At 58.7% G+C, this 68572-nt stretch overlaps 1 protein-coding gene and 1 long non-coding RNA gene across 17 annotated transcripts in view; both read left to right on the forward strand.

Annotated features, from left to right (window-relative positions):
- The first annotated feature begins 24023 nt into the window (after positions 1 to 24023).
- Positions 24024 to 52467, forward strand: PRR5 (proline rich 5). 9 transcript variants are annotated; one of them, XM_027107932.1, is made up of 9 exons: positions 24035 to 24426; positions 34218 to 34298; positions 36721 to 36769; positions 38271 to 38328; positions 43045 to 43131; positions 43546 to 43686; positions 44044 to 44183; positions 47164 to 47299; positions 51879 to 52467. In XM_027107932.1, exons 1-9 carry the CDS (start codon positions 24290 to 24292, stop codon positions 52001 to 52003), a joined length of 954 nt encoding a protein of 317 aa, XP_026963733.1. In that variant the 5' UTR covers positions 24035 to 24289; the 3' UTR covers positions 52004 to 52467. The 9 variants fall into 9 exon arrangements, with proteins under 9 accessions (XP_026963728.1, XP_026963733.1, XP_026963730.1 ...); XM_027107925.1 differs by lacking the exon at positions 51879 to 52467 and adding an exon at positions 48869 to 49483 and having other exon boundaries at positions 24042 to 24426; XM_027107927.1 differs by lacking the exons at positions 44044 to 44183; positions 51879 to 52467 and adding an exon at positions 48869 to 49831 and having other exon boundaries at positions 24024 to 24426; positions 43040 to 43131.
- A 6801-nt stretch (positions 52468 to 59268) lies between these two features.
- Positions 59269 to 68572, forward strand: part of LOC113621142 (uncharacterized) — a 19002-nt gene continuing 9698 nt past the window's right edge. For 5 of the 8 annotated variants that reach the window (XR_003433055.1, XR_003433062.1, XR_003433061.1 and 2 more), the window contains exons 1-2: positions 59430 to 62885; positions 63549 to 63684. This is a non-coding gene — a long non-coding RNA (uncharacterized LOC113621142). Of the gene's footprint in view, positions 59326 to 59429; positions 62886 to 63548; positions 63685 to 68572 lie in introns of those variants that run through there. The other 3 variants (XR_003433056.1, XR_003433058.1, XR_003433057.1) reach the window with 3 other exon arrangements.

Raw genomic sequence — 68572 nt, forward strand, 5'->3', positions numbered from 1 at the left:
CCCCCCCCCCGCTTCTGGTGCACATTCAAGCGTGAGTGCCGCTGGCTGTGGCATTGGGTGATCGGACAAGGTCATATTAGCTCCCTCTGGCTGGCAGGCAGTGGAGCGGACCCAAGAGGAGTCCATCCTGGGTGCATGGCCTTGCTGTGTCCCTGGGCAAGCCACTTCCCCTCTCTGATCCCACGTCCCCGTCAGTCAGAGGAGATTAGGGCCTCCCTAGGGTCTTTCCTGCCAAACGGTCTGGGATTCTGAGCCATTTGTTTAAATGGTGGTAAGGGGTGGGTGAGGGCTACAGAATCAAGCTGACCTGGGTTAGCACCTGGGTCAGCATCCACCACTGGCTGGCTGTGTGGCCCTGGGCAAGTCACTGCTTCTCTGGGCCTCAGTTTCCTTATCTGAAAACTGGGAACCTTAAAATTACGAACTCCCTGTGGGTCGTCAGGATCCAAAGAGGCACAACGCCCGACATATCACAAGCTCACCGCAAACTGGCGGTGGGGGTGGGTACCCGTTTTGAGAGTGGCTGGCACTCCGTGTGTCTCGACTGTTTTAACTCTGGTGATGGGGACAGTCACATGAACTTAATTTCTCATCAGCAGGGAAAGTGGTCTGTGCAGAAACATTTGGTAGCTGACGGATGTTTTGTTTCTAATGGGTGGCTTAAAAGGCCTGAGGACGGGCACGTGGAATTGCCTCGCAGCCTCAGGCGGCATTTCATGGCACCCGGCTGTGCGCCAGTGCCAGCTCTCTTGCTCAAGGCAGGCACTGGGAGACAACACCCTTGTTCCCCGGCGACTCCCGGCAGATTCTGGAGAGGCTGGGATGGGAGAAGGAGGGCGAAAGCCCCGGGCCCTCACCAGGTTCCCCAAATTGTGGACATTCATGGACATGAACAAAATCATCTTCTGGGACTTCTGTAAGGAGAGCAGAGCTCTTGTGACGCCCAGAGAGGAACGGGAAAAGTCATTCATTCATTCATTCGCTCACTCACTTGTTCCCCCAGGCCTTCTTCAGGCCTGGAGGATGGCAAGCGTCCCCAGGGAGGCAGAGGGACCCACGCAGAAAGGGGGAGGCCACAGAAGCAACCTGGATGGGGAGCTGTTGGGTCAGACGTGCTGTCAGTGGTCCTCCAGGTCAAAAGCGGAGTCAGGATGTCCTGCTGCGGGACTCACCCCATAGCCCAGGGTGGCCCTCGGGGGTACAGATGCTGAGGACAACCAGAGTTAGGGTCGGGAGGAATGAATTAGGACCGTGGGCTGTGATGAAGACATGGGAGAGTGAGACAAGGAGGTGACTTCCTGGTGACAGTATAACCTTCTTTTTTTTTCTTTTAACCACATCCCTCTTTTATGTCTCAAAATCGAACCTCAGTGGGGGAGCACCTAGAGGCACAGGGACTTTGAAACTCTGTGTGAGCAGAGTTCTAGTGACTCAGGAATCCAGATGTCTCGGGGGAGCAGCCCGGGTGCCGCTGCATAGAGGACTTGGCTCTAACCTCAGACCCTGGACTCTGGGTGGCCTGGAAGGGGAGCCAGCAGGGGCCAGGGAGGGGCCGCAAAGGCTGGAGAGCCCAGAGTCAGGTCCACCTGCTGAGCTTCAGTGCTCTCATGTGTACAGAGTGGATTGGAAAACACACTTAGGTGATTAAGACCTGGGTTCTGGAGCCAGGCTATTTGGGTTCGAATTTCAGCCCCACCTCTCCCCAGCTATGTGATGTTGGCAAGTCACCAAACGTCTGTGTGCACCTCGGTTTCTTCATCTATGACGTGGTGATTATCGTAGCACCTACCACATAGGGTGCTTGTGAGGACAACGTGGCTTCATGGGAGGTTTCCAGAAGGACGGTGCCCTGTGTTGGTGTGGTAGAGTGGTCGTGCAGTGACGTGTGGTCTTGCAGTGACAGTGGCTTGCGGTCAGGCTGACCTGGCACCGGCCCTGGAGTTCTTATCGGTATTAGCGTTAATGTTGTTGTTGGAAACTCACTTGTGGGGTCACGTGATGACTGGGTGAAGCCATGTACAGGGCCCCTCGGTGCACAAGGAAGCCCTCAGGTGATGCTGGCGCCCATCTGTACCCTCTAGGGAGGGCAGAGAGGACAGAGGTGACATTTGCTACTGCATTACCACGTACTACACCCAGGCGCAAGTGGGGAGGGGCCAGGGCCAGCTCCTTTCTGAAAAGATTTTCAGGAAAATCTATGTAGTTCATTGCAGCGGGGAGTACTACTCTCCTCGGTTCTGACTCCAAAGTCTGGATTTACCTCTGGAAGGAAGCAGGGGACAGCCATTTCCTGAGCACCTACTGTGTGCCAGGCCCTGTGTGAAGTCTTCCCCAGGCACCGTCCCACTTACTCCTCCCAGCAGCCCAGAAGGTGATCGTGGCCATGCCCAGTTAACAGATGGGCAAACTGAGGCCTGGAGAGGCCAAGGGCTGCCCAGAGACACAGGGCGGCAAGGAGCAGGGTTGGGGCTCAAACACCAGGGTCTCTGGCATGAGGTGTGCGCGCCCACTTTCCACAATGCTACATGCCTTAAGGTGAGGGAATGTCACCAAGATGCCTCACTGTCAGGAACTGCCACCGTGGGCTCCTCTGACCCCAGCAGAAGTCCTGCTCACTTTCTGGAAGGTTCTTAAGGTTTTGCTTTCTGTGCCATCAGCTGGGCTGGCTAAAGGCCTTCTTTGTGTTGCCAAAGCAGTTTCTCCAGCAAAAACAATCAGCTTGGAGTCACTTACATCCCTTTGAGTCTGAGGGGGGTGACTCTCTGTGCTTCAGTTTTCAAGTCTGTGAAATAGGAATTTTTATTTCTGTCCCACTTAGCTCCCACAAGTGGGTAGGTAAAGCTGTGAAATAATAATAGTCCTGGATAGGCACCTGGAAGGCATCTTACATATTTGCTCTCAGTTAACCCTCTGAGGCCTTATGAGGTCATTGTATGATCCCATTATACAGATGAGGAGGGCAAGGCACAGAGAGGTCAGTATCTTGTCCAGTGTCACACAGCTGGTAAGACTTTGGGTCTCATTAAGATGGACTGAAAGACAGCCATTGAGGCCACGTCTTGGTGGAGAGACATGACGCTCCTTGCTTGGTTATTCCCATGACCGGGAGCTCACTACCTCGTGAGCCCCTGTGATTGTGAGTCTAGGACTTGAGTAGGTGGTGGTGGTGGTGATCCCTGGTACAGTTGACTTAACGTGGGAGAACATCCTGAGCCTGGCTTTGGCTGTGCTGGGTTTGAGCTGCTGACAGGCCCAGTCATGGAGAGATGGGGAGGGTGGCCCCAAGTTCTTTGTTACTTACAATGGTGTCCATCTCATTCCTCCCACTGACTAGATCTGAGGCTGAGAGAGGAGAAAACTCTCAGCAAGGGAGGGCAGACACTAGGTGCTCAATAAATCCTTGTGGTGGACCAATCCTACTTCTTTTTTAAAAAAAATTATTTATTTTATTTATTTTTATTTTTGGCTGTGTTGTATCTTCCTTGCTGCACGCAGGCTTTCTCTAGTTGCAGCAAGCGGGGGCGACTCTTCGTTGCGGTGCGCGGGCTTCTCCTTGCGGTGGCTTCTCTTGTTGCGGAGCACGGGCTCTAGGTGCACAGGCTTCAGTAGTTGTGGCTCACAGGCTCTAGAGTGCACAGCAGGCTCTAGCTGGGCCGCATGGCCTTAGTTGCTCCACGGCATGTGGGATCTTCCCGGACCAGGGATCGAACTGTGTCCCCCGCGTTGGCAGGCGGATTCTTAACCACTGCACCACCAGGGAAGCCCCCCAATCCTATGTCTAAGGAAAATTTCAAATTATAAAACCAACATAGCCACGTTGTACAAAGTCTGGAAAATAGGCTCCGATTTTACCCGTAACCTCAGCCTCTGAACATTATCATCTTGTGTATCATTTCCAGTCTTTTTTGAATCAGTACATCTTGATGTAGAACTATTTTCACAGGATGTCATCACAGCACACGCAGTTCCGTATCCTCTTCCTTTCCACTTGCTGTAATACTGCTAGCATTTCCCCTGTTCCCTCAATAGTCCACTAGCTCCTAAAGAGCAGTGACGATTTTTCACTGGCTGCACCGTATCCTGTGCATCTTCATCATTTGACTTGGACCATCCCCCTCTCAGTGGAGCCCCCACGTGGACAAGGATGTGAAAAGCAGGTGTTGACCCCGAGGGCACGCCCCAGAGGTCCAGCAGGACAGCTGGTCAGCCCCCCCAAGCTGTGTGACCTCAGGCAGGGTCCTACCCCTCTCTGAGTCTCAGGTTCCTGCCGTGCTGTGAAATGAGGGTGGGAACCTCATATCACAGGGCTGCTGGGAGGAGTAGACAAGGGGATGTGATGTCAATTATCTGGCAGTAGTGGGGGCTTGAAATGTGGTAGCTGTTATTACTGTTGCTGTTATTATTATTATTACTATTATTATTATTATTTATTATTTATCTCTCCACAGTTAAATTGTGGAGCCCTGCAAGCAGGAGCCAGGCTCTATATATTCCTGTGTCCCACCCCTAGACGTGCCCTATGATATTTATTGATTTGATTCCAAATGTTCAGGTCCCTCCAAAAAGAATGAGTCCATGTGGGCAAGGAGCTGGGAGATCCTGTGTTTATACAGTCTCATCTGGTCCACCATGAGTGGGGACCACCAGCCCCATTTTAGAAACAGGCTCAGAGAGTGTGATGGGCCTGCCCAAGGTCACACAGTGGGAAGGAAAAAGCCAGGAATACTTCCTGCAGGAGGTGGCAGTGCTCTGGGCCAACAGGAAGGGGTGTCTGACCAGGCCAAGGTGCAGAGTGCTGGTGTTCTGGGGGCAGTGCAGAGGAGCCTGGGAGCTGTCCAGGGCAGAGTGGAGCCCAGCACCCGCACAGTGCAAGGCAGATTGTGGCTGAGGATCAGGGGCGTTTGCTGGGCTGAGCTGACCTGAAGTGACAGCAGGGCAGGAATGAGCTAGCTGTCTGGGCTCCTGACCCCACCGGCACCCCACCCAGCCACTTCCTTCTGTCCAGGCAGGAAGGGGTGCTCTGTGGGATCAGAGGCTGCAGGCACCTTCCTGGGGCCTGCCTGCTCTGTGAGCAGTGATAAAATATTTATCAGAGACGCCGGCAGCCGGGCTTCCCTGCACAGCGTGCAGCTGGGGGCACCTCCCACCCCAGACCTGCGGCCTTGACGAGTCTCGCTGAGTCACGCGCGAGCCCGCGCCCTCCTCAGCCCCTCTGCCCTTTGGCCACGTGGATGCCTCGTAATATGTAAGCCATTCGGCTGCACCCAGGGCCAGGACATCCAGCTTGGTCAGTGCTGAGGGCTTCAGAGCTCATTCGGCGGCCAAGGTCATAGGCAGAGGAGGCCAGAGGGACGGGATCTCCCCCGCATCCACCCCCGCGGGGTCCCAGCTCCTTAGTCCTCACTGCACCCACCCAGCAGGGTAGGTCCTCAGCACCTCCGTTTAGTGACGGAGACACCGAGGCTCAGAGCAGGGGCACGACGGGTCCAGTCTCACGCTGTTAGTGGCCGAGCGGAGATTTGGTCCTCAGCCGTCTGACCCCTCCGCCGAGGTGCTGGACTCTGTTCTAGTCCGGGGTCAGGGGCTGGGGGTCCTGCCCGCCCCGAAGCGACACAGCTGTGAATTCAGGTTTGTGCGTTTGATTTTCAGAGTGACAGCAACAACAAAACACAGTAGCAGACGGCTCCTTCCTGCTGCCGGAGGTGTGGGTGGAAGGACAGGGCTTTCGGATTCTTTCGTTCACTCATTCATAAAATACATTCTGGGTGCGCTGGCCAGGGCCAGCGTTCCAGGCCCTGGGGACCAATGGGGGACACTTAGGCCGTGGCTGGGGGCGCCCTCGGAGCCAGAGAGGGCTGGCCTCTGCGCCCGAGCCCACTTACTGCTTGCGTCCGTGCTCTGTGACCTCTGGGGGGTTGGTCTCCAGTTTGTGAATGGGGGCGTAGAATCTGCTTTCTCAAGTGAGGATCACACCTGTGTCCTTGTTCTCCGTCACATCTTCACGTTGGCCTGACGGACATCGATTGGCCTTTGGGACAGGTCTGGTTTCCAGAGAGATCCCGGCAGGCCTTGAGGTTGGCTCTCCCAGGAAATAACCCGGAACCACTGCCCCAGGAGCCTTGCAGGTCTGATGGTTGAAGGTGGAAGTTTTTGCCAAGCTTGGTTCTGAAGGGAACTGGCCTCTGGAGCCGCACTGGCTGCCCACAGCTGTGAGAGGGAGCCCTGTGGGTGGCCCGGGTCATCTCCCCGCTCACTGCCTGCAGGTCATCTCATATTCCTGCTTGCTGTCCGCCTTTCCCTCCTCTGGACCCTCCTCCTGCCATTCCTCTATCTGGAATTCTTTTCTTCCCTTCCTCACTGGGGGCTTTTGTTGGTTCTTCAAGCCCCCGCTGGAAGATACCCTCCTCTTCCAGGAAGCCCTCCTGGCTGCCCTGTGTCCCCCCCAGGCAGCGTGGGTAGGCGCCCCTCCCGTGCCCTTTACCCTGGAATCTTTGCTCATATCTTTGATCCAGCACTGGATCAGCTCCCCGGTCTCCTCCCCTCCAGCCTGGGGCTCCAAGGGCGGAATTCTGCTCTATTCATCTCTGGGTCCCAGGGCTCAGCTCGGGGATGGCACAGAGTGGAGCCCCAAGGATGTCTGAGGAACGAGAGAGAATGTCGGACATGAGGGCGGGGCTGGGGTTTTAGGAACGTGTGGTAAGGGGCAGCCGCAAACCTGTGAGGTATGCTCCACGTGTGAACTCCCTGTGTTTCTGTGAGGGACCCCTGTTTTCTTGGTCTTCACAGACGATGGACGTTCAGCTAGACAGCGGGAAATAAGGGCTTCTGGGGCTGAGACTCTTGTGGGGCAGGGGGTGCTGAGTCCTGGGGGTCGGGAGGGCTGGGCCCCTCCTCTTGGAACTGCATGACCCCAAGCGACTCAGCCCCTCTGTCAGGCCTCACTCCCATTCTGCAAACCCAGCATTTATTTGTGGAAGAGAAGCGGACAGGCGGCAGGCTTGCGTTCATGGTGCTCACGGGGATGTCCGACGAACACTCACAACCGGCACAGAAAAAAGGCTGGAGGGAAGTGCACCAAGATGGTAGCAAGAACTTTCTCTGGTGGTTTGTTTCCTCTTCCAACTTTTTTGTGTTTTTCCAATTTTCTCAAGTTCATTCAGTGACTTTGCATGGGTGTTGAGAGCCTTGCGCTGAACCCTATGAGGCAACAGAGCCCGTGCTGCTGGAACGCTCAGTCTGATAGAGAGGTAGCCCCTCTCCAACAGACTGACCCTACATGGTCTGATGGACCCATGGTGTGATGGAGCTGTCCTGGTGGGAAGCCCGGAGGAGGCCCCTGGCCCAGCCTGCAGGCTTGTGAAGTTGGGACCTTGCTGGGGAGTGGGGGAGGGCGGGGGGTGTGCAGGGGGTGGGTTGCTAGGGAGGCCGGTGTGCTGGGACTGGGGAGTGGTCTTTGGCTGGAGACCTGGATGACGGTGAGGTGAGGATGGTGAGAGACCCTGCAAGGAGAGGGTCTGGACCAGATCCTGAGGGATGGGGGGAGGGGGTGCTTCTGTTAGAATCACAATGGCTGCATCCCCTGAGGGTCCACCCACCAGCCTTTGGGGGGTGGGGGGAGGCACTGTGCACTAAGGAGCCCAGGCAACCCTTACCCCTATAGGGACCCTATGGGACTGGCACTGCTGTATCCCCACTTTACAGAATGGGGAAACTGAGGCCAAGTACAGTGAGTGACCAGGCTGCACTTCAGATCCAGGTGTGTTTGTCCCCAGAGCCCAACCGGGACCATCTGGCCTCTCCTGCAGCCCTTGCTTGTCGCTGAGCCTTGGGGCCTCTGTTTTGTCATCCGTAGAGTGGGGATTAGAACCTGACATCTTAGACCAAATGAGCACCCTTCCTATAACTGTCGGGTCCACCCCTTGAATATTTGCTGAGTTCATGATTTCTGTCATCTATGGTTAGAGCATCGCCCAGGGTGGCAGGTTAGGGGGACGAGACACAAGCGCAGGAGGCGCCTTGGGGACAGGGCTCTGAGGAGAACCCACAGAAATGGGAAATGAGTTTGATTTCACAAGACCAACCGGAAGGAACTTCAAGCAGCCAAAAGGAGGTCAACGTGGACAGTCCCAGGACCGGCCCCGGGGGAGTGTGGGCCGCGGGCCCCGGGGGTGGCAGAAACAAAGCAGGCCGGTGGCGAGGGAGCCGGTTCAGAATGCCCTGGGCCGGGCCAGCTGAGGACTCAGAGGCAGGTGGGGAGCACAGCTGCCCACAGAGGGGGCAGCCCCCGTGCAGGTAAGGTGTCCTTTGCTTTACCTGAAGCTGCAGAGAAGAACCAGCCAGCGAAGGGAAAAGGCCTCCGTGCTGATGGTCAAGGTCACCGGCCATCACCTTGGTCTGTGGGCTGCCGGCCTTGGTGCTGGGCGAGGTGTAGGGGGGATGTCGCGAGCTCAGATGGGTTTCCTCCCTGCATGTATGCTAATACAGCGGGCTCTGACGGGTGCTGTAGGCAGTAGGTGGGTGAGAGGGGAGGAGGGGGGAGGGAGAAGCCCGCCCAGGCCCCAGCCAGGGCCCACCATTCTCTTCCCTTTGCTTCACCAGCAGAGGGTGAGGGGCCCCTGCTCTCTGTGGCTTTCAGCTGGGTGGGCAAGGTGGGCAGAGAAGGCAGTGTGCGGTGGCCCCCCAGGGGCCTGGACGTGTGCCCAGTGTGGGCCTCTGTCCCCCACTGGAAAAATGAGGACAGCCCCCTCCCTCCCCCACATTCTGGCTTGCTTCCAGAGCAGTTATGAGGCCAGACAGACACTGAGGCTGCCATAGGGTAGAAGATTTGGCCAAGGTCAGGTTCAAATCCAGCGCTTAGTTCAGGGCCTGGTACATATTAGATTCGCATGAAATACTTCCTGGAGAGAAAGTGCACATGGCCTTTGGCAAATTGTGTGGCCCTCTGAGTCCCTGTGTCCTCAGGGAAGGGGGCTGCCGAGGCCCACGCCACCCAGGAATGTTGTGCAGACAGGCCTGGTGCGGAGGGGAGTACTAAGCTGCTAGCCAGGTTAGGACCACAGGAGCCAGCTAAGGAAAGAGACAGGAGCATGTCCTTAATAGTGAGGGATCTCACTCTCTGAGCTTCCTGGGGGAAAGTGCCACTGCAGCAGGTGGCCTGGGCAGTACTGTCCTCCAAATGCACGGGTATGTGTGGTCGGGTGGGGCTTATGGAGAAGGCTTAGGTGGGTGACGTCACCCTGAGCAGGGTTTTGCAGGATGAATAGGAGTTGGCCAAGCAGCCCAGGCTTAGGGAAAGGTTATCCCAGACGGTGGGACAAGGGCAAGCATGTGGACGTGAACTGGGCCTGGCCTCCAAGGACTGCACCTTCCACCAAGAAGCTGACTTCTGCTTTCATTTGTTTGGGAGGCTTCAGGAAGGCTATTGGCTCCCTTTCGTCTCCCTTCAGACAACCCATGAGCTGACGGCCTCCCTGTAAGGGGCTGGGAGCTTGTGACTGACTGCTTACCCTCTGTCTCATCCCTGCGGCAAAGCCCAGGAGACCCCGCTCCTGTCACCTGCCCCCGAGTCTGGGGAAGTCCCGTGGGCCCGACCAGTGCAGGAGGTACCATGCAGCTTTACAGTGGAGCTGGTGGCCTCAGCTCCCAGGCAGACTTCTCACCTCGGTCCCCCCCCCCGCATCTGCCACCCACACCAGCAACCACAGAGAAAGAGCCCAGGCCTCCATGACTCAAAAACAGAAACTGCTGAGACCTGAGCCGCTTGGGGTCAGGCCGGGGGCTGGGCAGGGCCGCCCTCCCACGCCCAGCACCCCAGAGGGGGGCTCCAGGGAGAACAGGTGCCAGGACGCTGTGTCCCCGTGCCAGCTCCTGGCCCTGGCCCTGTCAGGCCATTGATCTGCCCAGGCTCTGTCACTTGGGTGACTTATGGGCCCGCGGGGAGTCCCTTCCCTGAGCCCATCCAGCTGCGCCCCAGGACCCCTGAAGGCACAGTTTCGATACACTCACACAAAGAAAGCAAAGTCACAAGAGTCACTACTTACATATCCCAGAAATGGGGCTGGGGGAGCATAATGAGGGGGAGAAGGGGGAAGGGCAGCCCATCCCAGGTCACCAGCAAGAAGGACACGTGGAGAGCAGGGCGGCAGCCTCCGTGACTTAGAAGGCGTCCGGGGCGGAGGCCACTGGCTTTTCTCGGCCTCAACTCTAAGCGCCCCGGGGAAAGCAGAGCCCCTGGAAAAGCAAAGCGGGAACCCGGGGCGGAATCCTAAGCTCAGGCCCTTCCTTATCTAACTGTCCGATCTCTGGGCGTGAACCGGGTGGTCACACTCTAAAATCCCTGGGCGGCAACTCGGACTCATCACGGGGTCTTCCTGAAACCTTTCCCCCCAAACCCCCTCATGCACCCCGAGGCGGCATCGTGGCACCCACTGTCCTCCCAGCCTTTGGGGCCCCTGCCTGGTGGCCTCACACCCTTCACAGCCCCTGGAGCTCTGGCTCCCGCCTCCCCGGGTTGCATCTTCTGCCTCTGCTCTGTGTGTGCTCTGCCCTCCCTCTGTGATGCCCTCCCCTTCGGCCTGGAGAGAGACCTGGCCCATCTGAGCACCAGCCATGGCCCATCCCCAGACGCCCCCCACCCAGATGCCCCGGGCAGGTCTGGGGCCTGAAGCTGCAGGGGGCTGAGGAGTGCTGAGGATAGAAGGGGAGGCCAGAGGGCCACCTCCTGCCTTTGCCCTGACCGTCCCCTCCAGAGCCCAGAGTCTCTCCCGGGGACCGCTGAGTGCAGGGCCTGTCCTCTATTGATGGCTCAGCCCGTGTCCTCATCGATGCCGCGGTCCGTCCAATTCCTGCCACCAGGTCTGCAGCCCACCCCGGCCCTGCTGGGCGAGGCCATCCTTCCAGGCTCGTTTGAAATGTCACTGCCTCTGGAAGCACTTCGGAGCTCCCCAGGGCAGTTGGTGTCCTCGGGGTTCCCATAACCCTCCACCCATCGCCTCCTCTGTTCCTGGCCTCCTGCGACTCCAGGGAAGGGGAAACGTGGCCTCCCCTGGGGACAGGTTCCGGCCTGCAGCAGGTGCTCACAATCACTAATGACTTGATGGGGGCAGAGCGGGTCCCCCGGAGTGACAACGTGTAGTGCGGGCCCTCCAGGTCGGAGCTGGGCTCGATCTCAGCACTGCCGTGCAACAGGGTAGGTCAGTTCCCTCAGAACCTCAGTTTCCTCCTGAGAAGAATGTGGGTGGAAATTCTGACCTGGCTGCCCCAGGAGGGAGGGAGTGGGGGGGTCCCAGCACCCAGTAGGACCTCAGTATTTGCTCTTTTCGCCACACATTAGGACAGTCCTGCTCTGTGTGTGACCCTGAATGTCCCACCCCTGCTCCCGGCCTCCGTCTTTCTGTCTGTAAAATGGACAGCTGAGCTACATGAACTCCGGGGGCCTTTGGACCTGGCCTCCTGTGGGAGAGAGTGGGGTGCAGAGGGCCTGGGAAGCAGTGTCAGAGACAGGTCATCCCCTTCTCTTACTTCCCCCTGCGTTTATTGTATTGTCCCACCTTTCCTGTAGGAAAGGAGGGCCAGGTGGGTTTTGTTAAATGCTCTTTCTTAGCTGCTTGTGTCAGTTACCAAACTTAAACCACATTCACAGCCAAGAAAGTGTAGGAACTGCAGACTCAGGTGTGTGAGGAGGGGACAGTAACGGAGGGCTGGAGGGTCCTGGACTCCAGGGTCCTGGGTCCCTTCCCTCCAGACACCTCTAGGAGTGGAATCCTCCCAGTCTCTTACTCCCCTCACCCCCAGTCCACCCCTGCCCCCAGCCCCTCCCGAGACAGCGGAGCCTGATTGCTGCTGCTACCCTGCTATGCAGGCTGCCAGGGGAAATGCCCTGTCTGAGGCTCCACTGCTCTGATCTCACCCTCCAGGTGCCGCGGGAACATCACCGCCCCTCCTGCAGCTTCATTAGCCCTGTCTGCAGAAGCGGGAATGGCGATACCCGTGTGAGAGGGTATTGGGACTGTATGATTGTATGGTATACCCTTCAGGCCTGTGCTTGGCTATTAGAAAATGCTTATAATGTAATAACTATGGTTGTGTTATTGCTATAATCATTATCAAGATGTTCCTGGATTTTAAAAAACAAAAACAAAACATGCTAGGAGATCTAGTACATGTGTGAGATATGGACTGATTTTTTTTTACTCTGAGCTTCCTGGCAACAAAAGCAAAGAGGGAAAGTGGATCACTCACTAGATTCATAATGCCCTTAAGATGAAAACACAGCCTTTCCTGGGAATGAAATCCAAGGGATGATCCTCCTAGGTGCCCTCCTAAATGGCTCCCTGTGTGATGTGGTGAACAACACCCTGGCTTGATCCAAGGACCTAGTATCTGGAGCAGGACCCTCAGGCTTTCCTAACTGCAGGGAAGATGGAGAGGGGCATCCTCAGGTGGTCTGCAAGGGGGACCCAGTGAGGCCCATAACCTTGAGATGACTGAAGCTTCATGTGTTATCTTCAAAATCCGTGAGGATTTCACCTCAGTCTATAATTAAGGCATCTGTATTAACTCTAAAAATAATGTTTTCCCTCCTCTACTCAAAATCTTTGGGTACCACAGACGTTCCCTACAGATGGGCCATGCTCATTCCTTGGTTTTGCCGTAAGGTGGGGTCCCAGCCCTTTTAGAGAAGCCCATGAAAGCCACACTCCTCTCGCCAACAAAAGGCACACTCACATTCAGGAGTTATGCAGACAATTTCAGGGTTTCACAGATCCTGAAAAACTCCCGGGCCTCCAGGACCCTGGCTTGACAGGCTCTGATCTGGGGTGACAGGGGTAAGTGCATATCTTCTGAACCAAGCTCATGAGAATTTTTTCTCCCAGGTGGGCTTCTGTTAGACATGGAGCAGCAGAAATCTCCAATTGATCTCGAGGCTGTCTGCTCTGTACAGAGCCAGATGTCTTCACTGTGGCCCAAACAGGAGTAGACCTGGTGCCTAACAGCCTCCTGGACACGCCAGGCGCTTGAGTCAGTGAGGACTTTTGCACTGACTGCAGAACACCAGGGAAGGGCAGGGAAGTCAATGCTGAGACTGCGTACGATGCTCCCTTGTCCTGGGTCCCATCCCCTTTTTTTTTTCTTTTTTTTTTTTTTGAGGTATGTGGGCCTCTCACTGTCGTGGCCTCTCCCGTTGCGGAGCACAGGCTCCGGACGCGCAGGCTCAGCGGCCGTGGCTCACGGGCCCAGCCGCTCCGCGGCATGTGGGATCTTCCCGGACCGGGGCACGAACCCGTGTCCCCTGCATCGGCAGGCGGACTCTCAACCACTGCGCCACCAGGGAAGCCCCCCATCCCCTTTTACACCTGGGTGGGTGCCCAGTAAGCTGGTACCTGGCTTTTATAGCATCTTGTTATATTCATGCTTTCTTTTCTCTTTGATTATGTTAAGCAAGTTCACTTTACAGTCTCTTTCCAATAGTTTCGTGGCTGAAGTTTTAGGAATGTCATCCTGACATTTGTAGCGTTTGCTCTCCTTTCCCGCATAGCGGCTGTTTCTCCGTGTGTCGCATAATTTGAGATCATGAGTTTATTTCCAGCCAGGCTTTATCTGTGGAAACCCCAGGAGGCCTGGCTTGTGCGCTTACCCCTCCAGAGCATCTCTGTGGTCGCTCTGCTTGGCAGCCTAGGGCTGTCACAGCCCGGGGCCACGTCTATGTTAATCAGTTTAGGCTCTCTCCACCCTAACCCAGCAGCCTGTGAAGGTAGGCTCTTGGCTAGATTTTCAGGAGCCCATGCTTTTTCCTACCTCGAGTTCAGGTGGTCAGAGACAAGTTTTCGTGTCATCTCTGTCAATGGGGAGATCTTTCTCCCGGCTACCCATTTATTAGGGGTGCAGCCCCTCGAGACCCCTGGCTTTCTGTGAAGAGCTCAGTTGCATCTCCCATCGTCCTGGTTGCTGGTGTCTTATCTCCCGACTGCTGGGTTTAACCTCTCTGTCTCGATATCCCTCTCCCTACCCTACAAGGCACCTTCATTTAACGTCTGGGTTTTTAGTTCACAGTATTTTCCTGTGACTTAAATGTTATGCTAATTAGAGTACAGCTAGTAGAGTGTAATAGTTAAGAATACAGACTCTGGAGCTGGACTGCCTGGGCTTGAATCCCCGCTCCACCAGCATGAGATGTGCTCAGTTTCTTCATCTGTGAAATGGGAATAGCAGTAGTTGGGGTTGCTGCAAGCGCTAGAGGGCGTTGACGGAAAACAGTAAAACACCTGTTATTTTACCAGCAAAAATGGGTTTATTCGGGAACGGCAAAGAATTGAAATTCAGGATGCACAACCTATGGTGAACCACAGGCGAGTCCAGGGTACCATTCTTTTATAAGAGAGAAGGGGAGCTGGGAGGGGCTGTTATAAACAAAGAGTCCATTGGAGGAAACTGGGAGTTTGAAGTGTAATGGCTTTTCATTGGCTGAATTGTACCAGTCTCTCATTGGCTGGGCTGTTGCCAGGCGAGGAGAAATTCTTCCTTCCTCCTGCTGGCAAGGAAAATAGTAACCTTCTTCCTGTTGGAGCTGCAAAGGTATGTCTCTTCCTGTTGGGTCTGTAGTTGACCAGGAGTGATGGGGTGTGAGAGCTCCCCCTTCTGGCCTCCCAAATCCATTTTAAATGAGGTTTCTGTTTATTAATTTTCACAAGGGCTTGATACATTAAGACAATTGAGAACATCACTCCTTATTGAATTATTGCATATTGCAAGCATTATACTGGCCTTCAGTAAAATTAATATTAAATATGATATAAGTATACTGATAAGATCATCTTAATGATAATCCTAATATTATTCTGGCCCCTGATGATCATCCTCATTTTCTTACTAGCTCAGTTATGCATTGAGATGTGTGTAATTTTTTTATCCAGCATTTCTAGGCGCTATGTAGGAAAGAGCTTTCAGGTTGTGTAGTTCTCTAAATTGACCTTTCAGTGGTTAATGCAAAACAATGATCATACTCTCCAGGTATTACTACTTCTTACCAAGCACTTTCAGAGCCTGTAGATACCTGTCTAATTCTCCTAGTAAGTTGCAGGCCACCTTTGGAGTCCGGTGGAATCCAGCTCAGCCGCATACCTGCCAGCTCTGTGACACATCTGTGACACATCTTGCGGTCTGTGCAAACCTTCCATCCTTTATCCGACTGACACCCCCAGGGCCTACTGTTTTTGAATGATAATACAGCCTGTTGCTGCCCTGTAGAAGGGATCAGGGAGGCATCCTGGGGAAAGTTTTGCACAGATCTCCACTAAGTAGGGTAGACAGAGACTCTAAGTAACCTCACTTCTGGTCAGGTCAGGTTTTGTGGCCGAATGAGCCCTGAAAAATCTGAGTTTTCAGAGCTCTTTGCATTTCTGAATCACAGATGGAGTCTTGCAGTCGGGGCGGGGGATTGGACTTGACTGTCACTCCAACAAAGAGAAGTGGGGATTTATAGCCAAGGAGCAGGGCGGGGGTCAGTGGATGGGAAAGTAGGAAGAGGAAACATCTGGGGAAGGAGGATTCTTGCTGACCCACTTAGCCGAATCCTTGCTCAAGGCCAGCCAAGGTGGTGAGACGGCGGGGGCGAGGGTGGGCAGGATGAGGGGGGTCTGACAGTGGCGGGTGGAGGATTTTCACTAAACTGACTTAGGATTCTCACAGTGGATCCTACAAGGACAGAGAGGGAAGCCCAAGGTCAGGCCTCGTCCAGCAGTGGCTCCAAGGAGACTGGTTACAGTTAGGTCAAGAAGAAAGTTTTTGTCCGTGTCCACTGGGCGTTTGCCTCTCACCTCAGCTTGCAGAAGCCTCGGCCTCCGAGAGCATCTGATGGAGAAGGTAGGCCCGTCCCGAGATCCTAACGCAAGACAGAGGGGGGACGGCCTGGGGGTTGTTGGCTGAGCTGGGTCGAGGGGAGAAAGGTCTGCATCACTGGGGTGGGGACCCAGTGCCCAGGGGAAGCCAGAGGACTGGGAGTAGAGAGCGGGAGGCCAGCTGGTGGTAATGGCTAAGGCTGCTGAGGACCTACTGTGTGCCAGGCCCATCCTAAGCGCTGGACGTCTCTGAATACATTTACAGCCTTGAGATCTCCCAGGGAGGAAGGTGTTATTCTGACTCTCATCTTACAGATGAGGAAACTGAGGCACAATTCAACAGAAGTACTCAGCCGCAGGTGGTCAGCTGTCAACTAGTGAAGCCACGTTCCAGCCCAGGCCATCTGGCTCCAGAGCCCATGCCCCGAATCACAATTCTTTACTGCCTTTTACTAATACAATCCCTGAAAAAGAAACTAGTTGGAGGGAAGGGAGGAAGGGCACCCAGGCAGAGGGCAGAGGCTGGGTAAAGGCCCGGAGGTGGGAAGCAGGCAGGAGGGCTGTAGGACAGTGGTTGCTTTGTCTCCTCGGGGGCTGGGGGTGGCAGGACGGGGCCTGGAGGGGCTTCGTGGGAGACGCAGCAGAGATGGGAGGATGAGTGCCGCGCCCGGACTGCGGAGGTCTTGGACACCTTGCCGGAAACGTGGAGTTCATCCTGCAGGCGAGGGGCCCCGGCTGAAGCCGCTGGGCAGACGGACAGGTCACACCTGGGTGGCGGAGTGAGTGTGCCAGCAGCAGGGTGGAGTCCCGTAGGCTGTGAGGCCAGGAGGCCGTGTCTGGGGCAGGGGAGGCGGTGAAGTCTGGAGCCTTTGAGGCCCAGAGGTGGGCAGGCTCCAGGGACAGGGACGGGGCCTACGCTAGCTGGCCCTGCAGGGGCTGGGGGACAGCAAAGGGGTGCTACCTGCCCAGGCTTCGGGCGGGGAAGGCCCCAGTCTCCTCCAGGAGCAGGCCTGGATTCAGTCCACGGCCCACCATGGAAGAAGCTGGGGACTGGAATAGGAACCCCTGCATCTATGCTGGCCCTGCCTCTCTCAGCCTGTAACCTGGTAGGTGACACAGGATCTGTGGCCTCAACGTCCATCTGCAGTGGAGGAAGAGGCAACCCCGCTGGCAGGGTTACCGTGGGGACCGTGGGCCAGGCTGGCCGGGGTGAGCCCTCAGTAAGGGGTACCTCTCACCCCTAGGAGGAGACGCGCCCCCCCGCCCCCAAACCTTACAGCAAATCTCCGCAACCGTTTCTCCTGCATTAAATGCATCCCTTCGTGGACTGTGAACTTCGTCCTTGGAGAAGCGGGAGGATGGCGACTGGAGCGCCGTCCTGGGGGGACGCCCCTCCCCTGGGAGCGAAGCCTGAGCAGAGCCCAGCTGACCCCGCATCACCTCCCCTCTGGGCTCTTTGGGCTTTGTTTACAAGGTCAAGAACACAGCCACCCACCCCCCACCGGAGCTAGTCATTCCTGCCTCACGGGGCCGTTTGGAAGAATACGTGAAGCGGCACTTCCAAAGCTCCCACGGCCACCAACCTGGTCCACGAGCTCAGGCTCCTTCTCCTGGGGCTTTTCATCATCAGTGTGAGTTCTGATGTCCTGAGCAGTACTTTTCTTTCCAAGGATTCTTCTAAGAAAAGGCTGCTGGCCAGGAAAGTGCCTGGGGAGGATATAAAGCTGGACATCAAGCCCAGTCCGCCCAGCCCTGCCCTGTGTGCCCTCAGTCCACCTATCTGCACAGTGGGGATGGTGGCAGGGCCGCCTTGCGGGGCAGCTGCATTTATCCAGGGCAGGAAAGGCAGATGCGGACCCGGCTCTGCTCTCGTTCGGGGGCCACACCACGATGCCTTCGCCAGAAGTAACCTGTCACCGCCCGTCTCCCGGAGTTTGTGTGCTCCTGTTAAAGAAATCGGGAGTAGGGGGATGAGGGTGCCTCTGGTTTGCTGAGCTTTGGGGCCTGGCCTTTCCACGTTTGGATGTGGGAGTTTTCTGGACGTGGAGGTCCAAGCCGGAGTCTGGGGGCGTGCAGGCCCTGTGTGGGGAAAGGCAGTATACTGGTGTCTTAGGACTGCTTTCACCAGTCGCCACAAAGTGGGTGACTTAAAACAGAAGTTGATTTTCTCACAGTTCTGGAGGCTGGAAGTCTGACATCAAGGTGTCAGCAGGTCAAGGGTCACTCCTCGTCTCTTCCAGCCTCTGCTGGTAGCTGCCACCACGTCGCTGTCTTCCCTCTGCGCCTGGATCTCTGTGTCTTCAGGTGGCCTTCTCATAAGGACAACAGTCACTGGCTGCAGGGCCTACCCGACTCCGGTATGATCTTATCTCAGCTTGAGCACAGCTGCAAAGACCTACACCCAAATGAGTTCACAGGCACCCGGGGTTAGGACTCCAGCGTGTCTTTTGGGGGCAACGACAACGGGTGAGCAGTCTGGGTACCCCAGGACTCAGCCCAGCGGGCAGATTGCTTCTCCTGTCTTCAAGTTGATGGTGCAGAGCTGGACGGAGCAGGTGGGGTCCTTTTCCGAACAGGAGGCACCTGGGTGGTGGTGGCCCCCCTGCGTCAGTGTTGCCTCTTCTCGTGACATCGCTGAAAGGAAGGAAGTAGTGGCTGCTGCTTTTTCGGGGCCTGCTCCGCGCTGGGTCCCAGGCAGACATGCACATCCTCATTAGTGTAGGAGGTCACTGAGCAAACGTCCAGACGCCGAAGCCAGCTGGTTTGAATCCCTGGCCAGGCCGCGTGACCTTGGACCCATCGCTTTTTCCAGGGGCGCCCCTGGCTCACCTGTAAACTGGGTTGATGAGAGCAGCTCCCTCCCGGTGGAACTGCTATGGAAATTGAAGGGCGGGCGCCGCTCACGCTGGGAGGGACATTCTGCAGAGGAGTCCAAGGCTCAGGGGGCTAAGGAGCTTGCAGGGGAGGTGGCCGAGCAGGGAGCAGACCCGGTTCGGGGGGCCGTGGAGCCTGGCATCTCTGCTGTGCTCTACTCCCCTCACTGCGCCACGGGGCACCTATTTATAGACCAGAATCAGGGTTACACAACACCCACCCGGGAGGGGCCTTGAGGGCTGATTGTTTGAGACCTCGTTTACAGATGGGAAACTGAGGCTTGGAGAGTCTCCTGTGGATGCCCTGTGGGATCTAAGAACAGGGACCTCTGCTGATCCGAGCCCCCTGACCCACCCCAGGAGTGGGATCCAGAGTGAAAGGAGAGGGGAGTGTTCTGAGAGCAGAGGACAGAGACCACTAGTGTGGGGAAGGGGCTCCAGGAGGGGTCCTGGTGGCCGTGGGGTGGGAGTCGGGGCTCAGCTGGTAGAGAGAATACTTGAGGGGACCATGAACATGTCAGGGGGTGTCGGATGACAGAGCTAGGATGGGACGGCGAGCTCACCCCATGACGGCAGAGACCCTGTCTTTCCTGTCCCCTGCTGTATTCCCGACACCGAGAACAGCGCCAGGCATGTAGTAGGTTCTCAGCGTTTATTAAAGCACTGGGGAGGTGGGCTTCGTCCCCCAGCAGCACAGTGTCCCCACTCCCGCACTTTCTAGCTGACAGCTCGAGCAGGTAGCTTAACCCCACTCAGCTTCACTGTCCCCATCTGTGAAATCGGGGTGATAACGGTTGGCACTGGCTCTGAAGCCACTGGAAGGGACTTTTTCTCCGGAGCACCGTGAGGGTAGGACCCACCCACCTTTGGTGTTGGTGCCCCCAACCCAGGCTTGGCACGGGGAGCATCTATAAGTCCCCCCAGTCACGAAATGCCACACATGTTGCTTCTGGTGGGCCGACGCCCATCCAGCCTTGGAGGAGGACTGGCCGTGCAGCCTTGGGACGGAACCGGCGCGTTGCAAAGCGTTCGGAGATGACCAGGCTGGAGTCACCGAGGGTGACGTGGGCTTAGCCCTGACTCAGGAAGCTCTTTCTGCAGTGCGACCGTCACAGTCGGCAGTAAGCAAGCCCTTGGCGTGCACTCCACGACTACGTGAATGGTCTCGTCCCACCTCGGCCCATCGTGGGGCAGTTGTGTCCCCATCCCTGTCCATCCCAGAGAAGGGAGGGATGGACCGAGCACTCCCCGCATGGCTCCCTGCGCCCGGCATATTGCCAAGCCCTTGCCTGGGTGTCCAGGCCCTGGGGGTCCCCAACCAGCAGGAGGGACTTTCCCAGGCAGCTGTGGGGAGCACCAGCCTTCGCCACCAGGGGGCGCACGTGCCCCTCAGAGTGGGCAGGCCTGGGGCGGGCAGGGAGCGGCCGGCTGAAGTCAGCACCCGAGAGAGGGACAAGAAGGTGACAGAGCTGGCGGCTGTCTCTTCCCCGCTCGTGTCCTCACCCCGGTGGCCTAGAGGTCTGAAGGCCTGGGTTCCAGAGCTGCACGGACTTACGGCAGTCCTGTCCCCAGGCGTCAGGCCGTCCATCCGTGACGTGAGGGGCTGAGCCAGGCTCGGGGGTTTGCAGACCCCACGGAATCACGCAAGAGTCCCCGAGGTGCTCCTGAGAAATCCCAGGTCCCACTCCCAAAGGTCCTGACTGGGGTTTTGTCCCAGCCCCAGGGGACTTCCTGATGCAAAGTCCCAGTGCCTTGAGCCCATCCTAAAGATCACTGCCAGTCCTAGAGCGGTGCCCGTGAAGACAAAACCTCTGGCCAGCTCCTCAGCACAGTCATACCTCAGGGACCAAAGACACCTAGGTCACCATCTCCTGCCACATCTACGGGGAGCACGTGGCCTCTGAAAGGCTTTATGGGGTCTCATTTCCCCTGTCCCTCAACCCTCAACCCCCAACCCCATGCATCTTACAGATGGGCAGACCGAGGCCCTAGAGGTCATTTGACTTGGTGGCAGGGCCAGTGGACCCCAGTTCTGGCCCCCCAACCGAGGGCTCCCTCTCCCAGCAGAAGGAAGAGCCCTGCGGGGGGCGGTCCCGCTTAGTGACCAGGGTCCTGTACCAGCTCCCGACACCCCACTGGTCGGGGAGGGGTTGGAATGAAGTTTGGATCCTGAAGGAGAGGACATGGTTGATGCCGTCAGGCCTGGCACGGTTCTCGGGGCAGGGTTACTCTGGCAGCTTTGGGGGTGCATGATGGGTACCCCCGTCTCCCATTCCCTTGAATGGAGGGCATTTCCCATCCCTGAGTGCCAGACACACATGGGCCCAGCGCAGCATCCCCCCTCCCCCCATACGCTGCTCAATCCCCAACCCCTCATCTGGCCTGGAAGGCTCTGTAAGTGAGTGGAGGGCCCGTGCCTGCCTGCGGGGCAGCAGCTCAGCCAGAGCGGTCACGTGGGGCCTCAGGCCCCGGAGGCCCGGTCATCTGATGCTTCCCAGGAAGCCAGAAATCAGGGTTTCTATGTCAGCCTCTCCATTGTAAAACCTTGGCTGCATGCAGTTGGGGTTTTTTGTTTTCTTTCCCCGCACTGCCGGCTGTGCGGAACACGTTTAAGGGCTGGACTTGGCCATTGGCCACCCAGTTGCCCCCTGCTTTGGGGGGTGGGAGAGTTTGTCTCCTCCTGGCCTCGGCCTCAGATTCTGGCCCTGGGGGCTGGCTGCTCCCCTGGCTGTCCAGCCCCCCTCCCCGCCCCGTGCCCCCCCCTGCCTGTCGCCAGCCCAAACACAGGGCAGCGGCACCTTCGCCTGGGTCTCCACTACACCCCCAGTACTGGGCTGTTGGGTGTAGACGGATCTTACAGAAGTCTGCAGCTGGCTTCAGGGGGCAGCTAAAGCTAATTCCTTAACCCTGAGTGTGCATGGCTTTTAAATCCCTCAGCCGTCCCCACCTCTGGCATTTCTTGCTGGCCTCTTCTCCCAGCCCCTCCTCTTCTTGTCTTCTCCTGCCCTCCCACCATGGGCTGCCCTTACCGCGCACCTCCATTTTTCCCTTGATTCCCCACCCAGAGCAGTCCAGCCCCCCTCCGCACTCAGCTGGCCGCTCTGGCCAGCAAGGCCCTCGCAGTGGTTGAGTGTTTCGCACCCGAGGGTGCCAAGCAAACGAAGCCAGCCCCTCCCCCGCGAGTCTGCCTCCAGTTTGGGAAACCATCCTTCATCCCGTCCACCCGGGGTCTGAGCCAATCCCGGGGGTTCTCTGCTGCAGTTACACCAGCGGCAGTTACAGTGGTTCTATCTCTGTGCAGTGTGGCACCTTTTACAAAGCATTGAATCCCTTCCTGCCTGTGAGACAGATGCTTATCCGTCCATTTGACCAAATATTTACTGCGTGTCTACTGCATGCTGGGCTCAGGAATGTAGTGGTGAACCAGTTAGTACAGTCCCAGCCCTCCTGGCTTATGGCATCGCATGGAAAACTCACCAGATGACCAGAGGGCAACCCCTGAGCCTAACCCAGGGTGAAGGCAGTCAGAAGGGGGAGCCAGGAGAGGCAGGGAAGGCCCTCCAAGCTCTGGCTCTGGACTCCAGGCTCTGGACCTGATTCTCGGGGCAGTGGGAACACACAGGAGCTCTAAGCACAGGGGCGTGTGAGTGTGCACTCCAGCCACCACCCAGAGGATGGGCTTGTCCGGTGACCTGTGTGGCCCCGGGGAGAGAGGTCAGGGAGTGTCTGTTGTCCTGGCCTGGGAAGGTGACAGTGGAAGTGGAAGGAGTAGACGGGGTCCACAGAAGTTTCTAAAAGGGCGAGAAACCACCAGGGGCTTCACTGAGAGTTCAGTCCTTCCTGGTCTGTCACTCACACCGGGTCACGCAGGTCTCGGCCTTGGGGATTATGGGTTCTGGGGGAGTCAAAGGTCTCTGTTCCCTCGATTTGGAGCTCAGGGTCAGGGGGTTTGCCGGGCATGACTCTGCCCCCCTAGGATGAGGGTAATGTCTGGCACGCAGTAGGTGCTCGGAAAATGCTGGTTGATTTCACTGGACGTCTCCTCACCAGGGTCTCATACACCTTATATGAGGTTCTCCTGGTTCCTGGAGCCACAAAAGAGGCTCACTGGCTGCTCGGCCTGGCCTTGGCAACCCACCCTGCCTGGGGCATTCAGCAGAAAGAGCCCCAGCCTGGGGGGCTGAGGCAGGCCCCTGCACCACCTCCTCCACACCGAGGAGCAGATCCCTGTCGCCGAGTGGGGACGATAACGTCGACCTATGCTGTGTCAGACTGAATTAGCAAGCCCCACAAGGCCCGGGGGGCAGGTGCTTTGATTCTGCCCTTGGGGAGGAGCATCTCATGCACACACCCTGGCATAGAGGACCCCGGGAACCCCGTGGCCTCTGGGCCTCCGTTCCCTCTTCTGTACAGCATGGTTGGGGGACCTCTGAGCACACGTCCCATGCTGAGGTTCTAGGATCGGCCCCTCCTCTCCCCCTCTGATTCACGCAGGAAGCATTTATAGGAAGACATGAGGCCCATGCTCTGGTGACACAGGCATTGCTTCAGGAAAGAAATGAAGGAAGTAGGGGAGGGCGGCAACACTGTCTTGCTCTGTCTGATGGAGGGGGCAGGGGGCAGGGAGCCCCACGGGGACCCCGGAAGCTGGAGGGGTGCCCTGCCGTGTGCTCAGGAGGCCTGAGTTAGGCCCAGCCTTGCCATTGGTCGATTGCATGACGTTGGGCACGTTCTTTCACCCCCTGAGCTTCAGTTTCCTCAACTGGAAAATGGGCTGAAGACCTCGACCCAGTCTTCAAGATAACCACGGAGGAGTCTGTGTCCACGTGGCGGGGTCCTGAGGGATCTGTGTGGGCACAGCCTTTGTGGGGAGGGATGGCAAGAAGGGGAAAGATAACCACAGCACTAGGGGTCTGGGAGCGGACACGAAGCTGAGCACCGTGTGGGTGTGGCCGCAGGAGCCGGCGCTGGGTGGGTGCTTGGGGTTGGATTGTGCGGTCGTCCGTGTTGATTTCCTGTGGGCACTGGTGGCCCTTGGAAGGACAGAGGGGGCCAGAGTGCGACCCCAGGAGGGCGGACTAGGGTTGCCTGGGGGAGGGGCGGAGCGAGTGGGACGCGGCGGCCGAGGCCGCGGAGGCCCCGGCCCCGCCCCCAGCTCGTGGCCCCGCCCCGCTTGGTCCCGCCTCTGCGCACGCCCTCTTTCTTGAGGCCCCGCCTCGGCTCCGCCCCTCTCCTGCTCCGCCCCCGGGGCCTACCATGCTCCGCCTCCGGCCCTGAACCCCGCCTCCGGCCCTGAACCCCGCCCCCGGGCCCGTTAGCGCCGAGTCCGCGCTACTGGCAGCGCTCTGGGAGCTCCACGTTGCGGCCGCTCCGAGCAATGATTAACCTGTCGGGGCGGCCGGCGCGGGGCCCGGGGCGGAGGCGTGGGGCCGGGGCGGGACCCTGGAGGGCCGCTCGGCTTCCTGCTTTTGCCCAAGTCTCCTCGTAGAGGGCGCCGCAACGGCCGGGGCCCGCGGCGCGGCGTGGCGCAGGGCGAGGTGCCGGGCGCGCGTGGGCGCGGAGTCTGTTGCCGGGGTCACCATGAGGACTCTCCGCAGGTTGAAGTTCATGAGTTCGCCCAGCCTCAGTGACCTGGGCAAGAGAGAGCCGGCCGCCGCCGCCGCGGACGAGCGGGGCACGCAGCAGCGCCGGGCCTGCGCCAACGCCACCTGGAACAGGTAAGGCCGCGCCCTCCCGGCCGGCCCGCGGGCCGCTGGCCCCGGGTGCCAGAGCCAGGGAAGGGGGAGCCCTGGAGCAGGTCCGCGGGCGAGGGCCGGCCCCCAGCGAGGAACTGTGCTGGGGGGCAGCGCGGCACTTTACAGTTTGTAGAGAACTTGCTCCGCCGGAGTTGTGCGGACGGGAAGGGAAGTTTAGTGCAACGTGTATCTAGAACGGAGGGACGAGACCGCAGACCCGGGGCTGGTCCCAACGCGCCCAGCTGGTGGGTGGTGGGGTGGGCCTGGATCCCGAGAGCCAGCCTCCCCCGCCCTCCCCCCGGGGTCTTCCCACGTCTTCGCTCCAGTGCTCATGGCAACCTGGGAGGTAAATAGAGCAGGAAGTATTTATCCCATTTCGCAGATAAGCCTCGCGGGCGCAGTCGGTGGGTTGCCGCTGCGCTTCCTGTTCTGCGTTTAGGTCCCTTTGGTCGGCAGTGGGCGGGTGGTTTTCCCTTGAGCGGCCCCCTGCCCTCCCAGCTGTCAGCAGGGGTGCAGCAGCTGCCCGGCATTCTTTAGACGACCTTCCCCCCGCGGGCCCTTCCGAGACAAGCAGGGGCGTGGGAAGTCCCACCACTCCCTCCCACTTGGTTTGAAGAGCAAGGCTGGGATCTCCGGAAAAGAGACGATTTATTTAGTGGGATTCCCCACCGTGTTTGCTCATGAGCCCTTTTCAACAATAGATATTTCCACCAAAAGGAAAATGGGAGGGCAGGAGAAGAGAGTAGGGCAGGCTATCCAGGGGGCTGTGCCCCCGTCACCGCACACACCCGGCAGTGAAACCCTGCCAGATGCTCCACCGTCTGTGGTCTTGGCCATCGGAAAACCAGCTGTCAGTGTGGACACTCATTTATTCTGTCCATCAGTCGTTTCATGAGCGTCATGGTGGGCACAGGGCTTCCAGCCTGAGACCCTCCTCTGTGCACTAGGCAGGACACCGTCGTCCAGTCGCGTGCTTGTCTTCTGCCCCCTGCCAAGTTGCGAATTGCTTGAGTGCTGGGACGAGCCTGCCTCAGTTTCCCTATCGGTCAGCGGGCGTGCACATTCCTTCTTACAGGACCGGTGTGGGGACAGAGAAGGAAGGACTCTCGCTGGGTAATATCATCAGCTCAGTGACTGCACACTGCCTTCAGAGGCGTTTCCTCCTCTCGCAGAACTGCGGAGAGAAGCAGTCTCCCTCCTCGTTTCTCTGCCGTGGTTTAGCGCAAGGAGCCAAACAGACTTAGTTCAAATCCCAGCTCTGCCTCTTCCCTGCTGCGTGTCCTTGAGCAAGCTGTTTAGCCTCCCTGGTCCTTAATTTCCTTTTCTGTAAAATGGGCCATTGTGGGGATTAAATGTGAAGATCTGTATTGAAGTCCTCAGCACGTGCCTGGCACGTGGTAGGGCCTCCGTAACTTATATTTCAAGCTCAAACTCGTGCTGGGGACAAACTCGTGTCAGGGAGGGCTTGTAGGGACAGGGTTTGGGGGGGGCCCCTCAGGCGTCTGCTGGTCCCTGAGCTTTCACCACCAGCAGCTTTCTCCTGCCGAGGGGTTCTCCAGGCAGAGGTGGGGGCACCCTGGGGTAGGCTCGGAGTCTTCTGGAGCTCAGGGAGGTGCCTGTAGGGAGAGGCCGCCTGGGTCCCCCCCACTGCTTCTCACTTAAAGGAACTTTCAAACTTCAGTGCCATCCTGTGCCTTGGCCGGGCAGACTGCAGGGCAGCGGCCCGGCCCACAGCCGGCGTCTCTAAGGCCCCGAGCCGCCCAGCCCTTGGACCCACGAGCCCCGCTTGCCATGCTGCACTCCTGCGTGCCGGGCCCCTTCGTGGCCCTTGGTGCCCTTCGTAGCCCAGGGAGGGAGTTATGACTACCACGCCCCATATAGAGGTGCAGAGGGGGACGCAGAGAGGACCAGGAAGCCTGCCCGTGTGGACGCCGCAGAGCAGAGCCACCGCTCTCCCTGGGCAGAGGGGGCCCTGAGCCAGGGAGGGGCAGTGCCTTCCCCTCCAGCGTTCCGCAGGTACCACGGGGAGGTCGGGGCCTCTTCTGGTCGCTGCCTAGCTGCCCAGCCCCGATCCTCGCAGTCCTCCCTGCCGGGGCCCCCCAGGACACAGCCTTGGGGGGCGGGACAGTACAGGTCCTGCCTTGCTAGGTTGCAGACTCCTTATTTTGAGTCCAAGATGAACCCCCTTTTTCCACGTGACCACGTTAGCTTCCCGGGGCAACCGTAACAAATTGTCACAAACTTGTGGCTTAAAACCACAGAGGTTCGTTCTCTCACAGCGCTGGAGGCCAGAAGCCCCACATCAGGGTGTCGCCAGGGCCTCGCTCCCTCTGGAGGTTCCAGGGAAGGCTCCTTCCTGCCTCTTCCAGCTCCCAGTGGCTCCTTGGCCTGTGGCTGCATCACCCCGTTCTCCGATTCTCTCTTCATCTGGCCACCTTCTCTGTGTCCAAACCTCCCTCTCCTTTCTCTTAGAAAGTCATTGGGCCCCCTAATGTAGCGGCCACCCCAAATCCAGGATGACTTGGTCTCAAGATTCTTAACCAATTACATCTGCAAAGACCCTGTTTCCACATAAGCTCTGGGGTAGCAGGTGGACGTGAATTTCTAGGGGACACTATTCAACCCACTACAGTGGACCCTGGGTCCATCCCCTAAATTCCTTTTGCCTCTGTTTCCTCATCTGGACTTGGGGCAAAATACATAGCTTGCTCCTGTGATAGTGGAATCCGTGCACTCACCTAGCCACTCATTCATTCGTTCATTCATTCGCTCTCCGGCACTGGTCCGAGCAGGTGGTGTTGAGCGCTGAGAGGTGGATAAGCCGGGGGAGCGCGGGTGCTGACCACACACAGAGGGGGCCCGGGCTCCCTTCTGCACGTGCGCAGGGCAGGTCTGAGTGCTGGGAGCCGGGCTGCCGGCCGGCTGGGCCACACTCACAAACCGGAAACTAGAACAGAACCGTCAGAAGCTGTTTCCTAAGCCCCTGCTGCTGCTTTACGGGACGGGTTTACCCCCTGTGCCCGGCCCAGGGCACTGCAGAGGGGAGGGCACAGGGCTGGCTTAGAAGGCTCACCTGTCACTCCCACCTGGAGCCCCTGATCCCCTCCCTCCCGAAGGGCCCGGGCATGGCATGTTGTGTCCCTGTCTGTCCCTGTGTTGGCCCCAGTTAGCTCCTCGCCGCGTGTGCACCCCACGCGTGTGCAAGGCCTCCAGCTGCACGAAGGTCGTGTTCTTGAGCTGAGGGGCCCGCTGGGGGGCGGGCAGGAGTCCCCTGTACCCGCGTTTGGGCCAGAGGGTATACACCATTATGGAGCCCTACTCCTTGCCAGGCCTGGATCTGCCCGAATGCCTGGGGCTTGGCGAGCCTGGCACCCACCCGCCTTCTGGCTGTCAGAGCAGAGGCCCCGCACAGGTGGAGCGTGCGCCCTCTCGTTCCCACGGGACCACCTCCGAGGCTGGGCTGATGGTCCTTAGCATCCAGATAGAGAAACTGAGGCCAGAGAAGGAGAGGGACTTGGCCAAGAGCCCCTGCTCACGTTAAGTCTGAACCCTGGCCTGACTTGAAGCCGCTGCCCAGGGACACGTGTGAGTTGGTGTCTGCTGGGGCCGGGCGAGGCGGGGGTTGGTGGTGAGAGCCCGAGGTGCAGCCCTCCCTCCTCGTCTGCTCGTCCCTGGTCCTGGACGGAGCCACTGCTGGCCAAAGCCCACAGGGCGTCCTGCACCGGGCCTGTGATTGCTCTATCCCCCGGACGGCGGTGCCCACCAACCCCGACCTGTGCCGGGCCCTGTCCCAACCCCAGGCGTGGAGAAGCTGCTTTCATCCCTGCAACGGCCTTCAAGGTGGGACTTGCTACTCCCATCTTGCAGATGGGGATACTGAGGTCCAGAGGTGTGGGCACTGCCCAGGTCTAAGTCCAGAGCTTCTGCCACCGCCTCATGGGGTCTCAGGGGCCGGAGGAGGTTGGCTGAAGCCCTCAGGGTGACCGGTTGGTTGGGAGTTGGGGGGTGGAGGTTAGTGGGGGGCCGGTGCTTGGCTTCCCGGCCAACCCTCACGAACAACTTACTCTGAGTCGGGCCTGGGTCCTGAGCCCCCTGCCGCTCTGAGGCGGTCTGGGAGTGGCCAGCAGAGTCACGGCCCTCGAAGATGTCTGGGAATCTGTGAATACGTTCCCTTACACGGCAAGAGGGACTTTTCAGATGTAATTAAGTAAGTGATCCTCAGATGGGGAGATGGTCCAGGTGGGCCCAGTGTCACCACAAGGGTGCTAATGGGAGGGAGGCCCAGGGGTCAGAGTTCAAGAAGGAGCCGTGAGGATGGGAACCGAGAGGCTGAGGACACCGCACTGCTGGCTGTAAGGATGGAGGGAGGAGTCCTGACCAAGCTGGAAAAGGCCGGGAAGCAGACTCTCGCCCGGAGCCGTGAAGGAGCCGCACCTTGATTCCAGCCCTGTGGCACTGACACAGCTTCTGGCTGCAGAGCTGTCAAAAGCCAGCCTTTGGCTGCCTTGCAGCCGCTGTGTGTGGGCCTTGGTTACAGCAGCCAGAGGACACTCGTGTGCTGGGCTTCCCTCCCTCCCCGCCCTGCGCCCTGGGCCCTCACTTCTCCCAGCAGTCGGGGCTCAGAGCCATCCGCTCTCCACCTCCCGGCCCCCAGCCCAGCGTCCAGAACCTGCCCTCCAGCTGCACGGGTGGGACTGTACGGCCAGGCAGCCATGGGGCGGCGTGGGCACCCCGCTGTCCCCCTGCAGCCTGTCGGGACGGGGGGTCAGCACAGTCAGGCGTCTGCCTCCCTGGGCAGGTGGGGCTCTGGAGAAAAGCTCTGAGTTCCTGCCTGGAGCCCAGGGAGGAGCAGGGCTGGGAATTGGGGGCCGTGTAAGCCAGGGCCAGGGCACTGAAAGCAGGGTGAGCGTGGGAACGGCCCGCAGGCCTGAGAGTGGTGCCCTCAGTACCCGCATCTGCCAGAGGGTCACCTTGAGGCCCGGAGGGGGTCGGATTGGGTTCCGAGTCGCCTGCCTCCCCTGTGCCTTCACTGGGCGTGAAGAGGAGGCCCGTGGGTGCCTCCCCCGGGGCGACCGGGGCAGAGCGGAGCAGGGCTTCATCTCTCAGGGCCGGCCGTGGGCCCCTGGGGTAATGATGAGGATGTTGGGGGCCCTGGGCCCGAGTTGCACTTCTGTCTGGGAGGATACGTCACATGAGGGCCTCTCCTCTGCCCACCCCGCCTCCCCTCTCTCCGGCGGCTCACAGCAGGGCTTTGTTATCGACCCAAGGGTTGATCACCCTTGGATGGACAGGGCAGAGGGGGGACTAGAGCCTGGGCCGTCCGGGGTGGGAGCCCAGGCGGGCACACCGGTGGAGCCCAGCGCCTCCGCCCACCCGCGCCCACCCGTGCCCACAGGCCAGCTCCTGAGAAAGAGCCAGGCCTCGACAGCAGGGGGAGGGGCTCGAGGAAGTGCTAGCCCCTCTCGGGGTCCGGGTCGCCCTTCTGGGGACACTAAGTGAGAGGGTGAGGAGGGCACCTGGCGGAGGCCTGCCCCCCTCTCTGATTTCTGAGGCTCCAGAGGCAGCGCCAGAGCAGGGTAGGGCCTGAGAAAGGGCAGAGCTCCACCTCTAGGCCTCTCCGCCTCTCCGAGGGTTCCCGGAGGTGTGTTGTCTGTCCCCCCAGAGGCCAGGCTTTGGGGTCCCCCACGCACTCTCTGCCGGACCTTCCTGTGTGGGCAGGTGGGCCAGGGACCCGCCCCGCTGGGGTCCCACCTGCTCGCAGCACCACACCGGCCCCAGCCGAGCCAGGGCTGCTACAGGCAGGTCCCCCCAGAGGCCTCACCATCAGCCCTTCCTCCCCAAGCCTGACCACAGGGCCCCCGGCCCCCCTGGTGGCAGCAGGCCTTGGCACCGTCCTGCATGCCGTGGGTCCCCACTAAGGGTCCCGGGCATCTCCCCTCAGCCCGTGCTCAGGTGACAGATGCTGAGACTTGTCACTGCCCTCCTGTCTCCCTACATGGGGCAGAGCGACAGGCCCGGAGAGAGGAGGTGATGGGTCAGCTGCTGCTCGGCCCTCACCCAGAAGTGCCCCGGGGCGCCTGCCGTTTCCAGGGGCTGCTCCCAGTGCCCCCGGCTGGGCCTCGGTGTGGGAGGCCCCGGGCCGGAGTTTCACTTCTGTTTGGGGGGATAAGTCACATGAGGGCCTCTCCTCTCCCCACCCCTCCTCCTCTCTCTCCCACGGCTCACAGCAGGGCTTTGTTATTGACCCAACTTGGACTTTGGAAAGAAGGCTGCAGAGAAACGGGAAGGAGCGGGGCCTTGCCTGTCCACCAACCCCAGGTTGAGCAGCTGTGGGGGGCAGGAGGACGGTGGGCCCCGGGCTCCCTTCTGGCCCTGCCGGGCATCGAGCTGTGTGACTCCGGGCCGTCCGCTGGCTTCTCTGAGCCTCAGTGTTTCCTTCTGCAGCCTGGGCTGTCACAGTCCCCACCTCATGGTGTGGTTAGAAGGAGATGGAGGAACCCCGGGGCGGATGGTTGAGCCGTGGGATGCTTCCAGGGGCACATATCCTGCCCCCCGCCGCAGGCACTGCTGATGATGCCATGGCGCACGTAACCCCACAAGGGCTGTGATTGAGTCCCATTGTATGGAGGGGGAAGCTGAGGCACTCACGGTCCAGTCTCCAGAGGCGGGCAGCAGGGAAGCCCAGAGCTGGGATTCAACCCCAGGCCCGCACCTGAACGAGCCTCAGGGCTGGAGGTGGGAAGGGCAGGGGCAGGGTCCACCAGGGTGGAGGCCGGGCTGGGTGGGGGTGTGGATAGGAGAACTCAAGGGTGACCCTAGGGCTGGCCGGGGCGCCGCTCAGATACACGTAGGGTGGTGCGAGACCCGGGCTGGGGGGAGCCGGGCCTAAGTGGTAAACCAAATAGACCTCCCCTCCCCCCAGAGGAGCCAGGATCAAATGCTCTCTGCACACAGGTGTGAGCGGGGAGGGACCTGACGTCACAGTGAGCCTCAGGGAGAGGGAACAGCAAGGATGATGGCCCTGAGGCAGGAGGAGGCCAGCTCTGCTCAGACCCAGGGGCGGGACGGTTCAAGTGACACAGATGGCGATGGACCCCTGAGGGCCTCGGGGAAAGACTTGTCCAAAGAGCCCGTCTTCCCATCCAGAACTGTGGCTTAAGGTGCCTCTGGGCCGGGGACCAGAGTGGGCTGCGCTCCCTCCGGAAGGCTTACTGGAGGAGGAGGGAGGAGGGACTTGGAAAGGCTGGTGAGAAGAGCAGGGCCAGGCCTGGGAGGCTGACGAGGGTCCCCCACGCTGTCCCCTCGGCCTGGTGGAGGCCTGGTCCCCAGGGAGGACTTGGCAAGGCCCCTCTGAGCCTCAGGAGGGGCCGGGCCCCCGGGGCCATGCTCAGGACTCCCCATTTGTCAGCTCCCAGGCTCCTGCAGGTTTGGGAGGGTCTGACCTCTGCCCCCAGCAGCCCCCAGGCTGGGCACGAGTCCGCATCTGTTAGGATTTCAGGGTGGCAGCCGTTAGACTTCCCGTCAGACTGTAAACGGGGAACAGCCTTACTGTGACTGTTCACCGGGGCCCACCAGGCACTTTTTTTTTTTTTTTTTTTGCGGTACGCGGGCCTCTCACTGCTGTGGCCTCTCCCGTTGCGGAGCACGGGCTCCGGACGCGCAGGCTCAGCGGCCATGGCTCACGGGTCCAGCCGCTCCGCGGCACGTGGGATCCTCCTGGACCGGGGCACGAACCCGTGTTCCCTGCATCGGCAGGCGGACTCTCAACCACTGCACCACCAGGGAAGCCCTCACCAGGCACTTCTGACAGAGCCGAGCACAGTCCCGGCCGTGACCACACACCAAGGCTCGGCGCCGGCCGGGCTTTCGTCCTGACAGCAACCTGGGGGTGGGCACATTCGCGGCCTCCATTTCACAGGCAGGAAACAGAAGTTAGAGGGCATGTGTGCCTGGACGTGCGAATAAGCAACATTTCAACACCAGGTGCCTGGGTAGTCAGGCGTCGTCGGGTCAGGTGACAAGGCCTCTGGCCTGGCCTGGTCGGGACCAGCTGTGGACCCCTGGGGCGCGTCCCTGCACTGCTCAGAGCTGCCTTCACCCACCTGGGGTGCGGGGCCCTGCCCCTGCCCTGCCCCTTCCAGGGTGCGGAACTGGAAGCCCTGCCACATCTGGCTCCGTGGGGGAGCAGCGGAGAGGGGGCAGCGGTTGGGCGAGCTCTGTGGCCTCCCAGAGCTTGGTCCCTCTGAGCCTCAGTTTCCTCATCTGCAAAGTGGGTGGCCAGTCCACATTGCTGGGAAGGGTGGAGCTGGTGAGAGCAGACAGGGGCAGCAGGAGCTTGGTGGCCCCCACCTACTCCATGATGTGAACGGCAGCACGTGTCCAGCTGTCCCTGTCCACCAAGAATCACACAGCTCGTCTGCAGTGGTGAGTTTAGAGCAGAAACCCAGTCCTGAGTGGAGGGCGGTGGACCCCCCAGACCTGGTTCTCCCCCTTGGGAGCTTATGGCCGGTGGTGAGGGCTAACATGAAAGTAAATCGGCAGAGTGCCAGGACCTAAGTCTGCACGGGGAAGGGAGGCGGTCAGGAGGGCTTCTGGAGGCAGTGGCCTCTGAGCCAGGGCTCCAGTATGAATAGCTCCTTGCCTAGTAGATAGCATAAGGCGCCCCCGCCCCAGGTAGGAAGGGCAGTGGGTACAGAGACCCTGAGGTATGGCTCCCCTGGCGGCTCCAGTACTCTGTGAGCATTGGGTGCCCGAGAATGCGGGGAGGGGCCATTCCAGCCGAGCCTTGAATGCCACATTCAGGCCTTGGGCTGTACCTGCAGGGCCTAGGGCAGGGGGCACTGAGTGCATGAGGAGGTGCCTGTGCGATCAGAGGCCAGGCGAGCATGGAGGAGAGAGAAGCGTGCAGCAGAGATCTAGCGGGTAGAGATTGTTGGGGCTTCAGGGTCTGTAGGACCTGGAGGGCCAGGGAGAGTCAGGGTGCATTTCACCAGATAACTACCAGGCTGCTCCTTTGAGCCAGGTGAGAGCACACAGTCATAGACGGCACAGGGCCCTGTGCGCCGAGGTTTATAGATGGCCGTGGGAACCAATCAGTCAAACGAGTCCCGGATAAACATGTAGGTGCACACTGACAAGTGCTGTAAACGCTGTGACCTCTTGTGACCTGAAGGAAGGATCCACGTAGACAGGCGTGGGGGGTGAGGGTGGGGACCAAGCAGAAGAAAGGACATGTGCAAAGGTCCTGTGGTGAGGGCAGCTTCCCCAGTGGGGCCAGGTGCAGATAACACAGGTACCCAGTTCAGTGAGGCAGGCGCTGGCTCACAGGCACCTGGAAGCACAGGGTGAGAAAGCCAGTTGGACTTGGTTATGTTTGGGGGTGCGAGAGACCATCAGAGGGTGTCCCCTAGTTTCCAGCCTGGAGGCAGAGGGTTCAAGAACATGGGAAGGGAGGCAGAGTGTGTGGAAGGTAACCCAGTGACAGCCTGGAGAGGTGACCGGTGGCAGGCCTGGGGCTCCAGGGAGGCTGGGGCTGGGAGCCCAGGATCTGGAGCTCAAGATGGGAATTGAGGCTCTGGGGCGGATGGGGTCCGATGGGGCGGCCAGTCCCTGTGCTCCAGGCCTGCCTTCGAAGCGAAAGGACTGGCGCCCTGCTTCTGACCGGGCCCCTTCTGTTCCTCGAGGAGAGCAGGAGGGGCTCAGTGGGAGAGGGAAGGAGGGGAGGGGTCTTAGGGCCTCTGGACAGCAGCGCTCTTCTTCCGTCCCCCACGCAGCATCCACAACGGGGTGATTGCCGTCTTCCAGCGCAAGGGGCTGCCCGACCAGGAGCTTTTCAGCCTCAACGAGGGCGTCCGGTGAGTGGTCGTTTGTCCCATCCAGGCCTGGGTCTGTAAGTGGTGGGAGGGCTGTGCCAGGTGGGAGGCCTGCCCCCCCCACCCCGTGGGTCCACCAGCCTCAGGTTCTGCCTTTGGAGCCCAGGTGGGCGGTGACCACCACGTGGACCTTGACCCCAGGCCCTGTCCTGTGGCCTTCACCCCCACCCTCCTGAAGACTCCTTTTCAGGGGAAACAGGGAGGGACTGGGACAGTGGCTCAGGATAACGCCCACATGCCCCGCTGGTGTTAAGCATCACAAAGCGTATTTGTTCTGTTAAAAGAGGAAGGACTGGAACTTCACTGGTGGCACAGTGGTTAAGAATCCGCCTGCCAACGCAGGGGACACGGGTTCGAGCCCTGGCCCGGGGAAGATCCCATGTGCCACGGAGCAGCTAAGGCCGTGCGCCACAACTACTGAGCCTGCGCTCTAGAGCCCGCGAGCCACAACTGCTGAGTCCGTGAGCCACGACTACTGAAGCCCACGCACCTAGAGCCCGTGCTTCTCAACAAGAGAAGCCACCGCAATGAGAAGCCCGTGCACCGCATTAAAGAGTAGCTCCCACTCGCCACAACTAGAGAAAGCCCGCGCGCAGCAACGAAGACCCAACGCAGCCAAAAATAAATAAAGTTAAAAAAAAAAAAAAGAGGAAGGACCCACCTGCCTAATGATGGGAGTGTTGTTCCCAGAAAAGCAATCACAGCCCCGCCGAATACCCCTCATTTCCTGTGAATAGCTGAGAATTGAGCACCTGTGAAGGGGCCCAGGATGGACCAGCTTTGAGGGAATCTGCGAAGCCGAGGCATTAGTCCTGCGTTTTAGTGGAGGAGGCTGGAGCTTAGAGAGGTCGAGAGACTTGCCCGGGGTCACAGCTGCCGCTAGGAGGCATTTCCCACCTCTGTGCTCTTTCCCTCACGCCCTGGCCTGTGCCACCCTGTCCCTACAGCAAAAGAATATGCAAACCTCCTCATCAGCTTGGGGCAGGGTCCCCCCACTCCAACCCTAAATGGCCCTTACAGACAGATAAACCGAGGCCCAGGGAGGGAAAGGGGCTGCCTGCGGTCACAGCAGGGGCTTGTAGCCTCTCCCAGGCCTGATGTGTGTGACCGCTGCAGGGGGTCCTGCTTTTTTTGGGCTCATGTGGCCACTCGGGTGGGGCCCCAGGAACCCCATGTTCCTAATATGCCTTTGCATCCCTCGGCTTTGCCCAGCCATGAGAAGGGCCGGGGATGGTGCAGGGTAACAAGGCTCTGATATCTGGCCGTCATTCATGTTTTCTGCCATTTTATACACGTGTGTGTGTGTGAGCGTGTGTGTGGTTTCGTGTATTCACAAAGTTGTGCAACTGTTGTTAAATCCAGGGCTTTTTCATCACCCCAAAAGGATACCCCATATTTATAGACCGGTAGTCCCCATTCTCCTCTCCCCCCAGCCCCAGGCCACCACCAAATAGATATAGATTTTGTTTTTTTAAGATACAGTTTATCCTTTTACAATGTACAGTTCAGTGGTTTTTAGTACGTTCAGAAGCTGGTATAACTATCACTATTTAATTCCAGAACATTTTCCTCACCCGCCCCAAAAAAAGCCTGTACTCCTTAACGGTCTCTCCCGGTTACCCGTCCTCCCCCAGCAGCCTCTGGCCGACACCAGTCAACTTTGTCTCCGTGGATTTGCACATCCTGGACATTTCATATAAATGGAGTCGTACTGCGTACGTGTGGCCTTTTGCATCTAGCTTCTTTCACAGCGTGATGGTCCTCCACACTCGGGGGTCGTCCAGGCTGGGGCAGGTGTCAGCGCTTCGTTTCTTTTTATGGCCAGAGAATACCCCATTGTGTGAAAAACACCGCTGTGTTTATCCAGTCATCTGTTGACGGACATTTGGGTTGTTTCCACCTTTTGGCGGCTGTGAACAGCGCCGCTGGGAGCATCTGTGTAGGAGACCTCGTGTGGATCTGCGTTTCCACTGCTCTCGGGTCTGCACCTGGGGCGGAATGACTGGGTCATATATCAGCTCTACCTTTAATCTTTTGAGGAACCGCCCAGCTGTTGGGCACAGAGACTGCACCATTTTACGTTCCCACTAGCCGTGAGTGAGGGTTCAATTTCCCCACATTCTCACCGACACTTGTTACTGCCCGGCTTTTTTCTTTTCCGCCTGGGGTTTTGATTCTAACAGCCCTAGTGCAGGTGGAGTGCCATCTCGGGGTTTGGGTTCGTGTCGCCCTGGTTACACGATGGGGCATCTTCCCACGTGCTTATTGGCCATTTGTGTATCTTCGGAGAAATATCTAGTCACGTCCTCACGTCACTGGGCTAAGGGGTGGGTCTCCCGCTGCAGGCAGCCCCCAGCCCTCACTGGCACCGTGGGGTCTCTGACTCCTGCCCTCTCGCCCACAGGCAGCTGCTGAAGACGGAGCTGGGGTCCTTCTTCACGGAGTACCTACAGGTGGGTGCTCTGTGCTCTCCTGAGGGTTTGCTTCCTGAGCTGGCCAGAAAGGGCGGGGGTAGGGGCCATTGGCTCCCGGTGGGTACGTGGAGCTCTGGGTTCAAGGTCTCCACCTGGCCATGACTCAGTTTCCCCCATCTAGCCAGTGTGGGTTGTTGGGTAGGTTATACGATGAGATGCAGGTGAGGACTCACCACTCTGCCTGGCACGTGGCGCGGCTCGAGGTCAGTTTTGTGATTAGTTGTCCACCTCCTCCTGGAGCATCGGGGTGGGTCCCCAGAGCCCACGGGTGGGTCATCTGCAAACCCCAGGGCCCTGAGACGCGTGGTGACGATGTTAGCATGGCACCAGTGTCGCCGAGGCTGAGCTGTCCCAGGCGCTGCGGCCACAGGCTTGCAAAGTGGATGAACACATGGAACCCTGGGGCTCGGGGAGGGGAGAGGACCCCCGAGGTCGCACAGGCAGGAAGGCGGAGATGCTGCAGGCAGGGGCGTCCTCACGCAGCCTCGGAGCACGGTGCCCACCCTCCCGGGGGAGGGCGAAGTGAGGACCAGCCTGCGGCTCCTCCCATCCTGTGGGTTTAGGGTTGGTTTTTTTAATTTAACAGCTTTATTGAGGTGTAATTCACCTAGCCGTGCTGCACACCCACTGAAAGTGTGCAATTCAGTGGTATGCAGTGTATTCACAGAGTTGGGCAACCGTCACTGCTAATGCCAGGGCTTTTTCATCACCCCAAAAGGAAACCGCATGTTTATAGATCGGTAACCCCCCTTGCCCTCTCCCCCAGCCCTAGGTCACCACTAGTCTATTTTCTGTCTCTGGATTTACCTGTGTGGACATTTCACGTCAGTGGGATCTCACAGCGCGTTGCTTTTTGTGTCTGGCTTCTCTCGCTGAGCACAGAGTTTTCGAGGTTCACCCATGTTGTGCCTGTATCAGAACCTCATCCCTTTTTACGGCCAAATAGTATTCCACAGTGCGGCGAGACCACGTCTTGCTTATCCGTCCGTCCGTCTGTGGTCCCCGGGTTGTTTCTACTCTCGGGCTGCTATGACTGCTGCTGAGACCACGGGGTGTCACTCAGCCACGCCCAGGGTGAGAGTGCAGGGGGGCTGCCGTTGGAGCCTCATGGCAGTGGGTGATGGCAGCGCTCAAGCCAGGCCTTTGGTCCCGGGGCCCCTCTTGCCCGAAAGTCCCTCCTTCCTTGTGGGATGCAGGGGCAGCTGCCTGCCCGCCCGCTGAGCCTGAAACAGGAGGCTTAGGCCTGGCCTGTCTCTCGGGGGCAGTGAGGGTGGGGTCCCCGCACCACCTCCCATCTGGGACAGCCTGGTTGGGTCAGTTGCCCACGTGCGCCCGGGGAGCTGAGGTTCCAGCTCCGCAACGACTGGACTGGGATGTCGGTGAGTCCTTCCCCCTCTGGGCCTCGGCTGCCTGTTGGCGGAGCCTGGGGGGCCCTGGGTACCCCTGGGGCGGTGACAGCATCTCCACGTGTGCCTTGCAGAACCAGCTGTTGACAAAAGGCATGGTGATCCTGCGGGACAAGATCCGCTTCTACGAAGGTGAGTCTGGTGGCCGCTGCCGGGACCGGGTGCCGGGCCACGCTGCTCGCGGGTGTGGCCGCTGGGAGCCGTGGCCTTACATGGGCTCCACCTGGGGCTATGGGTGGGTGGTGTGGCCCTTCTGGTCGAGAGAGTCCAGAGGGGCAGAAGCAATGCCTCGAGGGCAGCAGGGCTGAGATCTGACCCCGGGAGGGGACCCTGCTGGGAAGAGCATCTGCCCCCCATCTTGCTGGGGCCCAGGAGGGCTGAGGGATGTCTGGGAGAAGGCCTCTGCTTCACCTCACTGCCCACGAGGGCTTCTGGCCCCCGTGAACCCTGTCCTAGCATCCTGGGAGAACCCCCATCAGGATCTTTGAGGACCGGAGGGGAGCTGGCCTAGACCCGGGGGAAGAGATAGAGCTGGAAGCTGTCGCCTGGAGGACCAGCGGATGTGGGCTCCCTGCCAGGGTTTGGGGCCCAGGCTTGGTGCGGGGCCTTCTGGGCAAATTTTCTCTTTTAATGCTCATACCTACCCTGTGAGGCCTTTGGGTCACTGTACCCATTTCACAGATGGGGAACAACGCAGCGATGGCCCTCAACGTGTCCATAGCCACAGTGCACGTAAGGGGTGGAGGTGGGATTCAAACCCAGGGCATCCCGACTCCAGAGCACACCCCCTTTGCCCTTCTAGGGGCAGGCCCACAAGTCACAGCTGGTCTCGCTGCCCAGCTCGGGCCCCAGCAAGGAGAGGGAGGTCCTGGCCGGCCGCTGTCTCCTTCTGCCAGGCCCAGAGCCCTGGCAGGATGTGCCCGGTCCCGGAACCCTTGGGCTCCCTGTGCCCATGGGCTGGGGGTGACAAGTACTGTGTGTACACTTCCCGGCAGGAGTGAGTTGGTGTAGAGAGAAATCAAATTATGGGGGGAACGCAGCTCAAACCGGCACATCTTGCTACGGGCCCGCTGTGTGTCAGGCCCTGTGCAGGTCACGACCCTCCCTCTGTGTACCAGGCACCAGCTGCCGCATGTCCTCACCCTGTGCTGGGCTTGTCCCGAGAGTTTCCATTGCCTGACTCCTAGATCACCCCACAACCCTGTGAAGAAGCTTCCATTGTTGTAGCCACTGAACACTTGGGGAAACTGAGGCACGGGGGGCTGAGTAACTCGCCTGAGCCCCACAGCCCTACCTGGCAGCCTGGCTCCCGAGCCTGCACTCCTCTCTGTGCTGCTCCAGGTTCCTCCTCGAGTTCTCAGTGACCCCAGGAAGCACGGGTCTTAGCCCATTTCACAGAGGCAGAGACCGAGGCCTGGGGTGCTCAGCGTAACTCAGAGCCGCGTGTCCTGTGTTCCTCCTGCACCGCCTCTGCGTGTGTCGAGGGGAAGCAGCCAAGGCAGGAGCCTGAGAAGGGCTGTGAGGACCACAGACGTGGGGGCAGGAGGCACAGGCCGCTGGGTGTCCGGCCGGGCTTCCTGGAGGGGGCAGCACCGAGCCAGCAGGCTCAGCACATTCCGGCAGTGCCTGCCCTCCCACCAGCTCCGGCCCAGGGGAGCTGGGACCTTAGCAGAAGAGGCGCTTTGTGTGGCTTGGTGGAGTCCTGCCCGCAGTGGCCGTGTCCGCCAGGCCACCCAGGAGGGAGCACCGACCCCATCCAACCGCCCTTGGCCTCAGGCACAGGCACAGAGCCCCAGGCTGGGGGCCAGGGGGCCCGGCCTCCAGTTCCCTTCCAGCCACAGACTGTCATTTCCTTCTGTCCCCACCTTAGCACAGGGGGTTAGACAGGCTCCACCCATGTGCTCACTACAGGTCAGGCCCCAGGTAGCCTTTGGGGACCTGGAGATGGACCTAGGCCCTGCCTGGCAGGGGCTCACAGCCCAGCTGGGGACACAGACATGGACCAGACAGTGAGAGTCCACTGTGATGAATGTCAAAGTGAAGGGAAGCCCTGGGGAAGGAAGGGCTAGTTCCACCTTGGCAGTCAGGGAGGGCTGCGTGGAAGCGGCAGCCTTTGAGTCAGGCCTCGAAACGTCGAGAGGACATCTGACCCCCTTCAGCCAATGCAGTGGGGACAGTGGCTGACATCACACCCCGAGGGGCTGCCTTGGGAGCCTCCCCGTTCTGCCTACTACTGGGTCCCAGGGAGAGCTCTTCCTTAAGACTACTCCCTGCGGCCAGCCATGTCCTCAGCCCGTGCCTCTGCTGGAGGTGGTGGGTAGCCCCACGAGGGGCAGCCCAGGACATGGCCACCTGCCCCCCTCCAGCCTCCAGCAAGGCCTTGAACCTGAGCACAGTGATTCCTGGAAGTGGGAGACCTGGAGGGGCCTTGAGGTGGAGGCCTCCCTCCCTGGGGCCACATTCAAGGTGGTGGTTCGGTGGGCTCAGCTGCAGCGGGGGTAGCTTCTCAGCAGCCGGACGCTCTGGGACTCCGAGGGGGAGCCCAGGGTTTCTGCAGGCTCCGGGCCCTGGGCTCTGCCTGCCCTGCAGGAATCCCAGCCTGTTAAGGTCAGGCCACCAAACTGCACTGTGACGGCCCTCACACGCTCTCCTCCGAGCCTGGCCACCCTCCTCCAAGCCCCTGCTGTGGCCTTTCCAACTGCCCTGTGGTCACCACTGAGATCTGAGCTAAGATCAGCCTGGTGCATTCCCGTCTCCAGGGCCTGCACAGTCGGACTGAAGAAAGGAAGACAGACAGGCTGACCCACGCCCCATCCTGGGAGATCCAGCTCAAGGGCACGGCCGCTGGGTGGCGTGTGTCCTGAGCGTCGGCGCGGCCTCAGACCACGCGGGCCCGCTAGTCAGCGCCAGGCTAACAGCTGAGCACTTGCTACAGGGTAGCTTTTGGCCTTTGAGTGTGGACACGTTGATCACGCCCATTTTACAGAGGACCCCACTGAGGCTCGGGCTGAGGGACCCCCTGGGGCCCCAGGGCGGGACTTTGACGCCGTGTGCTTGACTCACCCCTGCCGACCCTGGTGTCCCCAGACCGCAGTTCCCGGGCAGCAGAGAGCCCAGCCAGGGCACGGAGCCGAGCTTCCTGGCCCCTTGGTCGGCGTGTGGCTCTGGCGGGGCCTGGACTGTACGACATCCCCTTTCCGCTCCGCGGGCTGGAGAGCAGCCTGCGCTCCGCAGACGCCGCCTGGCCCGCGCCCAGAGCCGCCCCACGGCCGCCTGGGGAACTGAGCCGCCTTTCTTCTCTCCGGTGACGGCGGGGACCTCAAGGGACCTTTGTATGCAGGCAGAGCTCCTCGGGTGGTGGGCACCCACCGTCCTGGGTTCCATAGAGCCCGCTGTGGGCTGTGGGCCCCCGGTCGGACCAGGAGCTGGCCGCCAGCCAGGGTGCTCCAGTGCCGGCAGACGGGCTGCATGGAAAGGTGGACCCGCCCTCACCACAGTCACCCCCACCAGGCTCTCCTCCCAGAGCCCGGCACCCACACAGACCCGGGGGCTTTATGGGGGGGAGGGGTTGGGGGGCTCAGAGCCCAGGAAAAGGGAGCACAAGAGGCAAAGGCCCTTGACCGACCTCCTGGTTCCCACAGAAACCTTGAGGAGTCGGGCATGGGCGGTGCGCTCTGGGAGGCTGGCCAGCCCGTGGCCCTGGCCCCTCCACTCCAGGGGATGCCCACCACCACGGCCGTGTTTCTCCAGCCAACCGCTAGTCTGGCTTCCAGGTGGGGTCCCGCCAAGCAGCAGAGGCCTCGGCGACATGTCCCAGAGGCCTGCTTATCCTGACCCAGCAGTCTTTCATCCCAGCTCTCCGCTCCTTCCAGGCAGAGGGGCTGAGGGTTCAGCACTTGGCGTTTCCTGGGGGAGCGCAGAGCCGGCTGGGGGGCACCTCAGCTGTCCCCACCCCCAGGGTCTGTCCACCTTGTGACTGGTGCTGCTGCTTCCCCAGAGCCGGCAGAAAGGCCTACAGAGCTTGTCCAAATGCCTGCTTTCCACCCGTGTACTTCCATGGTTCATGTGCCAAGGGTTTCAGTCCACCAGGCGAAACGGTCCTCCTGAATTAGCTTGGATATCACCTCCTCCAGGAAGCTCTCCCTGCGTGACCCTCTCGTACCTGGGACCATTGCTGCTGTTGGATGCGGTTTCCCTGGCTCCCCAGATCCCAGCCCAGGCAGCCTGGGTGGTGGGGACGCAGGCCCTCGAGGCAGAGACCCGCACCTCTGAGGCCCAGGCACCTCATCTGCCCGCTGGGGGTCACTCCTCCCTCGCCAGGGTGGCTGTTCACTGTCCCGCTACCCTGTCACGTGGTGGGACTGGAGTAGTTTTGGGCTCAGCTGGGTCCCCAGTGCCAGGCCTGGCACAGCATAGCTGCTGTGTGAATGTCTGTCAGGTGGACAGAGGGACAGACCGATGGGTGGGCGGAAGGAGGGGGAGGGCGGATGAGACAAGGGTGTGAGTGGAGCACCCGTCGGGCTGTGCCTGTAGGGCTTGTGTGCAGAGGAAACGGACCCACCGGCACCTCTCTGCCCCAGGCCCTGCTTCATCTCCTTTCCTCCTGTCGGCTCTGAGGGGTTCGCCTTGCTACATCCCCGTTTTATTAGTGGGGCAGCTGAGGCTCAGGGGGGTGAAGCTGGGCATCCGGGCCCATTACCCTGGCAGGTGGGGGGGCCTTCCAGGGCCCGGCCCTCAGCTCCCGCGTCCTCCTGCTGCCAGGAGAGGTGACTCGCGACCTGGGAAGGCGGGAAGCATCTGCCGGCGCCCCTTGGGGTAATGGTGACGGTCCCTGTGCCCACAGGACAGAAGCTGCTGGACTCGCTGGCAGAGACCTGGGATTTCTTCTTCAGCGACGTGCTGCCCACGCTGCAGGCCGTCTTCTACCCGGTGCAGGTGAGCGGCTCCTGGGCCACAGGGACAGCCGATCCTGGTCTGGGGGTGGGCACGCCTCTGCCCTTGTTGCCACGTGTGGGCCATCTGCGCCTGCGCTCGCCCCCGGACCTCCCAGAACCTGCTCCCCACCCCCAAGACGGGCATAAGGACAGCTCCATGCTCAGAACCTTGGGAAGCCCTTAGCAGCACACAGCAGGCCGTGCCCTGCCCGCAGTAGGGGCTCTGTGCGTGACAGCCACCCTTCCTTTGCCTGAGGGAGCCGCGTGGGGCCCTCTCTCCGCAGAACGAGGGTCATCTGGGGAGGAGGACAGGGTGGAAGGGGATCTGGGGGTCCGTCCCTGTATCTGGCCCCAGAACTGGTGGGGGCAGGGGAGCAAGGGTCTCACGTGATAGCGGCGGCCCCCACGTCTGCAGGGCAAGGAGCCGTCGGTGCGCCAGCTGGCTCTGCTGCACTTCCGGAACATCATCACCCTCAGTGTGAAGCTGGAGGACGCGCTGGCCCGGGCCCGCGCCCGCGTGCCCCCCGCCGTCGTGCAGATGCTGTTGGTGCTGCAGGTGCGCGGGGCCCGTGGGGGCTGCACTCAGCCCGGTGACGGGCACAGGCGGCATGTCCCAGGCTCCCCGGAGACAGAGCCTGAGATGTGGGTGTGGGGCCACGTGACTTCTCAACGGTGGGGGAGGGCGGGGGTGGGGAGGGACTCCCAGGAGAAACCTGGGAGGGAGAAGGAAGCAGCGGGGGCTGAGAAGGAGCTGGACGAAGGTGTGGGTTCGTTCACAAGAAGGCCGGCCCGGGAGCCCACAGGGAGCCCAGGAGTGTGGACAGAGTGTCCCTCGAGGGCAGCGGGGCCAGGCCTTTACTCCCCCATCGGTCAGTCACTGAGGTTGGGGGCCACCGCCTCCCGCTCCCCACAGCAGTTCCAGACATTTCCGAAGGACCTTTCTGCAGACTGCTGCGCCCCAAGCCCTGTGGCGGGCACGGCACCCTACAGTTTGCCAGCCTGTCTCACTGTCACAGCCCCAGGATGAGCACCGTCAACCACCCCATGTTACAGGTGGGGAAGTAGAGTCCTCACTCGCCCGGAGCTGTGATGGCTGGGAGCCTGGCCTTCCCTGAGGCTGACAGGCTCCCAGCCCTGTTCACTGTCCTGAACCCACCCATGCACGTGGAAGTCCTTCTAAATTTATGTCTGTGAGGTTGGTCCTGGGGCCCAGGGCAGCTGGTTGAAGATTCCAGAGCAAAGAAGGGGCTGATGAATGTGGACGTTAGAAGGGTCGAGGGGCCACACTCGGTGGGAGCCGGTGGTCGTCCTGGCGGCCACGCAGGGCAGCGACTGGCGGGACATTGCATCCCTCGGCCTATTTCCTCGAAGGATAACGAGGAGAAATCGACACAAAGTCCTCCATGGTGCACTTCCCCTTGGGGGCGGGAAGTGATGAGGCTGGGATTTCAAGCCAAGGAATAAGGTCTCATCTTGATCCCATGAACAGCACCCGGGTGGCGGCCAGGCCGGGGTAGTGCTGCCCCCTGGTGGTCGCTGTGCCTCATGCAGCTTCTGGGCTTGGCCCCATTTTCCCCCAGAGTGTCCTTCTACCCCTCCTGGGTGCGACCCCTACCCCCAACCACAACCCTTTGCTCTCGCCTTGGCCTCCACTTTGAATGGCCTTGTCCCAGCCCTGCGGTGAACTTGTCCCCACTGTTTTCAAGTCCCAGATGGATCTGAGGTCACAGCTACTGGTCAGCATATCTTTTGAGGGCCTACTATGTGTCCCATGCTTCACGTGCAGAATCAAAGCTCCTTCTCACCGGGGTCCCAGAAGCTGAGTGTCAGCCCTGCATCTGAGCGTGGTACACAAATAATGCAGCCCCGGGGCCCGCATTTCCTCACCGGGCAATGGGGAGCAGAGACCAGACACCAGAAACAAATGCTGGGAATGAAGGGACACAACGTTTGTGAAACGCCCAGCACAGCTCAGCAGTAACGCCATCCTCATCCACGGCACTGTTGCTGGGGGCGGGGGCGGCTCCTCCAGGTTCATCTGGATGACTTCCGGGGCCACCCCCTCCTTGTCCAAACACAGCTGGATCCGTGGGTCTGTAGTGATGGCCCCGCTTTCGTTTCTCACGTTAGTCCTTTGGGTCTTCCCTCTCTCTTGTCCGCAGCTGGTCTGGCTGGAGGCTTGTGGGTTTTATTGATCTTTTCAAAGCTTTTGTTCTTGTTGATTTTCTCCATCCATTTTTCTGTTTTCAATTCCGTTGATTTCTGCTGATTCTTATTTTTTTTCTTCTGCTTACTTTGGACTTAATTTGCTCTTCTTTGTCTAGTTTCCTAAGGTGGAAGTTTACAAGACTGCTTGTAGACTCTTTATATTCTAATGTGTCCATTCAGTGCTATAAATTTCTCTCTAAGCACTGCTTCGACGCATCCTGATAATTTGGACGTTGGCGTTTTCATTTTCATTTAATTCAAAATATTTAAAAATTCTTCTTTGACCCCTGTGTCATTTAGAAGGGAGTTGTTTAATCTCCGTGTGTTTGGGGGTTTTCAGTTATTATTGTGTTACGGATTCCTGGTTTAATTTCTTGGTGGTCTGAGGGCAGACATTGTACGATTTCTGTTCTTTGAAATGTGTCGAGGTGTGTTTTATGGCCCAGAACGTGGTCTGTCTTGGAGGATGTCCCACGTGAGCTTGAGAAGAATATAGATTCTGCTATTGGACACGTTGTCTATAGATGTCAGTTATATCCAGTTGATTGACGGTGGTGTTGGGTTCATCTGTGTCCTTCCTGATTTTCTGCCTGCTGGATCTGTTTCTGAGAGGGGTGTTGAAGCCTCCAGCTAGGAGGATGGATTTCTCTGTCCTCGCGGCCCCGTCACTTTTTGCCTCCGTAGTTTCCTGCTCTGTGTTAGGTCCGTACACGTTAGGGATTGTTATGTCACCTCGGAGAAGTGACCTCTTTACCATTAGGTAATGACCTTCCTTATCCCTGATAGATTGCTTTGGTCTGAAGTCTGTCCTGTCTGAAATTGACATGGCTCCTCGTGCTGTGATCTGTGTTCTCACATACAGTCCTGCACTCCCTTACTTCTCGTCTGTGTGTGTCTTTAATAGTTGAAGTGGGTTTCTTGTAGGCAGCACAGAGTTGGGTTCTCGCTGTCTTGAATCGTCGTTCGACGTTAACCTGGGTGTATCTTGCTTCTTAACTGCTGGCAGCCCCTTGGGGATGATTCATTCGTTCAGAGACATCATTCGTTCAGCAAGCACTCGCTAAAAACCTGCTGTGTGCCCGGCCCTCTGCCGGGGGCGCTGGGGACCCAGAGCTTGCCTCCTGGTCAGCTCACAGCTGAGTGGGCAAGGCCACGGCTGTCCCGTGGGCAGCCTCATTTTCCAGGCTTTGGCTCCAGTGAAATGGGAGGGGTGGAAAACCCTTCAAAGGGGTTTTGAGGGGAGGTGTTGGGAGGTGTTGGGAGGCGCTGGACAGTGCCTGGCCGGGGAAGAAGTGTGTGGGGGGAGGGGCGGCTCTATCAGATGGACGGGCCTTGACCACTCAGCTTGGATACAGACCTGGACCTGGGCCTGGCCCAGGAGGCAGCCTGTCCTGCCTACAGTGCTCCTTGGGGCGAGGGAGTGAGGGTGTGGGTCCAGGTGAATGAGCTTGGCCCCCCAGGACTGCCCAGAGCCTCTGGGAAGCCAGCTCACGGAAGGGGACACACAACTGTCCCGAGGGGGAGGTGCAGGGTGCCCAGCCTCATTTGGCCGCAGACCCCTTTCCCGCAGGCATCGTGGTCTCCCAGCCACGCGGGCTCCTGTGTGCAGCAGGCAGCCACGAGGGTGTTAAAGCCGGTGGGTGGCTCAGAGGCCCCAACCCGAGAGACGGCTGGGAAGGGAGGGTGCGGGGCCACCGCCATGGGGGCCAGGACCCCGGGGGAGGGGGAGGGCGCCATTCGTGGTGGCCTTTGAGCTAAGCACGGCTGGGCTAGGGAGGCAGGGAACAGGCCGACCAGCGGACCCCCGCACCCCTCCCTCTTGCAGGGGGTGCACGAGTCCCGGGGAGTGACCAAGGACTACCTGCGCCTGGAGACGCTGATCCAGAAGGTGGTGTCGCCCTACCTGGGCACCTACGGCCTCTACTCCAGCGAGGGTGCCTTCACACACTCCTGCATCCTGGGTAGGCGTTGCCTGGGCGTGGGTGGGAGCAGGGTGACCCCTGGCCCCCTCCACCTCTGCCCGGTCGGGGGCCCAGGCCTCCCAGGGGAGTCATGCAGAACCAGATGTGCAGCCACGGCAAACCTGACCTGAGCATCCAGCGGCCGTGCTGTGTGCGGGGCACCGGGCAGAGGGCGGGTCACGTGGGGTCCCTCCTTCAAGGGCTAACGTCACAAGTGGTGCTGCAGTGACTCCCCTGAGAGCCCAGCAGAGACCCCTGCACCCGCCACGGAGGTCACATCCGAGCTCAGTCCTGAAAGTCAGGAGTTGATGAGGGAGAGGACCCAGCATGTGCAAAGGCCCGGAGCCCAAGAAGTCCTGGCCTATTTGGGGACTCACGGGGGGGTGTGGAGGGGTTGTGAAGTGGGCATGGCTGGACGTCCTGGGGCTGCCTGGCCCCGTCGGTTCGTTCAGCACTGTAAACTGAACACCTACTGTGCGCCAGCCCCTGTTCTTGGTTCTGAGGGTTCAGCAGAGACCAAGCCCCACCCTCATTTGCTCTTGTCCACCAGGGGAGGCAGACCAATGAGTAAACCATCCCCAGATGAGCGCCCAAGGGGACCAGTGCCCAGGTGACATGAGGGCCATGGGCGGGGAGCTCAGGGAAGGCCAGACTGGGAGCTGAAGGGCAGGGAGGATCCAGGCCTGGGAAGAAATGCATGAAGAGAACCAAGGGGACAGCGGTACGAGAGCTCATCAGGAGTGTCCCCTCGTCCAGAGGGCCCACCCACCTGCAGTTATAAAACCTGCCCAGCTAGCATGTCCCAGCTCCGGCGGGGCTCCAGCAGCTGGAGGAACTTTGAGGTCTGTGTGGCCCTGGACACCGAGACCCCTGCCAGGCAAAGAGGGAGCCTGTTGTCCTGTGGTCCAGGACAGCCTCTGGTTCATCCCGCTCAGCCCTGCCACCTGGTGGTCAACTCTGGAACTGCAGGGTCCTGAGTGGGAACCTGAGACCTGCCCCTATATCCGTCCTCTCCCACCCCCGGGGTCACCCCCCACACTCAGAATAAACCCCAGCCCTGACCTCATGTGCTGCCCCATCCGGGCACTTGCCACTGCCCGACCTGTGGCCCACCCAGAGGAGTTTCTAGTCCCACACACACACAGTAGGACTCCAGCTCTGAGGACAGGGGCTGTGTCTGCCTAAGAAAGTGCTGGCCCTTAGCAAGTGCTTGGGTTTGTTGACTTTCCGCAGGTGAGGAAACTGAGGCACGTGCACAGGTCCCTGGCAAGGTGCATGTTTGAACCCAGGCGGTTGACTTGAGGCCCCCCGCCCCCATTCCAGGCTGAGAGGCCAGACCGAGGAGAGAAGGAGGTCACGTAGGGATGGACCTAGTATCAGCTGGGGTGGAAACCCCAACTCCCCTCCAGGCTGCCCCAGCAGGATCTACACCGGTCGGGCTTTTCCCTGTAGCGGTCCCTTCCTGCAGAGCTGGGCGCAAAGTAGGTGCTTGCAGTGGGTGTTCCCTAGCATCTGGCCAGCCCCACCCTGGCCCCCTGCCTGATGCCCTGTCTGTCTGTCTGTATGCAGAGAAGCACTTCCTGCGCCGCTCCCGATCGGGGGACATCCTGGCCAAGAACCCGGTGGTGCGGTCCAAGAGCTACAACACGCCACTGCTGAACCCTGTGGCGGAGCACGAGGCCGAGGGTGCGGTGGCCGGCGGCACGGGCATCCGCAGGCACTCGGTCTCCGAGATGACGTCCTGCCCCGAGCCCCAGGGCTTTGCTGACACACCCGGCCAGGACCCTGCTGGGACCTTCAGACCCTCCCCAGCGCCCCCGTCGGGGCCTTGCCCCAGCAGACTGTACCCCCCAGCGCAGCCCCCTGAGCCTGGCCCAGGCCCGGCCCGCAGCTCACCAGCCTCCTCCAGCCCCGAGAACCTGGTGGACCAGATCCTGGAGTCGGTCGACTCGGATTCGGAAGGGATCTTCATTGACTTTGGGCGGGGCGGCGGCTGTGGCACGTCTGAGTCTGAGGGGGCAGGGGGCCGGCAGAGTGTCGTGTGACCCAGGCCTTGTGTTTTTACTGACCCCGCGTGTACGCCTGTGCAGTGCGTGAGTGCGAGAGTTTTCTACTCTGTCCCGTCCAGTCCCCCGTCGGCCTCAGCCACTTTGGCATTCCTGAGTCTTTGTCAAAAAGACCGTCGCCGCCCGAGACCCCGGCACCTTTGTTCTGGGGCGTCAGGGGCTCAGCAGGTGCAGGGCAGCCTCCTGTGCGTGGAGCAGACCTGGCCGTTCCCTGCACCCCAGCCTGCTCAGCCCTCCAGTGTCCACACCATGCAGACTGTGAACCCCTCAGCTCGGCCAGGCCCCCAGAGAGACCCCCCAGGGTCAGTGGCAGAATTGCCTCCCCGCCCCCCACTCGCCTCGGGCCACAGCGTGACCTCCTGTGTGCACCTCTGTCCCAGACCCTCCACGCAGCCCGTCCTCGCTCGGCCTGGCGTGGCCGTGGGTGGGAAGTGGGTGGAATAAAACTTGTCTGCCCGGCTCTCGAGCTGTGTCTGCGATGCCAGGCCCTGAGGACGTTCTTCCAGGGTCCTCACCCTCGGGCTGCACCCGGCCTCACTGGGGTCTCCCTTTCCCGCTCCCAGAGGGCTCAGGTTCCCAGGGCCGGCTCTGGGCCTCTGGAGGGGGCCTTCCGGGCTAGGCGGGGAGACCCCCGACCCCGTTCCCAGGGCTCCCCTCTCGTGGAGTTAACCTTTGGTTGGAGGTGGGGTGTGGGTGCCCTACGGGCAGATAACAGGACAGACCCAGGGCGCGTGAGCCGGTGATTGGCGGTTGCTGGGAGTCGGGTGGTCGGGGAGGGGAGGTGGGCGCCTGGTGAGAAGCGTCAGCCCACGGGGGTCTGCGGGGGGAGCCACCTGGGGGGACAAGTTCCTCCTGTCGAGTGGGAAAAGCGAGCCAGGAGCCCCTGCTCCAACCCAGGGAGGGGTGCGCGGGGGATGGCAGGGTAGGAGCGAAGCTTCGTGGTCTGATCTGGGACGTACTGACTGCACGGGGCCTCGTGGCTCAGAAGGGGGAAGGTGCCCAGGGGCGTGGCCGGGAGAGCGGAAGTGAGCCGGCCTCGGAGGAGCCAGGGGTGGGGGATGGGGCCAGAAGCCCGTCCCCGGTCTGAGGACCAACGAGCATGTGGCCACTCAGCTGCGCTGATGGGGCTGAGATCCCTGAACCGCCCTGCTTGGCTCCCAGCTCCCTTACGGAACCCGGGATAGGCCTGGGACCGGCTGAGCCTGGGGTGGGGTGGGGAGTATTATGGGCAGGGTCCCCTCGAGACGGAAGGACCAGGCAAAGGGCAGAGGCTGTAGCAGGGGGCTGTCTGCCTGGGCTCTATCCGCCCCCGCCACCGCCCCGGCACTGGGCCCTGTCCTGCCCTCACCTCCCGAGTGTCGGGGGCTCTATCGAGCACTGCCACCTCGTGGGCTGCTGGGCCTGCTCTGATACCTGGGGACTCTGCTGGCACACGGCCCCACGCCCAGGCATGACCTTTGTCTGCGGGGGGCCCTGACCTTTTTGACCAATCCCTCCACCCCGGGCGGAAGGGGAGCCCCAGACACCGGCCAGCCGTACCTTCCCAGCAGTGGGGAGACAGAACCCGGGGAGGGGGTGGCTGCTGAGCCTGGGTCCCGCAGCAGCTCCAGACACCCAGGCGGGGCCTCCAGCTGGGGCTGCCCCCGCTCCCCCCATAAAGGGGTATCCCATCAAGGTGGGCTTTGAGCGTGTCCATGTGTTGAACCCACTCTTGTTCGAAAAATGTTTGAGGTACTCTACATCAAAACACCTTGCTATAAATTGATAAATTACAAATGAAAAATCAGGACCAGGGAACACATAAATTCGGATAGAAAACCAGCTATTGCTGGTCTCCCCAAATCTACAGAACCGTCACGTACAGCCGTGTGGGCCCTGGTTTAAGATGCAGCCCAGGTGTCCCAGCCGAGACCCAAACCTTGCAGTGAAGGTCACGTCACCGACCGTGTCTCACTTCAGCCACCAGGGAGCTCAGGCCAAGCCCCAAGCTAGCTGTGGCCAAGGCCGGCCTATGGCCCTGTGTCCGCCCCACCGGCCTACCCGCCTCCCACCCCCGAGTCCTCGCCCCACCTCCTGTTTCCCCACCCATTCACGGCACTTGTCACTCTGTAATTAAGGGTGGAAACGGACTGTGCGGTTGGAAGCTTATGTGGTGCGGTTTTCTTTCAGAGCAGAGTGGAAAGAGACAGTGGATAAGGGACCAGAGCCCGAGAGAGGCTCGGAGGTTTTAGCTCATGGGAGACCCCTCTGGAAGAAATGAATTTGTTATTAGCTTTTCTCCCCACAAGAAGGCAGCCCCATGTGGCCAGGAGGCCCCCCTGCCCTGTTCCCACTGAGCCCTCAGCCCCAGGTCAGTGCCCAGCACACGCTGGTTGCTCAGTTAATTGAAGGTTGATCCGGCCTCAGCATGAGCAGGGGAGCCTTCTTCAGAGGATGGTCCGTCTGCATCTCCAGGGCTGGGGTGCAAGAGACCAGCTCACTGTTTTTGTCTTTTTCTGGTTTATTTGCTGTAGGTCTTCCAGGGGACCCTGATGACCACGCTCGCCTTTGCCTCTCAGATGCAGAGTCTCAGGCCAGCCCACGCCTGCTGATGCTGGATCTGCATTTCAGCCAGATGCTGGGGGTCTGCGTGCTGTGAGCTATTCTGGCTGTGCTCGGGGTCTGAGGCGGGTGTTCCGAAGGCATCTGGAATGGAAGGTCCCGCTAAATAATGAAAGTCAACGGCACTTCAGGCGAAATAGCCAAAAAGCAGATGGCAGAACATCCCTTGAGGTCAGAGTAGGACGTCTGTCCCGTCTGTCCAGCAACCTGCAGCAGGGGTGCTCGCTGTGGAGAGGATGTGCTCACGGTGAAGGGGGTACGAGGGGCCACGGAGAGCTGCACGTCCAGGAGATCTGGGGGAAGTGAAAAAGATGTTATTAAAAAACACACTTGGGGACTCCCCATCAGCACTGAGTGGGGGCCATTCTCCACCTCGGGGGGGTCTTGACCTGCCCTGCGTATGTCCTTCGGGCATCCTGGGAAGCCCAGGGACACAGTCTTAGAATAGTGTTTTCACAATAAAATGCATAGGATGACGAGGAAACGAACTATGCTGACGTACAACCTTGAAGGTCTCTTTAAAATGTGTGACTGGTGGTGCCTTATTAACTCATCAGTAGACAGATCTCCTGCAGGTCACCTGCTGACCGGGGTCGGGGTGGCGATGAGTGGAACCAGCAACCGCTGGGTGTGACGTCAGCACAGTCCCCACCTCTGCTGGTGACAAGCCGATTTGTCGCAGAGAGGCTGACCGCCACTCCGAGGTCAGTTAGCCAGCACAAAGCCGTCGCTTTTGCCAAGTTCTTTCCCCAGGCAGCGGGGAGTCTGAGAGCTGCACTCCAGACCCTGCCGCCCACCTCCACACTCCCCTCTGCTGGGACCTTGTACGCCCTCCAGTGTCTGCTGGCCTCCTCTCCCCACCAGAGGAGCTGGACTCAGCCCTTCAGGGAGTAAAGGGCACACAGGATACAGGCTCCCTGCCCACCACCCTAGAGGCCCACAGTCTCAAGGGATAGCTGGTTCCAGGAACATTGCTGGTAGAGTCGGGAACTCCTGCCGGGTTGGGGGGGAGGGAGGAAGGGAAATTGGCTGTTGGGGTGTGTGTGTGTGTGTGTCCCCAGGACCTATATTCTTGGCAACACAGTCCTTGATGTGATGGGACAGCAATGAAAACTATGTATAGATGCAGGAGGGGAGGGTGTCCATCAGTGGATGGTGGATAAGCAAAATGTGGTCCATCCATTCAATGAAATATGACTCAGCCTTAAAAAGGAAGGAAATTCTGCCATGTGCTACACCGGGGATGAACCTTTCTAAGTGAAACAAGCTAGTCACGAGGACGAATATTGTAGGATTCCACTTACACGAGGCACCTAGAGGAGTCAAGTTCATCAAGACAGAAAGTAGATGGTGGGGGCCAGGGGCAGGGGGAGGGGATGTGGAGTCAGTGTTTACGGGGACAGAGTTTCAGTTTTCTTTTTTTTTGCGGTACACGGGCCTCTCAGTGTTGTGGCCTCTCCCATTGCAGAGCACAGGCTCCGGACGTGCAGGCTCAGCGGCCATGGCTCACGGGCCCAGCCGCTCCGCGGCATGTGGGATCTTCCCAGTTTTCTTTTTTTAAAACATTTTTTGGCGGAGGGTGTGGGGGGCACACCACACGGCATGTGGGACCCTAGTTCCCCGACCAGGGATCGGACCCGCATCCCCTGCATTGGCAGCGCGGAGCCTCAACCACTGGTCTGCCAGGGAAGTCCCGAGTTTCGGTTTTGCAACGTCCGTGCGCTTAACAACACTCACTGTAGACTTAGATGTGGTTACGACAGTAAATGTTATGTTACGTGTATTTTACCACATTAAAACACGCACGCGTGCACACACACAAGAATGAAAGGAAGAAGGGGGGAGGGGGGATGAAGAATTCCCTTTCTCCTTGCAGTTCCGCAGCGCTTGCCTTGGGGAGTGTGGGCGGCCCGTGTGGGCCCCTCTGCAAGGGCCCGAGTGGAGGGGAGCAGCCTTCCAGCAGGGAGTTGTGTTCCCAAAGCTCAGGCGTGTCCAGCAGTGAAGTGGGCAGTACTCTTGGGGAGGCTGGGAGAAGTGGGGAGGCTGCTGGACAGAGGAGCATGTGCCAGGGATGCAACGGGCACAGACTCAAGATAAGTCCCTAAAATCACAATGGTCTCCTGCTCCCTGCTTCCCGAGCACACAGAAGGGCCACACTTCCTGGTCCCCTTGGGGCTGGGTGGGGTGCTGTGACCAGCTCTGGCCAGCGACTTCTGAGCAGAGGGCCCCTTTGGCGCTGGGTCTTTTCATTGCCAGGCAGAGACCCTCCAGAGCTCTCCTTTTCTCTGTGTGGTGATGGGCACTCTCCAGATGGGGCTGCTCCGGCAGGCCGGGTCCCAGGGGGCTGTGGACGGGCAGCGTGCGTGAGAAGTAGACCTAATCTGGTGTAAGCCCGGGAGACTGGGGATATTTATTGCTGCAGCATAACCTGGCATGACTAGCTGATACACTCCTCTTTCCCAAACACTCTAGAGGAAGGTCGTCTGCGGATGGGGAGAAGGCTGATGCTGGCGTATGGCATTTTATTTATTTATGTGTGCTGCATACCCCTCGTGGGCAGAGCCAGGACCCGGGGTTCTGATCCTGAATTGGTCACTACCTTGCTGTGTAATATTGGGCCAGTCACACATTCTCAGATTCCTCATCCATAGTGAGGATCTTTCCAGATGTAATATTCTGTGACCGATGATATTTCTCTGCTAGTCTGTACACTATGGACACAGGCAGAGCAGGGGCTGTAAGATCACAAACCCCGAGATACCAAGCATCCTTGATTAAGAAACTCTGTGTAGGGCTTCCCTGATGGCGCAGTGGTTGAGAGTCCGCCTGCCGATGCAGGGGACGCGGGTTCGTGCCCCGGTCCGGGAGGATCCCACATGCCGCGGAGTGGCTGGGCCCGTGAGCCATGGCCGCTGAGCCTGCGCGTCCGGAGCCTGTGCTCCGCAACAGGAGAGGCCACGGCAGTGAGAGGCCCGCGTACCGCAAAAAAAAAAAAAAGAAAGAAAGAAACTCTGTGCAGATGACGATGTATGGGGCCCGACAAGAACTTAATGGATTTTGACCTGAAGGTCATAATGACTTAATAAACTGATGGTTTCACCCAAGAACGCTTCTCCTCATTGACAGACATGTTTGCAGAAAACTCAGAACTGCTTTAACAGACTGCAAAAAGCTATAAAAATGTAAAGCATCATCGACGTCATCACGAGAAGAATTTCTCACGTTGGCATTTCTCTTCACTAGGGGGATTTACGGCAGCCTGTGCTTGGCAGGGGAGGAGGGACAGGTAGCGCGAAACAGGAGGATGCAGAGGATAAGGCAGGGCTCTTATCTGCAAGCAATGGCGGCAGATTCTGCTGATTACCCAGAGAAGGAATTTATTGAGGGATGTTGGGAGTTCCTAGAGCTGTCAGGAGGTGGGAGAGCCAAGCTCGAGGCTTACCTTCCAAATGCCTCAAACAGTCGCATAGGACAGGCCTGGTGGGAAAACTGCCACTACCGCGCCACTGCACAGGGATACTCACACCCCACAGAGATACTCCCATTGCCCGGAGAGGCTGCTATGGCACAGAGATGCTCCCACCACTCGGAGATGCTCCTACCACACAGGGATGCGCTTACCACGTAGAGATGCTCCCACCACACAAGGATGCTCCGGTTGTACTGGACCAAACCCACAACTGTCACCAGCACCAATAGCAATCACGTCCCAGGTATTTAAACTTGTGCCCACTGCAGTGTCAACCCCACCCCCCACCCCCAGCTGAACATCCGAGGCTGCCCTTTCCCATAATAAATTGCAGGGCCACCTCCTCTCTTATGGTGTAGGTCGCAATGGTGGAGCCTAGTCAATGTCTGGGTCCTGACTGCAAAGGACTCTGGGTAAACCCGTGGTCTGGCCACCTCGGGTGGAGAGACTGGTAGGACAGGGAATCCCAATACAGCAAGGGCATTTGAAAGGTGCACGGTGTCAGGGGACACAACCAGCGTTCCAGCCTGATGTCAAAAAGGCATCAAGAATGTCACCTGCTCAGTTTCAGATCAAAAGAGTTTCAACAATTAGGTCCAAGCAATCACAGAAGACATCGTGGAGCGTGCATGTGGGTTGTACTCAGTTTGCAGAGAAGTGGTTTGCAGTTTGCAGTCGACGCTAACAACCAAATGCATTTGCTCTAAAACTTGGACCAGGGCACATGATAGGAGGCCAGGGAGTCGGGAAACCTGGCTGGGGTTCCTGGCTTGGCTACACAGCAGCAGAGAAAACCCCTCACCTCGCTGGTCTGCGCCCTTAAGGGGGAGGGTTGGAATGCGATCTCCCAGATGCCTTCTGGCTCAACCTATTTTTGTTTCATGGTTTTAATAAGGTTCAAAGCAGACCACATCTTGGCTCAAGCAGCTGGCAGGGAGAGTTAATTTGGGAAAAAACAAATGAGAAGTCCAAGACCAGGGACCAGGGGTTTTTCTTTGCTCCTTCCTTCAAGTTCCCATCCCCCACTGCTTATTGATGTGGAATTTGCTGCTTGGGGGAAAAGCAGCTCTCCGACTTCATAAACATTTGTACCGAGAGCAAATTTAATAAAGCTGAGAATAATACCATTCAGATGTAATTCCTTCATTTTGCATTATTATTCTTTCTTTTCTATAGCAAAGCATTTGAAATGCAAGGGGTTATTGTTATAGCTACAAAAGGAAATGACTAACTGGTGGGTTATTGATTAGACGTGCTTGGGCAAAAACAGAAGAACCGAAAAGGGAGCTGGCCTGGGTCTCACAGTTTCTTTCTACTTCTTTTTCCTTTTATTATGAAAGGCAGGATACACCTGCATTCTTTTCCTGACAATCATTCTGTATGATTGCTTTATTGTATATATTTAAATATCACTAAGCTATGGTAGCGGAATTTGTATGAGATTTTCACAAAACACAAATGCGAGGAGGGTGGCATTCCCCCTGACATGTCTTGGTGGTGGTCTGCCAGCCGTAGACCATCTGGGGGGTGTTTTCTCTTACTTCTGTCCAAAGTCGCTTTTTGAACCAGAAAACCTGCAAATTGTCCGGCTTTCATGAGACCCATCTGACACTGATAATAAAAGGTGTTTACATTCCACAAAAGGAAAAGAGAAACCAGCGCAAAGCACTAGACGAAACCCATCAAGTGTGAGTCCCTGGCATTAGGCATCCTCTCGATTTCCTTGTCAAGTTTTGAGAGGGAAGAAGAGTTTCGACCCAGAAATAGGCCCCCTTCCTGATCCATCGAGGGGGGCTCAGGTATGCGTGAGACTTAGAGGTCAGGCAGTACCATAGATGCTTCCGCTTTCTCACCACCAAAGTCCACTGGGAGCAAGGAAGGTACAAATAACACGCAAGTGTGCTGTGTGAGGTGAACAGGCCCATGTGCTAGGATGGTTACAAATTCTTTGCACAGAAACAGGCAGCTGCTTGAGTGACGGTAGAGAGAAACAGTGGTCATTCATTCATTCATACTGATTGGGGATAGTGGCTACCATGTGCCGGACCCAGGGCTAGACACTGGAGATACTGCAGCGAGCAAACAGCCTCATGGTTCATGGCTACCATTAGCACGACTGGCTTGAAGCTGACTGTCTTGACTTTGGGGAGGATAAAGTTTTGGTCTGTCTAACTCCCTTCCTATCCCTGGAATGGTCACGTGTCTTGGACTCAGCCATCCAGGGCTTCCCTGGGCTTTTTTTTTTTTTTTTTCTGCTAATGCTGTCAGGAGAGAAACTCTTTGTAATTTGGCTAAAAGGTATAAAGATATTTTATCAGAGGGCATTTTGGTTGTAAGAAATAGAAAATTCAAACTAGTTCAAACAATAAGAGAATTTATTGGTGCATTTAATGAGAAAGTCCGGAGGAAGTGTGGGCCCCCCGGGTGGGTTTGATCCAGGGGCTCTGCAAGGTCACCAAGGACCCAGTTCCTTGCCATCTCTGTTTTATCCCGAGCCTTGATCGCATTGTGGTCACACGATGGCTTCTTGCTATTCCCAGTGCACTAAGCTTCTCATCTAAGTTGGGGGAGAGAAAAGGACAGAGCAGGATTTGTTCTTCCCCAATCTTCCAGGCAAAGTCCAGCTCCTCCCACCAACTGGAGTGTCCTGAACTGCTCACTGTGGCCCAGCGAAGGCCTGCGTCATTGGCTTGGGCCCTGTGACTTCCGGAACCGGAACCAGTCACTGTAGCAGCGTGTGATATTATGCCAGCTGGCCTCTGCAATCAGATCCCCCCTCTAGAAATGGGGAGGGGTCAACACACCTGATTGTCTTGGCTGCTGTACACAGGCCACTGGGGACCACAGAGCCCACCACACGTGATCCCAGAGCTGCCAGCAGCCGTGCCACCTTCCACGCAAGGCAGCCTGGGATTGTGCAGCTGCTAGCGCCAGCCCCCTCCCCCAAGAGCAGGAAGCGGGAGGGACACGAGCAGGGGCAGGGCAGGATCGCATGGAAGGATGCCCCTGGCTGCTGTGCTAACACAGATGGAAAGGGGCAAGGGCAGAAGCCAGGAGATGTATTAGGAGGCTCTGCTGCACTGAGCCACGTAGAGATGCTGGTGGCCTGGACCACTTGGGCCAGCGTGGGTGGACAGAAGCGGTGGCACTGTGACATGTTTTGAAGGAAAAGCTATCGGGGCTCATCCAGGGACCACGCATGGGGTGTGAGGGAATGAGGGGAGCCAAGGATGCCCCGACGGGTTTGGAAGGGGCTGGTGGAGAACCGGATGGGAAGCCCAGGAGAGAAGGCCACGTGGACGTGTGGGGATGTCAGGTGGGCAGTCAGAGGCAGGAGGCTGGAGTCGAGAGACAACGCTTGGGGATCATCTGGTATAGGCTGTATTGAAAGCAGGAGGCTGGGGAGTAAATGAAAAGAGGTGCAGCCCCAGACCCGGGCGCCGACCTTCAGAAACCAGGGAGACGGGGAGGAGGCAGCGGAGACAGAGCTGCAGCCAGAAGGGGGCGCCAGACACCGGGCCTGATAGAAATCCACCCTTAGAAGTCACCTCCTGAGCGGCCCTCCGGGTGGGAATGCGATCCTATCGGAGGACCAGTCACCCTCTTGCCTGGGGCCCCGGAACGTCAGTGGCCCCAGCCTGGTCTTTCCTGAGTACATGACCCCCGCCTCAGGGCTGGAACGGTGACTTTGCCCACGCGCAGAAATGCAGGCATAGCCCGCAATGACTCTGGGCCACTCAGGTCCTGTGCTCCAGGGAAACAGCGCTGGCTGGGTAGCGCGCGGGGCGGGGCGAGGGGCGGGGCCTGCACGGAAGCCACGTCCGGGGCGGGGCCAGGTGAGTCGCGGGCTGAGCCGAGCCCAGGTGAGGCACCGGCGGAGCTGTAGTCAGGTAAGGACCGTTGTCCGCGGGAAGGAACCCGCCTGGGCCCAGGTGGGGACGCAGCGCGGGTTCTGGGGCTGGGCCCATTGCTCAGGCGGGCAAGCCGAGGCGGGGAGGGGGGCGGGGCCACATGACGCGGCGCGGAGACGGGCGGGGACCCCGGAGCCCGCGCTGGCCGCCGCGTGTTCCCGGCCCCTCCCACACCCCAGCCCCTACCTTACCCTACCCCCGTTTTGCACGAGCGCGCGCTCCTCTCCCACTCCTCCAGTCCTGTTCCCCCGCACCCTCCCTGTACCCCCGTCCCCTCCTTTCCTGCTCCCTCGCTTCTCCCGCGGCTGGGCCGTCTCAGCCCAAACTTTCACCGTTCCCCCATTTTCCTCCCCAAATTCAGGGTCTCCGATCCTGCCGGGTCCACATCATTTCCCTCAGCTCCAACTTGGGAGGCAGGAAGCATCGCTCCGCTTCACAGATGAGAAAACTGAGGCTGCGCAGTTGTTACGCTGATTCAGACTCAGAGGCTCCGGCTGGGGGTGCGGGCCCGCTCATCACAGAGGATGGACCCCCCAAGACTTAATATGCCCAAAACTTAAATCAGCCTCCAAAATCGCCAGTTAGGGGAGAGGCCCTGGACGCTTGCACTTTTCCCAAACCTTGGCCCGGTGCCACTGTCAACAGCACTGGCTTGGGGGTTCCCCAGGGCCTGGCAGGTGTGTGAAGAGTGGAGGCTAAGCCTCCAGGAGAAGGAAGCAGGGTGGGAGGGGAGGAGTTCCTCAGTCCTTGTCGGCGGGGTGGGGACCTGGCCTTGGCTGTCTGGAGGCCGCAGACTTTGAGGTTTTGTGACGGAGGCTGTGTGGATTCCAGAGCACGCCTTGCTTATTGACGGTGAAATGCAGTGTTGACATTTGTCCTGGTGAGAGCTCAGAATCTAAGACTCAACAGTAAATATCCTTTGGTCTCTCTCTGTTGGTGGTTTTAGGGTCTTGTTTGCGAGTTTCTCCTTTAATGCAGTGATGTTAAACCATTTCTCAAACCAACAGCACGGCAGGGGCCGAGGGGTGAAGACGGACACAGTGCACTGGGCTGAGCCGGGCTAGTCCTTGTGGACAGCAACCTCCCCAGTCCCCTGTCCACGGAGGACTCAAAGTCTAGCCTCTGTGTGACAGAGGGAAGCCAGGGGCTTGTGGGAAGTCAGGGAGGGCTTCCTGGAGGAAGTGACCGTTGAGTTGGAAGATGGGTGAGAGATAGGCAGGGAAGGGTGTGGCACACTGAGGTTACACAGAGGCTGGGGAACTGTAGTTGGCTGGGGATAAGTCACATGTGAGGTGGGGGTAGAAATACATGCGGAGAACCTGACAGGTGGTCAGGTAAAGCCGGTAGGAATTTACTTGGTTGATGTCATTGAGTTGCTGGAGTGCAACCTCAGTGAGATGTTTTGTTTGTTTGTTGTATTCATTTGTTTAATATTTAGATTGCGCATATAAGTGAAAAAGTATTTGTCTTTCTCTGACTTACTTCACAAAGCATGATACCTTCCAGGTCCACCTGTATTTTTGCAAATGGCAATATTTGATGCTTTTCTTTTTATGGCTGAGTAATATTCCATCGTGTATATATGCTACGTCTTTATCCACTCATCTGTTGATGGGTGCTGCAGTGAGATGTTTTAAGGTCTGGAAACTTGACTAAACATCCCATGGATCTTGGCATCTCCCTAACAAGCCAGTTCCAGCTGAGTCGGTTGTGGGCACGCCATGGATGGTGGCTTCCAGCAAGAGCTCAGCCACCTTGGAAGTGCCTGGCATGCATACCCATTCCCTGATTTTATCCTCTTTTACTGATGGGGAAACCAAGGCACAGAGGCAGCAGGAGGGGGAGAGTGAACCACAGAGGGAGTCAGAGACCTAGTTTTGGAGCAGGTCACTTTCCCTCTTGGGGACTCAGCCTCCTGACCTGTAAAGTGGCCGCCCTTGGCCATCCTTCCCCAAAAGCATCACGGGCACCTTTGCTAATGGCTCTCAGGCCCTAACTGTCCACTTGATTGGATCATTCCTCACTCACACCAGCCTCATGAGGCAGGGGCTGTTACTGTCCCCTTTTACAGATGAGGAAACTGAGGCAGGGATGTTTAGATGACTTTCTGAGCTCACATGGCCGGTGAATGGAGAGCCAGGCCCGCTGTGCTGTGGCTGCAGCATTCGCGCCCTCCCTACCGGGCCAGCCGCCTCCCAGGGCCCTGAGGTCTGTCTCCTGGGTGGAGACATTCCAAGCCTGCCAGTGACTGCCCTTCAAATCTAAGTGAGAATAGCTTTGGGATATGAAAATGATGCTTTCAGTTTCTTTTCAGATAAATTACTTAACTTTTCCCTCAATCCTTTGATTAAAATTGATGCTCACGGAAGATGCGCCACATGTATCCAGAGGCTTCCCGGGCCGCCCAGGGTACATCTGAGGGTCCCCTTCTGGGCCCGGCACTGAGGGAGGGGGATGACCTCAGAGATGTCCATGTGGGGCTCCGCTGCAGGGTCCCGTCCCAGCCATCTGCCTGGAGGCTCCCAGAGCTGCTGGCAGCTGGATCTGGCCACTGTCCCGGTTTCTGGGTCCCTGAAAGGCAGGAGACCAGGCTGAGTTGGGTCCTCGTTTTCTCACCTCTCAAATGGGCATCAAGCAGCAGGGTATCCTGAAGCTCAGAGGGAATAACTCCTCAGAGGAGAGGACCCAGGGTCCCCCCACCTGACTGGTCTGAGTATGGATGATGGAGATTATGGCAGAGGCCCCAGCTGTGTCCTCTTCCGGGACAGAGCAGCCTGGGATGTCAGACAGTGGAGCGAGCAAGGTGGGCAGTGGGAGTGACCTGGGGCAGGGGGAGGTGTTGGTGAGATGGGCCAGGAAGGCTTTGAATGCTAGGCTCTGCTGTGTACGCTTTGCCTGCTCTCTTGTTCAACAGGCACCCCAAGTTCCTTTCAGGTCCTGGGTTGGATGAGTGCTGGGGCTCAAACGTTAGTCAGAAATGGCCCCGGCTGTGAGGGAACACACGGTGATGGGTCAAGAAGGACACATGGACACCTGGTGAAGGCTGATGAGGGCTGCCAGAGTTTGGAGGAAGCCCCTCTCCCAGCCTGTGGTAGGTGTGGGGTCTGGGAGCATCCTAGCGCTTTTGACTGTAACGGACAGAAAACCCAGCTCTGAACCAGCCCAGAAGTCCAAGCGGCCATATTGGCCCATGTAGCTGAAATGGTCTGGAGATGCTATGGAAATCAGGTATGGCTTGATCAAGGCTGAGCAATTTCCTGCTCTTTTTCGTGGGCTGCTGGATCTTCGGGGTGGCAGCAGATTGGCTCCAGCCATTCTAGGCCTCATCTTTATACACAGCTATGTGAAGAGAAACTGCTCCAGTGGCCCTTTCAGGACAGCAAGGGATTTTCTTTCCCAGAAGCACCTGGAAAGCTTTTCCTGATACCTCACGGGCCTGAATGAACCTATATCTGTGGCCAGGAAAGTTGCCGTGTGCTGACTGGCTCAACTTGGCTTCCTCAACAAACCTTTGAGAGGGAAGATGGGCTTCCTCTTAGGTAATCAGGCAGGCTGGGAGGTGGGGTGGGTCAGCTCCTTGCAGCTGGAGGGCTCTGCAGGTGAGGGTTGCACACCTGAGCGAGCACCTGGGTTCCGTGGGCAGGGCCACAGGGATGCTGGGGAGGGGAACGGCCCCAAGTCTCGAGGCTGGTGTCTACAAGAACCGCAGGTCTCTCTGCAGACCCCCCTTGTCTTTTCAGAGTGCCCGCTGTCCCTGGGGCTTGTGGGCAGGCCCCTGACAAAGTCCTGTAGCAGGTCACAGGTCATTTGCACCTTGCTGCTGCCACCTTTGGGTGTCACGCCCAGGTTCCAGTGGCTTCTGGCCCCGCTACCTGCACAAGTGATCTACCTCTGCCTTCTCACCAGTGTCGGGGACCCAGTGGTGTTTGTGATAAAGAGTGGGTAGTGGGGTCTGTATAAATAAATTTGTGACATAGCTGAGACAAAAGGGTGAAAATGACTCTTCATGGGGTGCAACCTGGAGACTCTGGAATCCCAACTCAGGCAGCCCCCTTCTCAGCCCCTGCCCCTCATGGCTTGACTTTGACCCCCCCACCCAGGTGGGACCCTGTGCCAGCCCCCTTCTCTCTGGGTCTCCGTGACCTCCCTGTAAATACAGGGGTAGGCCTGGATGGCCCTGAGCCCGCCTCTCTTTCCCGCAGAGCCCTGTATCAGACGCCCCATCCTGAGCCTAAAGCCGAGAGCCAGGTCCTACAGATACGGCCGAGGGCTCTTGCTCTGTGCGCCCCGCACATCGTCCGCGCCACTCAAATTAAATTTGGTGCTAATTTGCCCGAGGTAAGTAGGTGATAATTTGTAGCTGCAGCATTAAGATAATTGCTGTGAGGGTCTATTTGTGTAATGTGCAAATATATTTTCATAACAACAAACCATTTTGCTATGAATTATACATAGAACTGTCGGGTGATTTGAAGCCTCTTTTGCGTGCCGGCTGTGTTGCGCCTGCCCCGGTCCGTGGCTTTAGCCGGCGCGGCCTCGCGATGCTGGTGGCTCCTCGGTGCCCACGTCCCCCATCCATGGGCCACGGAGCCTGGCTCAGAGGGAAAGGGCTTAGCAGCAAGAGGTTCAGGAAGGCGTTGAGGCGTGTGTGGACTCAGGTGGAGAGCAAGGCAGGTCGGCGGTGATGGAGCTGCTGCTCTGAAGCCCACTGCCGAGGAAGAAGGGTCTATTTGTGATGTCTGGTTGATTCTCATTTGATTTCGGCATTTATGGAGGCCCGTATATGCCGGGCATGGTGCTCAGGGATCCCGTTTGATCGAGTCCAAGCCCCACCTTGTGGGGGTGGTGAGGGAGCCCCCCAGTCATGTTAACTAAAGGATCACAGAACCATGTATCCACTCGTACCTGGTGGAGAGGTGCAAATGACGGGTACCAGAGGTGCGAATGATGGGTACCAGAGCTGTGAATGATGGGTACCAGAGGGGTGAATGATGGGTACCAGAGGGGTGAATGATGGGTACCAGAGGTGCGAATGATGGGTACCAGAGCTGCGAATGATGGGTACCAGAGATGCGAATGATGGGTACCAGAGGGGTGAATGATGGGTACCAGAGCTGCAAATGATGGATACCAGAGGTGCAAATGATGGGTACCAGAGAGGTCGGGACTAAGTGCAGGGCAGGGCTGATGTCCATTGGTGCCGTCATAGCTCTGTTCTAAGCCAGATCTCTCCCAAAGAGTTTTCAGAAATGAAGTTCATTTTCTTGTGCCACAACCAAAAAGAAAAACAGTGTGGGCTTGATCGCTTCATTCTCTTAAAGTAGAGAATACCGAGGAAGATTTCATTGTGTTTCAATACCACTGATCTTTCAAAGAAAAAAAAATCAGTGCTCGTTTTGTTACAAGTGACAGGTCATCTATAACCCAAACTGGCTTAAGCAGAAAAGAGGGTTTATTGGATCTTTGCACTCAAGTACAGCTGGATCCAGGTGCACAGTGTTTTAGGGACATTTTCTCCATCCCTTGCATTGTCTTCTGCCATGGGCTTCATTTTCCTCCAGTTCCATGTGGTGACCTTGGGTAACTCCAGGCTCACATCCTCTCAAGTTTGGGTCCAGTAGAAGAAAATTTAAAAGTATCTCTTCTGGGCTTCCCTGGTGGCGCAGTAGTTAAGAACCCACCTGCCAATGCAGGGGACATGCGGTCGAGCCCTGGTCCAGGAAGATCCCACATGCTGCGGAGCAACTAAGCCCGTGCACCACAACTACTGAGCCTGCGCTCTAGATCCCGCGAGCCACAACTACTGAGCCCACGCGCCTAGAGCCCGTGCTCCGCAACAAGAGAAGCCACCGCAATGAGAAGCCTGCACACCGCAACGAAGAGTAGCCCCCGCTCGCCACAACTAGACAAAGCCTGCGCACAGCAACGAAGATCCAACACAGCCAAAAATAAATTAATTAAAAAGATAGTGTTGATTTAAATATTTTAGGGAATTCCCTGGCGGTCCAGTGGTTAGGACTGTGCGCTCTCGCTGCTGAGGGCCTGGGTTCAACCCCTGGTCAGGGAACTAAAATCCTGCAGGCCATGCAGCACAGCCAAAAAATAAAATAAAAAATATTTTAAAGAGTGGTGGTCACCTTCTGAAGCTCCAGTCTGGGTCTGGGGCTGTGAGCTGAGAGGCACATTAGATGTTGGAAAGCAGGGTGGGCAGAGGGAAAGTTCCGCCCCCGGATCAGAGGCGGTGGGAGGTATAATCTTAGAGGCGAGTGGCGAAGAAGAGAGAACAGAGGGACGTGCCGGCCTTGGTCCTGCTGGGTGACTGACAAGTCACCACCTTCACAGCCAGAGCTTCTCTCACAGCCATGCAGACCCCAGCTGGGATTTCCTGCAGGACACAGACAAAACGAGTCTTCAAATCCCCTTTCACTCATGCAAAAAACAGTTAGCAACCTTAAAATAAAAACCTAAACAAACTCCCACATTAGTCCCAGTGAGATCGCTGATGCCTTTATTACGCAATTTTTTTTTTTTTTTTTTTTTTTTTGGCGGTACGCGGGCCTCTCACTGTTGTGGCCTCTCCCGTTGTGGAGCACAGGCTCCGGACGCGCAGGCTCAGCGGCCATGGCTCACGGGCCCAGCCGCTCCGCGGCATGTGGGATCTTCCCGGACCTGGGCACGAACCTGTGTCCCCTGCATCGGCAGGCGGACTCTCCACCACTGCGCCACCAGGGAAGCCCCTTTATTATGCGTTTTAATCGTCCTTCACTCTCTGGAGCCGATGATGGATGGTGGTGGGCGTGTCACGGGTCTCAGCTCAGGGAATCATTCCTTTATGCATAAACAGGGCTTCTCCTGTCTCGGAGACAGTGAACAATGTCGTGTTGTAAACAGCGAGGGGAGAAGAAGGGGTCGTGAGTTAAACCGATGCCTTGTAGAATCTGCATTTTATTGATAGTTTTCATTTCCTCCCACGTATCATCATCTTGGAGCCCGTTTCGATACACTGGCCTGTGTTGCCAGCGAGCAGCAAGGGCATCTACTCATCCTGACTGATGTTAATGCAGATGCCCAGCGACTGTTCAGTGAGCGGAAGGGCTGGGGGTCCTGGGGCTCCTCACGGCTGCGGAGGAGGCCTCAACGCAGGGGCTGCGGGAGCGCGAAGGCCTCCCCACCCGGAACATGGGGTCCCAGGGGCAGAGGGGGCCGTGGAGGCCGGGCTGGGGGTGCTGCCCTTGAAGCCAGCTGGTGTCTCACGTGGCTTCTCTGGGCCTCGATTTCCTCACCCGCAAATGAGACGGCACACCTGGAAGCACCCACCCTCCTGCCGGACACGTGGTAACGGGTCACATTTACTGAGCATCTGCTGTGTGCCATCTATGCACGGCTTAATTCAAGCTGTGGATTTAGTCCTTCCTGCTCCCCGCGAAGTCAGTTCTCTTGTCCCCACGTTGTAGACGAGCAGAGAGGCTGGCCCAGGGCTGCCCGGCTGGTGCGCGGAGCAGGGGTTCTGTCCCGACGGGCGAGTGCCCAGCCTTGACTCTTCCTCTCTCCCTCCCTCCTTTTTCATGTTTTTTAATGGATATTTTCAAATGCATCAGAGGTAGAGAGAACAGCATAAGGAACCCAATGTACCCACCGTGGCACTTGTTCTAAGCTGCATAAAAGTTTGTCGAATCTGAATAATGCTGTGATATTAGTTTGGCAGGACATTTAGAAATCTGTTGATGTGGAAGGAAAGTGCTGTGAGTTGCCCTTTCAGTTTTGGGGGAGGTAAAATGCCTTCAAGAGTAGCTGACCTTCGTAGCTCAGCCTCGTGCAAGTGGGTAGACCTTGCAAGCAGTACGTGTTCAGTAAGTGTTTATCGAATGAAATCAGTGCTTTTTGTAAACAGGATGCTCATAGGGGAAAGGAACCAGGCCCGACGTAGGCGCTGGCCTTGCATCCTATACGTCCCTGCCTCAGTGCCTTTGCACATGCTGTGCTCTGCCCAGGGACCCTCCCTACTTTCGTTTGCAGATGGCAGGAGGGGCTCACAGCCTGGCCAGAGCCCCTCCTACCCCATTGCTGGCTGAACTGAGTCCAGACTCCTCGGGGGTGCGGGGGGCGGAATTCATCATTCTGACCCTTACCTGCCTGTTTTGCCCTTGTTTCCAAACCCCATCCATTGTCTGGGCAGGAGCACGTCCCCTCGCCTGGCCAGCACAGGGCCCCCTAATCAGCAGTAGGTCTGAGGTGCCTCTCCCTCCGCCACTGGACAACTGAGAAACTGTGGGTGGGAGGGAAGTGGGGCCCGAGTGTATGGGGAGGGCACTGACCTCTGCTGGACACCTACTATGTCCTGGCGTTACCCAGAGGGATCTCATTCTTGGACACCGGGTTCCCCGGGTTTTCTGAGAGCCTGACGTGCGACTTCTTGTTGGGAATTTCCTGCTGCTCACCCTTGGCCCGGGGGTGGCTATGCTGCCCCTCACTGGCAGGGGCATCATGTCCGCATGCCCGTCCCTCCATCTCTTTGAAGCTGTCCACGCCTCCCTGGGTTCTCTGTGTCCCTGGGGCGCTGGGCTGCTCTGTTCCCAACGTCTCTCACTGCCATGGGGTGTGGGCGTTCAGCTGCCCGCCTCTTCTCAGGTGCCCGCCTGAGGGCAGGGGCACTCGACCGCGGCCAGCAGGACACTGAGAGGACGGAGGGTGGGGGGTTTTGGTCAGTGAACCTCACTCTTCCCTGCGACCCACCGCACTGAGCAGCTGCTCCCCAGGCCCACCGGCCTCCTGGCCCCTCGTCCACCGCCAGGCCGCCATCACTTCCCTGAGGGGTCCTCGTTGGAGCCCCAGCCCGTGTCCACAGCCCCACCAGGGGCCCCCTCCCGCCTCCTCCTGTGTTCCCTCCCCAGTGAGCAGCCCGGCCACCCACACTCTCCGCACGGGCCTTCTGGCTCCCCACCCCCCATCGCTGGCCTGCAGGTCTCTGTCTGCCTCCCCCCACTTCCTTCCACCGGGCAGCCTCCACTCGGGACACCCTGCCGTTGGCCGTCCTCCAGCTGGCACCGGGGCGGGCCTTCCAGTGACCCCCGATCGTGTCCCTACCCTCCTTGCGGGCTCCCCAGGGTCGCTCGCCCTCCGCGTCACAGTAGGTCTCGTTCCCTTCTTCCCACCACTGTCTCTCGTTGGGGCCCCGAAGCTGGGAGTGTGTGTCGTGTCGGTGGTGTACCCCATCCGAGGCCCTGGC

Source organism: Aethalodelphis obliquidens, unplaced genomic scaffold (assembly GCF_003676395.1).
Source record: "Aethalodelphis obliquidens isolate GAN/ISIS:26980383/991018 unplaced genomic scaffold, ASM367639v1 scaffold8, whole genome shotgun sequence".
Lineage (NCBI taxonomy): Eukaryota > Metazoa > Chordata > Mammalia > Artiodactyla > Delphinidae > Aethalodelphis > Aethalodelphis obliquidens.

Excerpts from the sequence above, each read along its gene's own strand:
- PRR5 (XM_027107925.1), top strand. The coding sequence starts at position 24,290 with ATGAGGACTCTCCGCAGGTTGAAGTTCATGAGTTCGCCCAGCCTCAGT. Across the intron at positions 43,132-43,545 it reads CCGTCTTCTACCCGGTGCAG|GGCAAGGAGCCGTCGGTGCG; the intron begins GTGAGCGGCTCC and ends CCACGTCTGCAG. Across the intron at positions 47,300-48,868 it reads CACACACTCCTGCATCCTGG|AGAAGCACTTCCTGCGCCGC; the intron begins GTAGGCGTTGCC and ends GTCTGTATGCAG.